The sequence below is a fragment of the Gadus chalcogrammus genome, chromosome 10 (genome assembly GCF_026213295.1).
Source record: "Gadus chalcogrammus isolate NIFS_2021 chromosome 10, NIFS_Gcha_1.0, whole genome shotgun sequence".
Taxonomy (NCBI): domain Eukaryota; kingdom Metazoa; phylum Chordata; class Actinopteri; order Gadiformes; family Gadidae; genus Gadus; species Gadus chalcogrammus.
In genome coordinates, this window is record NC_079421.1 from 10,254,168 (window position 1) to 10,324,829 (window position 70,662).

The 70,662-nt window shown below is 48.0% G+C and overlaps 6 protein-coding genes across 7 annotated transcripts in view; 2 read left to right on the plus strand and 4 right to left on the minus strand.

Moving 5' to 3' along the window:
• Positions 1-2,159: 2,159 nt before the first annotated feature.
• On the minus strand, positions 2,160-13,227 carry afg2a (AFG2 AAA ATPase homolog A). The gene is made up of 12 exons (XM_056601159.1): positions 13,040-13,227; positions 12,389-12,513; positions 11,996-12,153; positions 11,184-11,242; positions 9,956-10,303; positions 9,587-9,862; positions 8,848-8,977; positions 8,111-8,167; positions 7,790-7,913; positions 7,181-7,282; positions 6,507-6,671; positions 2,160-2,357 (listed from the first exon to the last, which is right to left on the minus strand). Exons 1-12 carry the CDS (start codon positions 13,164-13,166, stop codon positions 2,160-2,162), a joined length of 1,869 nt encoding a protein of 622 aa, XP_056457134.1. The 5' UTR covers positions 13,167-13,227.
• Positions 13,228-13,497: 270 nt separating this feature from the next.
• nudt6 (nudix (nucleoside diphosphate linked moiety X)-type motif 6) lies at positions 13,498-22,785 on the plus strand. The gene is made up of 5 exons (XM_056601104.1): positions 13,498-13,861; positions 14,263-14,466; positions 19,074-19,129; positions 20,905-20,959; positions 21,693-22,785. The coding sequence occupies exons 1-5, from the start codon at positions 13,591-13,593 to the stop codon at positions 22,073-22,075; spliced, it is 969 nt and encodes a 322-aa protein (XP_056457079.1). The 5' UTR covers positions 13,498-13,590; the 3' UTR covers positions 22,076-22,785.
• On the minus strand, positions 21,694-30,026 carry fgf2 (fibroblast growth factor 2). Its single transcript, XM_056601107.1, has 3 exons — positions 29,754-30,026; positions 27,436-27,539; positions 21,694-23,324 (listed from the first exon to the last, which is right to left on the minus strand). The coding sequence occupies exons 1-3, from the start codon at positions 29,926-29,928 to the stop codon at positions 23,139-23,141; spliced, it is 465 nt and encodes a 154-aa protein (XP_056457082.1). The 5' UTR covers positions 29,929-30,026; the 3' UTR covers positions 21,694-23,138.
• A 1,968-nt stretch (positions 30,027-31,994) lies between these two features.
• bbs12 (Bardet-Biedl syndrome 12) lies at positions 31,995-35,161 on the minus strand. Its single transcript, XM_056601160.1, has one exon. It carries the CDS (start codon positions 34,395-34,397, stop codon positions 32,376-32,378), a length of 2,022 nt encoding a protein of 673 aa, XP_056457135.1. The 5' UTR covers positions 34,398-35,161; the 3' UTR covers positions 31,995-32,375.
• cetn4 (centrin 4) lies at positions 34,972-41,582 on the plus strand. The gene is made up of 5 exons (XM_056601106.1): positions 34,972-35,075; positions 37,625-37,783; positions 39,378-39,506; positions 39,947-40,084; positions 41,345-41,582. The coding sequence occupies exons 1-5, from the start codon at positions 35,073-35,075 to the stop codon at positions 41,432-41,434; spliced, it is 519 nt and encodes a 172-aa protein (XP_056457081.1). The 5' UTR covers positions 34,972-35,072; the 3' UTR covers positions 41,435-41,582.
• Positions 41,583-68,896: 27,314 nt separating this feature from the next.
• The window catches only part of adad1 (adenosine deaminase domain containing 1 (testis-specific)), a 21,805-nt gene continuing 20,039 nt past the window's right edge, over positions 68,897-70,662 (minus strand). The window contains exon 13 of one of the 2 annotated variants that reach the window (XM_056600094.1): positions 68,897-69,118. In XM_056600094.1, the coding sequence (XP_056456069.1) occupies positions 69,005-69,118 (114 nt within the window). In that variant the 3' untranslated portion in view covers positions 68,897-69,004. The remainder of the gene's footprint in view (positions 69,119-70,662) is intronic. The other variant, XM_056600095.1, reaches the window with a different exon arrangement.

A 70,662-nucleotide genomic window follows, 5' to 3' on the forward strand; every position in this document is an offset into this window, starting at 1 on the left:
TCCCAGATCCACCGGGGATAGATAATAGGAGGAGGAGAGAGGAGGGGAGAGAGGAGAGGAGAGGAGAGGAGAAAGGAGAGGAGAGGAAAGGAGAGGAGAGGGGAGGAGAAAGGAGAGGAGAGGAGGAAGGAGAGGAGAGAGGGGAGAAGAGAGGGGAGGGGCTTATTTGTGGTGGTTAAGCGGGGATGGTCTTAATTATGTGGGTCCAAATCCCATCTCCCCCAAAATCAGGGCCTCCTCTTAAGGGGTCACATCCGCTGACCTGGACCCCCCTGGGGGCCGGTTGTGGAGAACTACAGACCCCAGACCCCCCCCCCCCCCCAGCTCCCCAGCTCCTCACACCACGCTCCTGCACCAAGGCACCAACACATGGATCCACAGAGCTCCACGACCACATCAGGCTGTGGACACAAGCTCTCTGTGCTCCTACTGTCTAACCCCTACCTGCTCCTTAATGACCTGTCTCTGTACTGTCTAACCCCTACCTGCTCCTTAATGACCTGTCTCTGTACTGTCTAACCCCTACCTGCTCCTTAGTGACCTGTTTCTGGACTGTCTTACCCCTACCTGTTCCTTAATGACCTGTCTCTGTACCGTCTAACCCCTACCTGCTCCTTGAAGACGTGAATCTGTACTTTCTAACCCCTACCTGCTCCTTGATGACGTGTATCTGTACTGTCTAACCCCTAACTGATCCTTGATGACCTGTTTCTGAGTGCTAAACTACAAGCCGTAACAAAGTAGATCACTTTGCAACCACCATCTCCTCCATAAGGATTTGAAGAATCTTGCAAGAAGAGGAACTCCTCAGATCTTCTGCGGCCGGAGAGACCGGAACTTTCCGGAAAGAGGAGGAGAGGGTTTGGACAACATGGCCCAGTCCAATTGCAGGGCAGAACCAGACCCACCCCCTCTCATTCATGTACAAGATGTTAGCATCCAGTAGCTCTGACTGTTAGTACCACCATCTCAGTGCTATACTGACACTCACTGTTCATCACATCGTTCATAATAATAAGAATTTGAACCATAGCACCAATGACACAATTAATGTATTTGTTTAAGGAGAGAGAGACACTGGACTCTCTCTCTGTCTCGCTCTCTGTCTCACTCTCGCTCTCTGTCTCGCTCTCTCTCTCTGTCTCTGTCCCTCTCTCTCTGTCTCTGTTCCTCTCTCTCTCTCTCTCTCTCTCTCTCTCTCTCTCTCTCTCTCTCTCTCTCTCTCTCTCTCTCTCTCTCTCTCTCTCTCTCTCTCTCTCTCTCTCTCTCTCTCTCTCTCTCTCTCTCTCTCATATTGTGAAATACTTTTGCCATTCCAACATGTAAAGAGAGCGGGGGTGGGGGGGTCCATTACACGCTGAAGCTTCCGGAACACCTCTATGTACTATAAACCCAGCCTCTGTTCTCTGTGCCCCAAAACACACAAACAAGCATGCACACAAACACACAAACACGCCAAACGCACACACAAACACATACATGCCCACAAGCACGCACACACACACACACACACACACACACACACACACACACACACACACACACACACACACACACACACACACACACACACACACACACACACACACACACACAGAGGCATGCACACGAACCCACGCAGAAACACACACGCACGCGCACAAGCGCACGTGCACGCACACACACACACACACACAGGCGGAGTTGTGGCCGGCTGGCTGCGGGGTAACGACTGATACTGGTGGATTATTGTCTGGCGGAGGCCCCGGCCACGGCGGAGCTGGAAGTATTTATGGAAGCCCGGCTGACATTCCTGCCGTCCTCAGGAAGGAGCCGTGCAGAGGAAGTGTCCTCCGTAAACATCTTGCAGCGTTTAGCTCTTGTTTAGCCCGCTCATGTCGCCACTCGCAGTTCATGCCAAACACAAAACACTAGGCTCCGGTCCTGTCTCTGGTCCTGGTCTCAAGTCCTGGCCTCAGGGCCTGGTCTCAGGTCCTGGTCTCAAGTCCTGGTCTCAGGGCCTGTCCCCGGTCCTTGTCTCTGGTCCTTGTCTAAGGTCCTGGTCCTGGTCTCAGGTCCTGGTCCTGGTCTAAGGTCCTGGTCTCAGGTCCTGGTCTAAGGTCCTGGTCCTGGTCTCAGGTCCTGGTCCTGGTCTAAGGTCCTGGTCTCAAGTCCTGGTCTCAGGTCCTGGTCCAGGTCTCAGGTCCTGTCTCAGGTTCTGGTCTAAGGTCCTGGTCCTGTCTCAGGTCCTGGTCTAAGGTCCTGGTCCTGGTCTCAGGTCCTTTCTCAAGACCCCAGCCAGGATCATGGCTGGGGTCCGGTCCCTCCCCGGCCTCCCCACAGCCCATCCGTCCACACGGACCACTCTGATCCAGGATCTGTTCACACACGGGCTCCTCCTCACCACCCGTTACACAACACTATCCTGAAGACCTGGGGTCTGGGGTCCGGGACGTAACCGAGACCACATGTCTGTCTCTGACCAGAGAGACGTCATCTATAGCTGATCTCTGACCAGAGAGACGTCATCTATAGCTGATCTATGACCAGAGAGACGTCATCAATAGCTGATCTATGACCAGAGAGACGTCATCTATAGCTGATCTCTGACCAGAGAGACTGGATCTATAGCTGATCTCTCACCAGAGAGACTGGAACTATAGCTGATCTCTGACCAGAGAGACTGGAGTGTTAGCTGATCTCTGACCAGAGAGACTGGAGCGATAGTTGATCTCTGACCAGAGAGACTGGAGCGATAGTTGATCTCTGACCAGAGAGACGTCATCCATAGCTGATCTCTGGCCAGAGAGACAGGAACTATAGCTGATCTCTGACCAGAGAGACGTCATCCATAGCTGATCTCTGACCAGAGAGACTGGATATATAGCTGATCTCTGACAAGAGACTGGATCTAAAGCCGACCATTTGACAGTTAGTTAACTTTATGACCTTTTGACCTAAGAGACCTTAAGTCCATTGGTGATCTTCGCTATGGCCGCGATACCACCTGGCTGGTGGTGGGCTCCAGAGGGCTGTGTGCTGCTTTAATGGAGCTCTTTGTTCCAGAGGCTTCCCCTGTTTACTGACTCTCTAAACAGAGTGTCCGGATGTGGAGCCAAGCAGAGTAGGCACACGCACAAATACACACAATCACACAAACACACAAACACACACACGTCAATTTACAGTGCTAAGACCGAGGAAATGAGTCATCCGCCATTACCGGATCAGTTGGGCAACAGATCACATGACACAAGCCCCACCCCCGGCCACGCCCCCTGCTCCTAATTAGAACCAGGAGGTTTGAATGCACCGAGCGACCAATGAGATCACAGCTGCCGACCACATGTCAGCCTCTTAACCATTACTACTACTACTATAAATACTACTACTACAAATACCTCTCCTACTATTACTATTACTACTACCACTACTAATATTATTACTACTATCTCTACTACTATTAAAATTGCTATTGCTCTTACTATAAATTCTACGATTTCTAAATCAAATGACAATACTACTACTGAACAAAACCACTATTGCAGTATTTGTATGGCATCACTATACCACTGACCCTTGCAGTTCAAAGCAGGATGTTCACGGAGTGAGTAAAGGGCCGATGGCTGTGATACCAGATTTGGCCACTAGATGTCGCCTTCATAGCGCTTTTACAACCGTCTTAATTGGAAGAGTGCAGAGCATTAGGAAGTAGTTACACTAAACTAATTAAAGAGCTGATCTAATTCGTTTTTTCATTTCCCTTCATCACTCTTGAGTTCCTCATGGGAAGGCGGCAGACATGTTTATCATCTGTAAAGCCATCATATGTACAAATTATTAGAGCTGTCAAGCGATTAAAATATTTAATCGTGATTAATCGCATTAATGTCATAGTTAACTCACGATTAATCGCGATTAATCGCAAATTATTTTTCTATGCTAAATATCCCTTGATTTTTTTGTCCCATAATTCTTCTCATTTTAATTCTCTTATCAACATGGTGAAGTGCCTCGGCTTGCCTTGTGCAAATGATTTTTTATTGATAACAACATTGGCATATACTGATCAAAACAGGACGATACAAAAAAGAGCCTATAGTGCAATTAAACGACTGCTTTGAACAAATGTCATTTGAACATAGCAGTCAGGCTACTGCTTCTTTGTTTTGAGCCAAAGAAAAAAAAGATTATTATTTATTCTTTTTATTAAATAATTGCGTTAATCGCGCGATCATTTTTTTAACGCCGTTAAAATTGGTTTGCGTTAACGACGTTAATAACGCGTTTAACTGACAGCTCTACAAATTATATATTTATATTTACAATGGTTCCAGGCACTTCCGACACTTCCCTTATCACGTGTGTGTGTTTTTATAATTCATCATTAAGCAGAGCAGTTACACTGAACACAGGTTCTACTGATCATCAAAGCTTAGTCAGATTTCACAATAAGAGCGTGCTGTATTTCACTGACTGGAGAGACGTGGAGTTGCTGTGGTCCATGCAGAGTTAGGAGGGGTTAGGGGGTTAAAGGGGCTGAGTGTGTGTGTGTGTGTGTGTGTGTGTGTGTGTGTGTGTGTGTGTGTGTGTGTGTGTGTGTGTGTGTGTGTGTGTGTGTGTGTGTGTGTGTGTGTGTGTGTGTGTGTGTGTGTGGTTAATCACGCTGGGCTTCCGTTTGGGCAGACACACACTTCCACCCTGGAATACAATCCATCCCATAATACTAGTGGACAGGACCACCCAGGAGACCACACACACACACACACACACACAGACGCAGCCAAACAAACCAACACACATACATTTTCACAAGACCCAGGCATGCACACACACACACAGACTGAAGCCAACACTCTGGTGTGGCGGGGACTGACCGGATCCAGATCCAGCCCACCAGAACCAGGACCACTGGGAGCCTCTAGTGGTTCTGAGGTTTCCTGGTGGATCGCCCGACTTCCTACCACGAGAGGAAGTGACCCGCTGGCCAGGGTCCACTGGCCTCTCAGAGAAGGTCCTGTCTCCAGGTCTCTGGTCTCCCTGATCTACAATCTCTCCTACTACTACTAATACCTCCACTACTACTACTAATACCTCCACTACTACTACCTCCACTACTACTACTAATACCTCCACTACTACTACTAATACCTCCACTACTACTACTAATACCTCCACTACTACTACCTCCACTACTACTACTAATACCTCCACTACTAACACCTCCACTACTACTACTAATACCTCCACTACTACTACTAATACCTCCACTACTACTACTAATACCTCCACTACTACTACCTCCACTACTACTACTAATACCTCCACAACTACTACTAATACCTCCACTACTAATACCTCCACTACTACTACTAATACCTCCACTACTACTACTAATACCTCCACTACTAATACCTCCACTACTACTACTAATACCTCCACTACTACTACTAATACCTCCACTACTACTACTAATACCTCCACTACTAATACCTCCACTACTACTACTAATACCTCCACTACTAATACTAATACCTCCACTACTAATACTAATACCTCCACTACTAATACCTCCACTACTACTACTAATACCTCAACTACTAATACCTCCACTACTAATACCTCCACTACTACTACTAATACCTCCACTACTAATACCTCCACTACTACTACTAATACCTCCACTACTAATACCTCTACTACTACTACTAATACCTCTACTACTACTACCTCCACTACTACTACTAATACCTCCACTACTACTACTAATACCTCCACTACTAATACCTCCACTACTACTACTAATACCTCCACTACTAGTACTAATACCTCCACTACTAATACCTCCACTACTACTACTAATACCTCCACAACTACTACTACTACTACTACTACTACTCACATTGCTATTACTATTAATGCTAGGATTACTAAATCAAATGAAGATACTACTACTACTGAACACTGTAGTGTTCCCTGAGACCAGCCCTGGAGAGAGGACCTTCTCAGACAGGCAGAGACGTCAACCTAACAGTTGTTAGTGCTTGTCACTTTCTATGAACATCCTTACTGTACCGACAGCGATATATTGTTGTTCCTCTTTCTTCTGACCGATATACTTTGGTATACTTTCGCTTTGGAAAAAAGCTTCTGCTAAATGCCGTAAATGTATTGCATTTTAAATGTCAGAAACCAGAACCCAGCAGAGAGGAAATGGGACTGGAACAGAAACCCTCTGCTAGAGGAGTCCAGATCTGACTCTCCTGAGCATTAGGGCTCTCACGACATTGTGCATTCAGAACTGGTTTGTACCGGTTAATAAACATCACATTGTGCATTCAGAACTAGTTTTTACTGGTTTATTAACATCGTATTTTGCATTCAGAACTGGTTTGTACAGATTAATAAACATTGTATTGTGTATTCAGAACTAGTTTTTAGTGGTTTATTAACATTGTGTTGTGAATTCAGAACCGGCATGTACCAGTTACTAAATATCTTGATTATGTTTTCATGTGGTGATGTACGGGGAACTCGCCTGCCTCCTTGCAGACGGCCGATAGGTCGGCTCCGACGTATCCGTGGGCGGAGTCAGAGACCCGGGCGAGGTCGTGGGCGTCGACCTCATGGGGGACAGCGGTCAGAAGCTTCCGGAGGATGTCGAGGCGGTCGGCGGCGCTGGGGACCCCCACCTGACACGACAACAACCAGTTAACGCTAACCAGTTAACCCTAACCAGTTAACCCTAACCCTCACCCCACCTGATACAACAACAACCAGTGGTTAACCAGTAAACCAGTTAACCCTAACCTGTTTACGCTAACCAGTTAACGCCAACCATTTAACCCTAGCCAGTTAACGCCAACCAGTTAACGCTAACCAGTTAACGCTAACAAGTTAACGCTAACAAGTTAACGCTAACAAGTTAACGCTAACAAGTTAACCCTAACCAGTTAACCCTAGCCCTCACCCCACCTGACACAACAACAACCAGTGGTTAACCAGTAAACCAGTCAGCCCTAACCAGTTAACCCTAACCAGTTAACCCTAACCAGTTTACCCTAACCCTCACCCGACCTGAGACAACAACAATCAGTGGTTAACCAGTAAACCAGTTAACCCTAAACCCGGCCCCCCACATGTTTGGTTCTGCCCAACAACAAGAAGACCCCTCCCCGACCAATCAGAGGGCGGCACCCACCTCCAGCTCCCTATCGAATCGCCCGGGCCGCCTCAGGGCGGGGTCCAGGGCGTGGGGCCGGTTGGTGGCTCCCAGGACCAGCACCTGTCCAGAGTGAGCTTCCTGCGCAGACAGGAAGTGGAACGCAGATCAGAACCCCAGAACGTGCATAGTGACAGAGACAGAGAGAGAATAGCGATAACTTTCCGCACATTCCTCTTGTTTGAGCCAATCAGAGCTCCTCGTCCTCTGAGTTTTGGCCCAGAGAGCAGAAGCAGCAGGGGGGCCTCTGTGCTCTCACTTTCACTCTCTGTCTCACTCTCTGTCTCACTCTCTCTCTCTCTCTCTCTCTCTCTCTCTCTCTCTCTCTCTCTCTCTCTCTCTCTCTCTCTCTCTCTCTCTCTCTCTCTCTCTCTCTCTCTCTCTCTCTCTCTCTCTCTCTCTCTCTCTCTCGCTCTCTCTCGCTCTCTCTCTCTCTAAAACACCGCTCTGCTTCTTCTCCTGAGGACCAATGGGAGGCCGGGTACCGGGTCAGGTGACCCTCGAGATTGAGGCGGAGCGAGCAGCTGTCGCTCCGGCCAGCTGCTGCCGGTCCGAGAGAACGAGAGCGAGAGCGAGAGAGAGACTCACTGATCCGATGCCGTCCATGAGGGTCAGCAGGGAGGCCACCACCCTCTTCTCCACCTCGCTCTGGGCTCCGTCTCTCTTGGGGCACAGAGCGTCCAGCTCGTCGATGAAGATGATCGCTGGCTTCCTGTCACACACACACACACACACACACACACACACACACACACACACACACACACACACACACACACACACACACACACACACACACACACACACACACACACACACACACACACACACACACACACACGATCAGGCTGGTGATGAACATTCTTCAGCGGTATTATGGGATGGTTCACCACATATAGAGGGGCCTACCTCTGAGACGCCTCGGTGAAGATCTGTCTGAGCCGCTCCTCTGTCTCCCCGTAGAACCTGAGGAGAACCGGAGGAGAGGAGGAGAACAGGAGGAGGACAGGAGGAGAACAGGAGGAGGACAGGAGGAGAACAGAGGGAGAACCGGAGGAAAACCGGAGAACAGGAGGAGAACAGGAGGAGAACCGGAGATAAGGAGGAGAACCGGAGGAGAACCGGAGGAGAACAGGAGGAGAACAGGAGGAGTCAGAGAGGAGAACAGGAGGAGAACAGGAGGAGAACCGGAGAACAGGAGGAGAACCGGAGGAGAACCGGAGATAAGGAGGAGAACAGGAGGAGAACCGGAGATAAGGAGAACAGGAGGAGAACCGGAGGAGAACCGGAGGAGAACCGGAGGAGAACCAGAGGAGAACCAGAGAACAGGAGGAGAACCGGAGGAGAACAGGGGGAGAACAGGAGGAGAACAGGGGGAGAACAGGAGGAGAACAGGAGGAGAACCGGAGGAGAACAGGAGGAGTCAGAGAGGAGAACAGGAGGAGAACAGGAGGAGAACAGGAGGAGTCAGAGAGGAGAACAGGAGAACAGGAGGAGAACAGGAGGAGAACCGGAGGAGAACCAGAGGAGAACCGGAGGAGAACCGGAGGAGAACAGGAGGAGAACATGAGGAGTCAGAGAGGAGGACAGGAGGAGTCAGAGAGGAGCCCCAGCTCCAGATTCCCGTTCCGCACGCCGGTTCTTACTTGCTGATGATCTCCGGGCCGTTGATGACGGTCATGTGGGCTCCGATCTCATTGGCTATGGCTCGTCCAATCATAGTCTTCCCAGTGCCCGGAGGCCCGTACAGGAGGACTCCTCTTGGGGGCGGGATACCTGTATGCAAATGAGCTGTCAGGTTAGAGGCCTCTGATTGGACGCAGGGTTGGGTTCAACTGAAGGAACCACGTCTTTAGATTCCTTTGCTTGACCTTTACTCTATTACATCAATCAAATGTGTTGCGTTATTTAATAATATTTGGTTAATATCTTGTGAGGTTTAAGTTTGCAGTAACTGTGTTTGAATTAGAGTTGCTCTGATACCGAAACCAGTATCGTAATTTCCTCAAATTCTGCCAAAAAAGCAGTGACGGTTATCGGTGAGTCCTCAAGTCTAAGTGCCGGTCCGATACCGAGACTAGCTAACTTACTACCCAGGCAAACACTACGGTATTATACTGTGTTCGTTAACGGTCGGAGGTGGAAAGTCGGAATGGGAAACGTGTCATCTCCGACCTACGTGCATTCAAGCTACCATGTCGGAAAAACATTGGATGCTCTCGCTCAACTACAAGAATACAAAGGTTTTATTATAATTAGAGATTATAAATGTAAAAGTGTATCAGCCGATACTCAAATAATACTCGGAAACGGTAACAAAATGGTTTCGGAACATCTGTAGTTTGATTCCCTTTATGAACGCGTAGTTTGTCCCCCTGCGCTCACCGTAGTTTGAGAACAGCTCGGGCCGTGTGAGTGGCAGCTCGATGGTCTCCCGGATCGCCTCCAGTTGGCTGCTCAGCCCGCCAATCATACTGTAGGTGACCTTGTTGGCCTGGGGAGCTTCCTGCCCCGCCTCCGGCCCCTCCGCGCCTCGCTGCCTCCTGTCCCTGAAGACGACGGCGGTGTCGCCGGAGACGCGGTAGAAGGCGTCGGAGCACTGCACGCCACCAGGGGGCGCCAGAGGGGGGGTGCCCGCCTGCAGGGGGCTCTGGGGGAACCCTGGACCCGGGGGGGTCTCGCACCCCTCCCCCCCAGAGGAGGGGAGCCGGGGGGAGGGGGTGTAGGGGGAGAGGAGGGGGGTTGAGGGGGCGCCGGGGGAGAGGAGGAGGGCGGGTCTTGGAGGATGACTGACAGGTGACAGAGGGTCGCGGGGGAGGGCAGTGTGTCGCAGCGGGGTGCTGACCACGGGGGAGCACGCCTCCTCCTGCTGCTCCTCCACGGTGAGCAGGCTGAGCTGCAGGGAGAGGTCCGAGGAGGGGCAGCCCAGGAGCGAGGGGTCCGCAGGGGCCCCGTCCTCAGCGTCAGGCCCAGGGGCCGCGGCGGCGGCGGGCCCCCGCAGCAGCGCTCCGTCCTCCCCTCGCACCTCCTCCACGCGCAGGCTGCAGGCGCGGCCGTAGTACGTCAGGGACAGCTGGGAGCCCGGGAGCAGCACCCGGCCCTCTGGGAAGAGCAGGAGGAGGAGGTCAGAGGTCAGTGAGGAAGAGCAGGAGGAGGTCAGAGGTCAGTGAGGAGCAGGAGGAGGTCAGAGGTCAGCGAGGAGCCGGAGGAGGAGGAGGTCAGGGGTCAGCGAGGAGGAGGAGGTCAGAGGTCAGCGAAGAGGAGGAGGAGGTCAGAGGTCAGCGAGGAGGAGCAGGAGGAGGTCAGAGGTCAGGGAGGAGGAGGCCAGAGGTCAGCAAGGAGGGGGTCAGAGGTCAGTAAGAAGCAGGAGGTGGAGGAGGAGGTCAGAGGTCAGCGAGGAGGAGGTCAGAGGTCAGTGAGGAGGTCAGAGGTCAGTGAGGAGGAGGAGGTCAGCGAGGAGGTCAGAGGTCAGCGAGGAGGAGGAGGTCAGAGGTCAGCGAAGAGGAGGAGGTCAGTGAGGAGGAGGAGGAGGAGGAGGAGGAGGAAATGAAGGTTAGGGCTCAATGAGGAGGAGCAGGAGGTCCTCACACCTCCTCTGAGGAGGAGGAGGAGGAGAGGGTCAGAGCTCAGAGAGGAGGAGGAGGAGGAGGTCAGAGCTCAGAGAGGAGGAGGTCCTCAGCACCTCCTCTTGAGGTACCAGAGGGGTCAGAACAGCCTCTAGTGGACGATCAGGGGGAGAGACTCATGAGGATCAGATGCTGAAGAAGTTCACAGCTTGGTGAGGAAACCTGCAGAGTTCAACTAACCGAGCTGCCGTCACCAGGTCAATAGTTAAGTTGGTTAGTAAGTAAGTTAGTTCGGTTGTTGAGACGGGGTCAGCCCTAGAAATGGGTAGGTACATTAAGAATGAATACAAATACAAAGTTAGAACATTTATCACTGTATAATCAAACACAAACCGAAAATGCATAAACTAACTTACCCAAAGACTGCAGGAAATAGTTCTTAAACTCTTCTGTTTCAAGTGTTTCATCTTTCTGCCTAAAAGAGAAAATATAAAAAAAACAATGAATCTAGGAGACATGCGCACCGATGTTTGAACATGTAGGTATAAAGAACGCCCAGCAGGTGGCAGCCTGCACTAAAGTAACACTAAACTTAATATCACAAAAGACCACTTGGAGGCCATTCAAGCGTTCGAAGTCTAGCATGCTTTGATATTTGATTTATTAAATGAATGACATCCTTCCAATAAATAATATATATATTTAACAACAATGTAATGACATAATTACGATATTTTCAGTGATAAGACGAGGAAAGATTAGTTGTAGTGCTCGATCCAAGATGCCAGAATAAATATAGTACATGTATCTTACTGTATCTTAGGCTTTGTTGTATACAGGGAATGGGTAAACCTAGTGATTGTTAGTGCTTGGCACTTTGTTCTATGAACATCCTTACTGAACCGACAGCGTTATATTGTTGTTTCTCTTCTTCTGACAAATGTACTGTTTGTAAGTCGCTTTGGATAAAGGGTCTAAATGCCCTAAATGTAAATGTAAATGTTTCTTATCTGACGAACAGAAGAAAACCGCAGAAATTTCCAACATCCAAACTAAATCCTTTATATTACTAACACGTACTAAAGGCTGGTCGATAAATCGAATTTTGATGGCGATTTAAACGTCAAACGATCAAAGAATCAATGATTTTCCCCATAATCGAGCAGCCCTGCTAACACGCTAACAAGGCCTGAACTGTTTCACCAGGTTTGAGTAGCAGCTTGTTTACCGGGGGGACAGCACCACCTCCTGAGCCTGCAGCAGGGGCCCCGTCACTGGGTAGATCGTTAATCCATCTCCAGGCTTCACTCCCAGGCTGGTCTGGATATTGCGCTGGAGGCCGACCCTGGCAGCTGGGAAGGAGGCCACAGGCCAGGCCAGACACACCTGGAGGAGGAGGAGGAGGAGGAGGAGGAGGAGGAGGAGGAGGAAGAGGAGGAGGAGGAGAACGAGCAGGAAGGGAAGGGGGAGGAGGTGCAGGAGGAGGAGGAGGAGAAAGGAGGAAGGGGTTAATGCTCCTTAATGCCCTGTCTCTGTACTGTCTAACCCCTAACTCCTCCCCCTCCACCTCCTCCTCCTCCCCCCCCCTCCCCCTCCCCCTCCTCCTCCCAGAGGTACTGACCTCCTGGCGTCCGGCGGCAGTGGTCAGCAGAGCCGGCCGGCCGATGCAGAGGCCGGTCGCCTTCATGGACCCCAGACTCACCTGAGCCAGAGCCCACCTGGCCCTGCTGGGGGTCCTGTCGTCTGCTGTAACACACACACACACACACACACACACACACACACACACACACACACACACACACACACACACACACACACACACACACACACACACACACACACACACACACACACACACACACACAATAATGTAGGTCTTATAGTTGTGGAGATATCCACTAACACTTTTATCCACAACAGGTGGTAGATGTAAAGCGTTGTGGGTTTCTGGACGTGGAGACTTTCTGATTGGATGGACCACTAGGAGCTTATTTACGCTCAGCGTCAGTAGAAGATCATGAACCAATCAGCAGCGGTGGGGTCGAGGCATGGCTCGAGACCGGCAGCATCAGGACCGGGACAGCATCGATGACGTCATTACATGATAATAACTACTAACAATCTAAATCCAACTTTGTGCTTTACACCATGGTGTCACAGTCGTTCTAGGGCGCACACCGTACTCACTGGACGGCACACATACACACACACCCACACACAGCCCTCCCTGGACGGTGGCGATGAGCCGTATGTCCTGTTTCAGTCTCACCTTTATCAATGAAGTCCTGCACTGAGAAGGAGTGGACGTCTCTCGGGTTCTGGAGGATAAACGAGTCGTTGGAGCTGTCCCCCTCGCTGCTCCGCTTGGATTTGTTCTTACTTTTCTTCGAGGACATGATAATAATATATTATAACAACAACTTAGTACAACACGTGAGATCATGAAAACATGTGTAAACACACGAGTAAACGTCCGGGTTGAACCCAAGCCCCGCCCACTTTACCGTAAGTACTAAAGCGCACAGGAGTATTATGTAACTGATGAAGCTCTTGCATTTACAGGGTAATTAATTCATGATGTATAATTAAATTATTGATTCATTCAATTCGTTTTTACAATGAGACCGTGTATGAAAATAATACATCACATTTAATTAATGTCGTATTTTATTAATCCCTTCTATTAAAGTAGTACTCTATTTATGCAACTTCAGGGGCGGAGCCTTATGCAACCGCGGCGCATGCTGGGGTCGATGTGGAGAAGAGCGGACACTGTTTGGGATTTTAAAGTTCTTTAATACATTTAGTCAGGTCAAAGTCATGGCTTCCTATGGTTGTCAGCTCTTCTCTGTCCTCAGTAGGAGGCTTTGCAGGGTGCGATGCACCGCCGCGCCCTCGGCCCGCGCGCTGCGGCTCTATGCTGGGCGCCTGCACCCGGCGGTGGGTCAGGGCGCAGACGCGCTGACGGGCAGTCACGGCACAGACGCGCTGACGGGGCGCCTAGACCGCTTCGGGGGGGTGACGGTCGACCTGGCTCATACCGGCCTGCCGCCGGACATCAGCGAGGGGGACTTCGGCAGTCTACTTAGAGGTCAGTGGTGGCCGGCGTTGTGCTCCAATGGAAGACTGGACGTCCAGTTTGAAGAATCATGATGCGCTAGATTCAATTATATACATTTGTATTTGTATAGACCTGAATCCCAGCTACAGTCACAAAGGCCTGGTTGATTATGGTCCCACGTTCATGCATAACAGGCCGTATATTCAGGAGATAACTCCCTTAACTAGCAAGTAAGAAATCTTGATCAGGAACGCAGAGTGGGGGATGATCAGGAGTGCAATGGGGGCCATAGTTGACACACACACACACACACACACACACACACACACACACACACACACACACACACACACACACACACACACACACACACACACACACACAGTGTTGCCGGAATCTAACCCATGTGCTGTGTGTTCTGACCTTTCCAGAGGGGGTGGGCCGGTGGCGTGCGGAGGGCCGGGTGGCGGTCTGGCTCCGCCTCCCCATCTCTCTGAGCCGCTGCGCCGCGGCGGCGGCTACGCTGGGCTTCACCTTCCACCATGCCCGGGCGGACCAGGCCACACTGGCCCTGTGGCTGGGCCCCGGGGCATGCAGGCTGCCCGGGTACGCATCCCACCAGGTGGGGGTCGCAGGTAGGACTACAGACACCGGGTAGGACTACAGACACTAGGTAGGACTACAGACACCAGGTAGAACTATAGACATTCGGTAGGACTACCATCTGACACCACGTAGGACCCTAGGAAGGACTACAGACACTATAGGAAGGACCACAGACACCGGGTAGGACTACAGACACTAGGAAGGACTACATACACTAGGTAGGACTACAGACACTAGATAGGACTACAGACACTAGATAGGACTACAGACATTCGGTAGGACTACAGACACCAGGTAGGACTACAGATACCAAGTAGGACTACAGATACCAGGTAGGACTACAGATACCAGGTAAGACTACAGGTAGGACTACAGACACTAGGTAGGACTACCACCAGATACTCGGTAGGACTACCACTATCATATATTATAATATTGAGTTGTTTTGTCATGGCCAGTCCATGCTAACTGGCAGCGTCCTGTGTTAAATACAGTAGGCTGTAATACGTTGACTGTCCACTAGAGGGCGGAGTGGGGTCCACGTCTCGTCCTCTCCTAGAGCCAGCATGTCACAACATGTTCACAACATCAGGCCCAAGTGGTGCTGCCAAGTCCCCTTATTAGGAGCGACCTTGGTTCGTTTTTTTCCGTTAAGTTGCTGAATATTGGTAGTAATTATTTGGGCGGGTTTCCAACATGTATTGGCTCATTATTCTGTCGTAGTTTGGACAGTGCGTTTGTTTCTTGCTGGCTCTATTCTCAGGCCTGGTTACACTGGGCATGGGTTCATTGTTGTGGCTGAGATAATGTCCTAAGGTGTTAAGTATTCGGTCAACCATGAAGTCAGACATATAAAACCATGATATAAGTATATCATGGTATCGTCATTTTTATATTGTTTTGAACGCGAGTGTAGCGGTATTCAGCCGTAAGTCCTGCCTAAGTGTGATGTTTAAAGGCACGAGAGAGAACCACAGAAGCCGTGGTCTGGGGACTGTATGAGAGCACAGAACCACAGTGAGAGGACCCAGCTGGAGAGGGCCTTAGATCTGATCGCTCTGGGGTGTAGTCCGTCACGCTGTGTCCAAGAGACCTCTGCATGGCAGGAACACAGGGACACACCACACACACCTGCTAGATGATGTCATAGGATGAGAAGGCCCACCGTTGATTGTCCCAACAGAGCCCCTTTAACAGCAGAACCTCCTGGTCATTTGAGTTCATGTCCACTGTCTCGTTACTTGATGATAACGAAGGTCCCCACAGTGGAGAAACGCTGTGGCAGATACCTCTCAATGTTCTCCACGTAGGAGATCTTCTTACTAAAGCAAATCCAAACTGCAGTACCCAGAATCCCCCTGTGATATGCTGCTTTTCCACCGGGAGTACCAGCGCAACCACGACTTAGCGCGGCACGACTTGGTTTGGTTCCAGGCACGTCGTGTTTCCATCTAAAAAAAGTACCTTTTCAACGTGGGCGGGTCGTAGAAAAAAACCTCTTCAACGTGGGTTTGTTGCAAAGCACGCGACACATAAACAGACAGGGCTACACACAGGAGCGTCTCCACCTCTGTCACGGTCCACTGCGTGTTCTTGTGCGCTGATCCTTGGGTGTTTCAATAATCAATCACTATTGTTGACTGAACGCTATTTAAAGATGCCGGTGTCGTGCCGAAAATGGAAATTCCGTCTGAAATCGCACCCCCCCTCTATTTAAGCTTTCGCTTATTTCGTCTGTGCTTTCTAGGGTCACATCATGCCTACATCTATGACTTGTAAACGATTACGTATTTTTTTGCCCTCGTAGTTCATTATCCTGAACTACGTTGCTCATCTTGTGATGATATGATATAAACACTGCTATAAACTATAAACCCTCTTTTCGTCAGAAGAAGAAATCTTACATATTGCTTTCTGTGATAATTTGCTCATCTTGTGCCGATATTATACAAACACTGCTATAACGCGGAGTGGGGCAGCGATTTGAGACCGGAATCCCATTTTCAACACAACATCTGGTGTCGGTTGTCAGGCTTGGACGACGCGCTTGTCCAGTGGCATCACTCAGTGGCCAGCAGCCTGTTTACGTCACACAAAAGTATCAGATCAGCTCTCATGGAACCTCGACGGAGGTGAGAGTTAAAAAGTACCAGGTACCAGATTTTGCAGATGGAAACGCAAAAAGGCGGGCCGAGTCGAGGCGAGTTGAGCTGGTACTGTCGGTGGAAAAAGGGCGATAGTTACCTTCAGGGCATTTGGCAGACGCTTTAATCCAAAGCGATTTACAATAAGTACATTTGTCAGAAGAAAGAGAAACAACAATATACCTCTGTCGGTGCGGTAAGGATGTTCACAGAACCAATTGCCAAGCACTAACAGTCACTAGGTTAACCCATTCCCTGTACACAACCAACTGTGCCAAGTACTGTTTTGCAAGGACGGTCAACACATAATAAGAGCGTACATTAAGTTCCCAGATGTACATCATACAATAAGTGCGTAAAAGGGGTGTGGGGGGAGGCTATGCAGAGTCTAGGTGAATCTGAACAAGTGAGTCTTGAGTCTTTTGCGGAAGCTGGTGAGCAACTCAGCGGTCGGCAGGAAGCTGCTCCACCACTGCGATGCCGAAACAGAAGAGTTGTGACTTTGATAGTAAGTTTGAAATAGTTGATGATAGTTGAGTTGGGTATTCCTTGTTTTCCTAGCGTTGGGCTCCTGGACAGAAGGCGGTGTAATGATAGGTTTCTCCTGAACAAGGCTGCTCCTCTCAGCGATCAGGAATGTCCTGTGTTTCCACTTAGAAGTCAAACAGCAGACTTCCAGAGAGCCGGTTCGTTCTCTGACCGCCGGTGAATAAGTACCTGCTCAGAGACTTGGCCCCCACATCTCACGAAGAGTCGGAAGCCTTAAGGAAAACTGTTGTTCCCGTTCTCTGCTCCAGCCCCGTCTCCCTTCCCGTTTCAGTCTGGGAGCAGAGTGTTCCCGGCCATCTTACTCATTTAGCAGATGCTTTGTCTGAAGCGAAGTGCGGTGAATTTGAAATACATTCCATGATCAACCATGATCAATGATTTCTCCAGGCTAGGCTCTGGACCCTGGGAATTGAAGACTCACATTGTCAGAGTTCACCTGGACTCTGCATAGCCTCCTCCCCATAACCCCTCTCCACATACCCCTCTTACAAACTTATTGTATGAGGTACGTCCTGGCAATTAAAATAGTACTGAGCATCGTGTAGCATCTTATCCTAGCTATCTCTGTTGTAAATGGGGATTAGGTTAACCTAACAATTGTTAGTGCTTGGCACTTCTGTAATATGAACATACTAACTGTACTGACAGCGATATATTGTTGTTTTGCTTTCTTCTGACAAAAGTACTTACTGTACTGTGCTTACTTAAGTCGCTTTGGATAAAAGCATCTGCTAAATGCCCTTAAAGGGGTAGTTCGGAATTTTGGACATAGGGCCTGATTCCCAAGTGAGCATTGGTATTCTATATCACTGGAGACAGTTTTCAACACATTTCATACAGTCCTTCTAGTTGTAGAGTTCGCTCGTGCTAGGCTAGCGCACGTCAACGGGCAATGCTAGCCTGCTATTAAAAACAGTCTTACCCACTCCACAGTATACCCGAGGTAAATCAATTATAACGACAGACTATAAATCTAAATGTCTGTTTATAGAATAATGTTAGAAATAAAACCAACCTTGCATTGCATTGCATGAGGGAATTGCGGGGTCTCAGCAGCAGTGTTTATATTCCTGTACGTAGGCTACGGCAGCGGCGGACTGATACCTAGGTTACCTGTCGCTGTCATTGCTACAAACGCAGAGTACAGTGAACGAAGGAATTCTATAAGCGTATTCAATTAGCAAGATATGCCCACGTTTGGAGGAGTTAGCGATGCATCTGCTTTTGAAGACGATTATGAGGAATTTGTTGTATCCAACGAACCGTACATGTACGAGCCGGTGTTTTGATGTCCAAGCCAGCAGCAACAAGCCACAGTTGAGTCCTTTCTGGATCTCGCACTGGAAATTGGTGGAAACTTTGTGGTGCCCATCTGTACCGTTTATTTCTACAATTTCTAAAAGCACACTGAACCATCATGTTGCCTAGTCGTTCAATTGCGCTTCTGTCCCACGCTTCTCTGTTTACGTTCTTCTGTCGTGATTCGGTTACAAACCCAGCGCATAGTAAAATTCCGCTTCTGCTGAGAAAGTAGTCCCTCGATGATTCATGCGATGCAAGGTTAGTTTTATTTCTAACATTATTCTATCAACACAGACATTTAAATCTATAGTCTGGCGTTATAATTGATTTACCTCGGGTGTACTGTGGAGTGGGTAAGACTGTTTTTAATAGCAGGCTAGCATTGCCCGTTGCCGTGCGCTAGCCTAGCACGAGCAAACTCTGCAACTAGAAGGACTGAATGAAATGTGTTAAACTGTCTCCAGTGATATAGAATACCAATGCTCACTTGGGAATCAGGCCCTATGTCCAAAATTCCGAACTACCCCTTTAATGTAAATGGGGTTGAACTCAGGATGTTCGATCTGGGAGTGGAACACCCTTTTTAAGGGGTCCTCAGGTCAGTTGTTGACCGGTGTTCTGGTGTTGTGTTTGGTTCTCAGGCGCAGTGGTGGACGAGTCCAACGGAAAGGTTCTCGTGGTCCAAGACAAAAACAAGGTATGTTTCCCTCCTCTCAATAACTAATGTTACTCTTGGTTTGGTATTTGTGTTTACCAAGATTACATATAATCTATATCTATGCTATACTGCTAGCTTTGTTGTTTATTTAAGTATAAACCGGTTAGGAAGTCAAGGACCTCACTAGTATTACTCCTCCTCCATACCTCCACTAAAACCCACTCCCTGCCGCCCAAACGTGTGTGTTCGTCAGACAGTTGCCGTCAGTGTGATTGGGGGGGCGTGTGAATGAAGGAGCAGTTGTTCCCTAGCGACCAACGGTGACCCTTGCGTCAGTTTGTTTGTCCAGGCGCCACCGTGTCAAATTCTTCCCTGAGCTGAAGGGCAACGGCCGACACACTTAGCATCGCCCCGAGACCGCCCCCCAAAACACAGCAAGATCGTGTGTGTGTGTGTGTGTGTGTGTGTGTGTGTGTGTGTGTGTGTGTGTGTGTGTGTGTGTGTGTGTGTGTGTGTGTGTGTGTGTGTGTGTGTGTGTGTGTGTGTGTGTGTGTGTGTGTGCATGACAACAGAGCTCATTGAAACTTTCCACACTGCTGTGCTGTATACTCCCTAATGAAGCCATTACCCAGAGCGCAGCCTCTCAACATCATCCATGTTTGAGGTCGATACACCTCAGTTCAACTCAACAGCCTGACCCTCTGTCTGATCAGAGTTTATTGGAGGCATTCAGGGCAATGCGTGCAGATGTATCATAATATAACAGGATAAATACTGAATACAGTTCCCTTAATATCTGGTCTGGGATTGAAAAAGAACATCTTATCTTTATCCTAGTTTATGTATAATAGCAGTATTTATCTGACTCGCGTTTTGTTTACTCGGTTTCTGTCAGAAGGAGACTTCCTAACTATTTTATCTCTCTTCATCTTTGCCAATCTCCTCCTTTTTCCAGCGTTTACTGGAAGTAAACACTAGAAGCTGGCAGCTATTCTTGGCTAGCGGTCAACGTTCTGATGCATTTGCGAAGCATAAAACCTTTGAGACATAAAACACAACTAGACAGTGTGAGCATCCTCCCAGGGACAGAATGGGCCGACTTGGCTTTGGTTGAATACTGATTAATCAGTAGCTTAAACCCTGACTTGGCCAATGACCTTTAGCAGATTATTCAGCGTTAATTGAACAAAGATGTGTATGTAAATCTGCTGTGTTTCTTTCTGAGTGTTTTCAGTTAGAAAGGTGAGGGTTTTCACTCGACAAAGGAAAAGCATGGCGCTCCTACCAGCCAGTGTAACTAAGCTTGCTACACTGCTAAGAACAGCTAACTATGCTTGCATGCTAGAACAGCTAACTATGCTAGCACGCCAACAGTTGCTAATGAGAGGAAACACGATGGATAAGAGAGACAATAAATGTTTAATTATTCCCTTTTGTGGTACAGGCTTTAGAAACATAGCAGTTGTGATACAGAACATGAAAATATAGGTCTTAGTGCATTTGTGTTCCTCATATAAACAACAAGACGGGAAACAACACATTCGGAAAGTCGCATCGCTGTGAAATGGCATTTTAGAAAAAGCTGTGTTCAAAATAGATCCACTAGAAAAATATTTATACAGCAACGATGTCATAATTTAACAAGCAGCAATGTATCATATACTTTGACAGAAAATAAAGGTTTACACCACATTATGCCTTTCTCTGGGTTTTAGAGCAACACAGAAACTAAGAGGTGGAGAGTTTCAGTTTGCCGTGTGATTGAGCCCTGATTAGAGGAACTAACCAACGTTATATCTGACTTCTGGTTTCAGACCCTGAATGCCTGGAAGTTTCCTGGTGGACTTTCTGAACTAGGAGAGAATATTGGTAAGTTGATAAACATTACCTTCTAGTTTCCATGTGGGTGAGTCGTTTTGATCTTAATCACATCTCTTTTCTTGGCACACCCCAGATTTCACACAAGCACTTATTAAAACGTATTCAACTTGTTAGAACAGCAGTAGCTATGTTTTAACTGAGAGGAAGGCATGAGGACATGCATGGAAACTGTTAAAATACAGCCTCAGAAGGTTGGGAATGGTCAAACGTTTGCCAGGGAAGACCAGGCGACCAATCAAAGGCCGGTATAGTTTTGTGTTTGTTTATCCATCAGAGGTGTAGATTTGAGTTCAGCCATAGTACCGTTTTACCATTCATTCATAAAGTACAAGCATGTGACATGTCAATCAGATAGAATTCACTCTTTATACCATTCAGGAAAAGATAATAGCTTTAAATATAGTAATCATGGACTCGAAAATAAAGCAGCATTGAATGAGTGTCACTAGTCTACTTAGTACGTTGACACATGGTTACTGAACTAACCAGGATGTTATGAACACCTCCATACTCTGGTTCTTCCTCCCACTCCCTATATTGCTCCTCCAACTCCTCCCCCCTCCTCCTGTTCTTCCCCTCCCCCCAACCTCCTCCTTCCCCTCCTCCTCCCTTTCGCTCCTCCCTTTTGCACCTCCTCCTCCACCTCTTTGCCCCTCCTCCTCTTCCCCCCCCATCTCCTCCCTCCCCCCCTCCTCCTCCCCCCCCTCCCCTTCCTCCCCAGGAGCCACGGCGGTCCGGGAGGTACAGGAGGAGACGGGCGTGTGCTCCGAGTTCCGCTCCCTGCTCAGCGTGCGGCAGCAGCACGACCAGCCCGGCGCCTTCGGGGCGTCTGACCTCTACCTCATCTGCCGGCTCCGCCCCCTCACCTACAGCATCGACTTCTGCACCGAGGAGTGCCTGCGCTGCGATTGGCTGCCCATAGCAGAGCTAGCGCGCACCGAGGAGACCACGCCCATCACGAGCCGCGTGGCGCATCTGCTGCTATACGGGCTGGAGAAGGGCTGGGGCGCCGTGGACCTCCCCATGGAGACGCTCCCCGCTGTGCACTCGGGCCGCTTTTACCAGCTGTACCACCGGGGCCTGCCGCTAGCCAAGCCTAACTAGCCTAAGCCAGGCTAGCACATGGAGCCACCTGATTCTACCAGCTGTACCACCGGGGCCGGCCCTGGGGCCCGCCTCATGCTAGCCTAGCCTAGCATGCTAACTCAGGCTAGCTCATCGAGCCACATGAACACACCAATATTAGGGATACTTGAAGTGTGTTTAGCATTGATAATGGTTATTACAATGTGGCGTAAAAGGTCCCACTACGACGGTGTTAAAGCCGCTGAACACTTAAGCCTCGGACAGCGCCCCCTCAGGGAGCAATGGGTACTGCAGTGGCTGCTGTTGTACCAGGTGATGTCACCGGACACTGTTTATTTCTTGTTTCTTGTTGTGGTTTGGGTTTATGATTTTTGACCACTTGAGCCATGGTTGGTTGGTTTTTGTCAATCAGAACAAATATTGAGTATTTTAATTTATTCTGAAAATGTATCAACAGAATTATTTATGGAAAAGAAACATTAAGGGAAAGGTTATCATGATAACAAGAAGTGTAAGGATGACACAAGGAAAGAGTAGGCTGTACTGGAGGGGAGGTTCTAGCATTGTAACACATCTTACTGGATAAATTAGAGGTGTGATATTATTATTAATTAAGAACAGCGATGGTTATCGTTTCTGTCACCACTGCCTTAATTTCCTTGATTTCTGTTTGACGGTTTTTAACAATAAAAACAGACTGTTATTACAAATCAAAGCCTTGAATCCTTCCTTCAACCACAGTCCTGAATGAAGTCATATAGTAATATATCTTAAAGATGTCTCTAAACGCTAACCTCTCAGACCTAGTATAGCTTTGCTCGCTGCTGGAGAACCGTGCTAATTTTCAGAAATGATCTGCTTTCCTTCTCCAGCCCCGACCTAATGAAGCCCCCTGCAGTAAAGGACTGAGTCGGACCTTTAAGTCTCGGACCATCCCTTTAAACGTGGAGCTGGACTGAAGACCGGGCCTTCATCTGAACTGCTCCTAGCTACCTCGTCCTGATTCTATTGTTCCTCTCCCTCCTCCCCGTTGCCTATGAATATCAGAGTTCTGGTCCGGCCTTACTGGACTAGGTCTGGACTAGGACCTGGACGCCATGGGGAGGAACAGGATAGCCTTCTGGCCGGGTCCGGTCTTGGTGCCGGTCTTGTACTGTCCGGAGCGCTGTAGGGCCACGTACATCTCAGGGTACTTCTTGGAGCGGTAGGTGTTGTAGTTGTTGCTCTCCAGGCGCTCCAGGAAGTAACATTCGTCCGTCGCTCGCCTCTGTGGACGTAGAGAGAAAGGGAGAGAGGGGGTTGATGAGAGATCGATTACAGTTTGGGGAATGGGAGAGCGGTGAAGGTAGAGCAGGACAATGAAGGCATTGTTCTTTCGGTTCCCTGCTTGGCTCAAGAGCATCACCGGGACAACCGGCTGTTGTTGGAAATTCGGTGAATCAACGGTTTGTCCAGGGCTGTCGTCACTAACCTTTGACAACCGACCCACCGAATACCCCAAGTACCTTCTGGTGACGAGGTGTGTGAGAGGCTAATGACTGCTGTCCAGTCATTGGGGAGACCCCTTGGACCTGAAGCCAGTAACAGATACGTGACGTCAGCGAGCCGCAAGGCATCTCCCTCAATGAGGAACAAGAAGGCTGCCTTCGTTTGGTTTGAACTCCGGTCAACCCTGAACTCCCTGAATACCATCCTACCCTCTGGAGATAGTCAAACGGCCAACAGTAAACTGGGACATGTTGTCATGCCGACGGACTGATTATTTGAAAACTTGGCTGTCAATAAACCACTTGCTGTTCTCCTAATAGTAAAAACAACATGCATGAATGACACGAGTCCAGCAGCACATTCAATAGGGTCTTACTAGCGGTGTGGAAAAGGAGACATTTCATTTAAGTCTATGTGGAAGTGGAATTACTACCAGACATGCGTCCTCTGTGGGAACTATGATTCAGTAGCTGAGTGGATGTGATGATTCAGCCCTGGCCCAGATCTGCGTGTTGTTAGGTGTTGCCCCTCCTACACCCAGTCCAGTAAGAGGGTCGCTGCCTGCCTCAGCTACCTCTACAACCCTCAATGTCACAGGCACAACTATCACTCCCTCCAGTGGAAACAACAGTCCAGTCGAGGTCATTAGCACTCTTCATCTCAGTCTCAGTCTCCGATGGCTGCATAGGCCCAGATCTGAGGACAGGACCTCAGAAGAGCCTCGGAAAACCCAACCCACATCAGATGACCCTTGTGTCAGGATTAGCAAGGAGCGAAGAAGGCACCCATTAGAATATATTTATCCAGGGCTCAACAGTAAAGCAGCATTGATTGTGTGTCACTGGTGTAGTTATATTACACTGACAGCTGGGTACTGGACTACCTGTCCGGACAAGGGAGGTGTACCCAGGATGTTCAGAACACCTCTGTTCCTACTCACGGTTCATTCTCCTACCCCCTATCCTGCTCCTCCTCGAACCAAGTTAACGTCAAACCAAATCTCCATCAGATTGAACTCTGCTGATCGCTGCGCCTTCGTCGAGCGCAAACCGCAGAGCTCACTCTGTGCTTAGACAAGCTAAAACCCCTCCCTAGCGCTGATTGGTCCGTACACTCTTTGGGGGTGGACGGTTGTTTTTACTGGGAGCGAGGCCAGGCTGATCCTCGGCGAGAACCTGAGATGTGAACTTGTGATCAGCAGATGTTGAACTTGTAATATCCAGATGTTCTCCTAATTCTCCATGTACCCACCGTCCACCAGAAACGCAGCCTGGGGCGGCCGCTCAATCGGCTTCACACACAGAAGGCATCTGCGTGTTCAGCACAGGAAATGCTTGGAATACATCATTAGATGCGCCCACTAAAGAGGTAGGGGTTAGATAACCTATGGCTGAACATACAGACCCACTGACCTCCAGGTTTAATAGCGCAAAGATGGAATTCCTGTTGTGCACATGTCTTTCTGCTAGCTTCCGTAGCTTCTTATTAGCAAGCCGGAGGAACCACCGAGCCACATCAGACCCCCGCCTCTACACTCACGGCCCCCCATTCTAAAGCTAAGGCCACACTGCACGCGTTTTTCGGGTTAAAAAACGTGCATAACGCGCCTAACTTGACGCTTGATCATTGTGTGTCACAAAAATGGTTAAACGTGCCTAACGCGCCTGTGGCTGCGCTGGATTTAGGAGTCCGAGGTAGGAAACCCAAACGCTACCGTGTTTGGGTGCATGATGGAGTTTAGATCGGGTTAGATTAAATAATCTCGGATATGAATAACAATAATCTGGATAAATAACTTCACATGGTGAGATTGGTGTGTTTCCAGCCAGTGTTGCCAGATTTGGTTGAGCTAAATCCGCCCAATCACGTTCCAAAACCCGCCCACTTCAGCAAAAAACCGCCCAATGACGTTTTTTCACAGGAAAAAAATAATTTTTGAATAAACATTAAACGCATGTTGTGGTTCTAGTGTTATATGCGCCAAGAGTTACTTCTAATGGCTGCAATGTTTTATGCTCCGTCCGGTTGAGGAGTAATAATAAACATCCCTGGGGATTTTACCATATCGACTCGTCCTTCTGATTACGCGGTAACGCTACAGTATTAAACAATTAAGCCCAAATGGCAAGTTCTATTTTATTATCACAGACCGTGCATGTCACAGAATATGTTCGGCATGATGCTTATTTCGCTAACAGAGTTGAGAGAGAGCGGGCTTTTGCCTCAGACTTCTGCGTCGGCGCACAACGGTTTGTTGATGTGAAGTATATTGAAGTATAGGCCTACTGAGTTTTGTATTTGTACCGTTTTTAAACCATAAAATAACAGTTTGGTGTGCTGTTTTCACATTATTAAAAAACCGCCAGATATTGGCAAAAGCAGTCCAAAATGTATATACCCGCCCAATGCATTTTTTCCCCGCGAGATGAAATCTAAAGTAGCCCAATTGGGCGGGAACCCGCCCAATCTGGCAACACTGTTTCCAGCATTTGTAGTGTTGATCAGCAGAGATATAGTCCGCCAAGACGTTTAGGTTGCTTAGCAACCAGAGACGCTGTCCATGCAAGTGAATGGAGTGTTCCCTCTTCGTCATAACTATCAAACCAAACATCCTGAAACATTATGAAAGTAAAATGCACATTTCTCGCAAAAAATGTCTACATAAACGCATTTAATGGCGTAACTATGTTACTATTTCCACCCAGAATAAAGAAAGATGTCGGCCGTATGCTTCTGTGCAAGCGTCACTACTCTCTGCCAGTGACGTCGGGTCAAGCTCCACGCTGATTGGCTATCGCGGCTAAGCATCACGCGTTGGAGCGTTGAAAGTTCAATTTTTTTAACCCCGGGCGTTGGTGCGTTGGGCGCGTTACTGCGTTTACGTGCGTAATTACGTGCGTCTACCGCGTCTAAAGGCCCATTCACACCCTACGGTAAATACGGATACGGACAGTTTCGTACTATAATATCTGATATATATATATAAATAGCCTATATATATAGTATTTGACGTTTTGTACTTATATTATACTATATACCTGACATTTTTATTTTATTGTTATTGTTCCCCTGCATTGGCAATGAGTTGTAACTGGTCATTTAACAACATTTTGAGGAGATAATCTGCGGGTTGGTGAGGGGTGTCACATGCCACCGCACACTTTTTGCACTTCTTTTTGCCAATTTCGGATGACGCAAAGCAAAATCATCTCTACAGATGTCATGTTTGCGATTGTCGATGCCGTTAATTTGTGAAACGACAGTCACTGCCCTCTAGAGGATTTATTGCGTAACATCCATAACAACGCTGAAACCAGACAGAGGTATGAAGGGTAGTTCCGGGGGCAACGTTTGGGGCGACGGACGAATTTCGTCCGGATCCGGAGGTATCGATCGGCCTTAACGCCCCGCGACGCATCAACGCGTGTAACGCGTCTACGCGCCTATACCAATGGTTCCCTATGCAAAAATGCAGATTTTCGACGCCCCAAACGCGGGCGGTTTGGGGCGGTTGGTGTGGCCGTACCTTAAGAGCAACCACATCCAATTCAGAGTAGCAGGCATGGCCACTGGGCTGGATTGAGGAACACGTCGTCAGGATGGACCTCCCAATCCAGATAGTTCTGCTCTACAGTCACCTGGCTTCAGCTGTGTCGTACCTCTCTAGATCGTAGGTCTAGATCTCAGTGTGAGTCTAGATCCTGTGTGGTACTAGATCGTGGGTCTTTTCGTTTTTCCTCATAAATTGTGTTAATTTTTTGTTTACAGCTCAACCAACAGGTTATATTATGGAAGGCAAAAGATCTGAGGAGAAGAAGAACCTTCAGGGCACCCAGTGAAGTGAGTGAGGAGCAGCCGGAGGAGGAAGAGCAGGGGGACTCAGGACTCACCGCTCCGAACAGCCTCCCGTCGCGGTTCATGGCCAGGTAGCGGTTAGCAGCCAGCCCCTTAATCACCACCTCCCCCACCGACGTGGCCTGGAGCTGCAGCCGGACTGGGGGCAGAGACACCTCGTTAGTGTGGGACAACCAGCCAATCAACAAGCTCCAATCAGCAGCTATGAAACGCTCTAGAGTGGATGGCCAATTATAAATAAGCCCCTCCTCACCAACAGACTTCAGCTCCTCCATGAAGGCAGCGTATTCAAATGACGCACACACACACACACACACACACACACACACACACACACACACACACACACACACACACACACACACACACACACACACACACACACACACACACACACACACAGAAAACAGTCAAACTCCTCCCTGGTTCGTAGGAGGACTCGGCTGTACAGAGTCTGGCTGCTGGGTGGGAGGTACTGGGCAGGTTGGACGGATCGTCTATCAAGCAGACATTCCTCTCTGAGAGTGGAGATGACTCTCTGTTCTGCATCGTGTTATCCAGTGGGCAGGCGTCTCGAAGCCAGACCCAGACCACTGCTCGCTGAACTCAATGTGGGGAGAAGAGTTCCCTGAGGGAGACCTGCTGTAATTAAAGTTGTTCTTCACACTCGTCCTCTAACTTGTGTTGCAATGTTTAGGGGCATATATTAGCCCTTAGATACAGAGCTAAGGGCTATTTGAGGTGAGAGTGGACAATCTGTCCACTCTCAAGTGGACAAGTCATTCAAAATGATTATCTCTCTATCATCTCTTGCATTAAATTGTTGTTCTGTTCACTGATCACCTGAATAATACCTTCAATATTTTGTGGTTCACCTTCCGGTGCTTCAACACAATGAGAGGGCTGTCATTCAAAGCCTGGAAGCCTGACATGAGCACCCCTTTCCCCTGAGCAGGTTAAAGGTGGAGGCTAAGGCCCCGTTTACACGAAGGGAAAACGCAGATATTTTCACACGGTTTGGCCTCTCATTTACACGAAAACGCTGTTTTTGTCACAGAAAATGATCATTTTTAAAAACTCCGGCCAAAGTGGAGATTTCTGAAAACGCCGGTTACGTGTTGTCGTGTCAACGGGTAGAAACGGGGTTTTAGGTTCTGAAACGTCACATTATGCGCCAGGAAATGCTTAACGTCATATGAGCGCCCTATGTTTACAGTTTGTTTGTTACAGGAAGACGCTCGTGTTATTCGTTGTTGTTGATTCTGAGGATTCTGATTGGCTTGCATGGCTTTATCCTTCTCCCTACACTGCCGCCCATAGGTTTGGCATAGTTATAATGTCCCGACGGCGTATTTATCCGTTTTGATGTAAACGACAACTTTTTTGAAAACGATGTGTGCACAATGTTATTTTTGAAAACGGAGGGGGGGAAATATTTGTTTCTATAAATACCCTGCTACGTATAAACGTGGCCTAAATACCACCGGGGGTAAAGATAGCCCAGCAGTCTCCCTTAACTCCTGAGGTATTGGGCCACCAGGTGTTGCCCTTCCCACATGCCTCTGGGTCTTAATCACTGCATCTAACGCCCTGAACCGACCCTCCACCCTTCCTTCTTCCTGGTGGTGACGCAGGCAAGCATCTGCAGGGCACTGCGATCCACAAACAAGAGGAAACCCATTAGTGTGTGTTGAGTAAACTGCGGTGACCAGCCTTCAGACTGGATGTCAGGCAGACAGAGCCGTGAGCGGAGCTTTTTGTGAATGGCGATGACTCAAGGTGGTGGACATCGACACTGTCCCTATCCAGACGATGTTACAGTAGATACAGCGATGCCATGCCGTCACCCTGGCACCGACGCTGGGCACAGACCAAGCCTCCAGCATTGCCCAACACCAATGGTAAATGGTGAATGGACTGCATTTATACAGCGCTTTTCTAACCAGTGGCCACTCAAAGCGCTTCACAATATGGCCTAACATTCACCCATCATGCACACGTTCCCATATCGACGGCAGTGTCAACCACACAAGGCAACGGCCAGCTTGTCTGGAGTCAGGGTGAGGTGTCTTGCTTAGGGACACCTCAACACTCGAACTAGCAACCTTCGATTTACCAGCCAACCCGCTCTACCTCCTGAGCCACATGCCACAAAACGGACAAAATCAGCCTTGGGGAATCGGAAACGCTGCGATAGTCCTGCGAGCGTGGTTTCCTCTACACTGGCACTTCCTGGTTGGATGTGCGTGGGGAAAAGGCAGCACAGAGAAGCATTGTGTTGGGGGCGGGAAGCCACGAGTCTGGCAGTACTTACTGAGGCTAATGTGTGCGGCTAGCGTCTGGCACCACTTACTGTGGGGGTTGGTCTTCTCGCGGATGCCGTCCACCCGGCCGTCGGAGGCGATCCGCAGGAAGAAGCCTCCGTTCTTGCAGTACAGCCTCTTGGGGTCTCTGAAGTTGGCCGCCGGGAAGCCGCCGCTACCGTCGTCAGGTGTGGCGGGAAGAGTGGTGATATCTCCCGTGGCCATCGCCTCCTCTTCCCTCTTCCTCCTCCTCCGCTCGTCTTCTTCTGCTGCGTCTCCTTCTCCCCTCCCGGCAGAGCAGGAGCCCCGTACTGGCCTCCCACCTCCCACTAACTCTGCCCTCCCCCCTCAGCCTCCCCTCCCCTCGGAACAGGACCTGGCTCTCCCTCACCCTGGGGGTTCCTCCCGCTGAACAACCCTCCTTAAGGAGGGCCCTCCCACATCCGTGGAGATCGGGGGCTCGGAACCTTCTGTCTGGCTGGAGGTGAAGCTCTGTCCTTCGGTCTGCTGATCCTGCTCCTGCTGGTCCTGAGGTGTAGCAGCCGGACCGGTCCTGGCCCTGGTTCTTGCCCTGTTCCTGGTAGGTTCTGGGAGAGAGGTCTGATCCGCGCGTACAGGGAATGGGAGCGGGCCCTCTGCTCTGCTCGGCTCTGCTCTGCTGTTTAATAAAGGAGGGCAGCTGGCTTAGATCTGTGAGAGGCTTTCCCTGCAGGGCCTCCGATCGCATGCGCTCTGAGAGCACACACACTTACACACACACACACACACACACACACACACACACACACACACACACACACACACACACACACACACACACACACACACACACACACACACACACACACTCACACACTCAAAGGCTGTGGACTGACGGACCGCTAAGCAGCCTCCCTTGCATGGAAGGAGGAGAGGAGAGGAGGAGAAGAGGAGGGCTGGTTCTGCGTCACTTGGCCACTCCGGAGAGGAGGTCTCGTACCCTAAGTGTGAACAGCAACCTTTCATTAATGCTCACACTGAGGGGAGACTCAACTCAGAGCCTCTTTGAGAGTTCCTTGGACTATAACTGTAATCCAATAAATAGTTATGTTCATAAAGTTTATGGGGCGAGGATGAAAATGTCCCATGTTCCAGTATATAATCCAAAAGGCTTGTCATGGTTCCCCTTGAGGCCAGGTTAAGTGTGAGGGCCTGATGAGGTAGTGCTCAGGGCTTCTGCTCAGAGGTGACCACATCTGAAGGTCTCACTGGTCAGTATGTTCCAGCTGCTCCACAGCGGGTCAGACTCACATCCACCGTGTTCACATTGCTTGTGAGGTTCTTGGGCCATTGCTGTATGGACGACACACACTGTGGCTGCACCTCAGAGTGGTGGGGTCCTTCACAGATCTTCTGTGGCATCGGCAAAACACAAGAGGTTGAAAGGTCAGGAGTGAAGACCAACTCAACAGACTCATGGGGCAGCATGTGTCTGTTGAGTGGCGAGGAGTCCCTGAGCAAGACGTCTCAGCCTAACCGACGAGCTTGCTGTCGCCTTGCGTGGCTGACACCGCCGTCAGTGTGTGAATGTGTGCATGAACGGGGAATGTGAGGTAATATTGTAAAGCGCTTTGAGTGGCCACTGGTTAGGAAAGCACGGTATAAACGCAGTCCATTTACACAACCCCCAAATCACTCGGCTTAGACCAATGGGAATTCAAAAGCTAACTGGACAGGAACAGTGAAAGTTCATGTCTAACCGGCTCCAATGATCTCACAGGACCAGAGGAGGGACAAGGTGTGAAGATCTGGCCAAACCAAACCCTAGCAGGGGACAAACAGGCTGATCCGTCACCGTGGGAGCTCAGACTCAGCAGTCAATCATGAACCAAAACACACAGAACTAGAAAACAGAGCTGGTAACCCTGACAACTGTATCGCTGCGGTAGGAGAGTGTCAGGGTGGAACTTGACATATTGATCCTTCAGGGATTGATTGTTATATCTGGAGTACAAAACAACCAATATGATATTCCTATTATTTAGGGCTGGGCTGCCTTTCACACACCCACTTAGTCTCAATGAGAGAATCTGAAAGTGTGGGAATTGAAAACATGTTTTACATGGGTCGTTTATAGTATTAAAAAGAGAATAGTATTTTTGTCTCAAATATATATCATCTTTGTTTATGTAGGTTGATATTTAATTTCACGGTTTCAATAGATACCCAAACATCCATCATTAACTTTTTATTTACAAAATTACAAAAAAGTAAATTAAACACTGAATAAATTATCCTAACATTAGCCCTGTCTCGCAAGGAAGTGTTTCTCTAAGCCTTGAAGGAATGTGTCGCTGATCTGCTAATGAGTGACACTGCTCTACTAAACCAGCCGGAAATAGAACAGCTTCTTAATCACATGGAGCGTATGTCGCCCCCAGGTGTCCCATATAGGAACAACAACAACATACACAGGAACATTGTCTTCATGACTTAAACTGATTGGTTATGTGAGAAACATCAAGAAGAGTTAAGCATTAATCCATTCACTTTAGTTGTTTATTAAATCAACAGATAAAATACCATTTCCGTATTTTTCAAAATATACAGCCACATTTTCACTTTGTAGAAATATACGTAAAAAAAATAAAGGACAATTGCGTAGTAAAAGTGTCCCTGCTGAACGACGGACATCAGAGCAGCACTAAGTCTGTCTCTGTCCGCAGGGAGTCCGGGTCGACGCCCGTAATGACCTCCGCGTCCGTTTGCAGCACCAGGAGAACCAGGTCCATGGCACTCCTCCACGCCTCCACCTTCACGCTCAGGTTATCATACACCCTGCTTTGTTCTGCTCCACCCGAAACCCCGCCCGGACCACCGAAGGCCCCACCCAGACCCTCGCAGGCCCCGCCCAGACCACCGCAGGTCCCGCCCAGACCCCCGGAGGCCCCGCCCAGCCCACCGGAGGCCTCGCGCAGACCACCACAGGCTCCACCCAGACCACCGCAGGCCCCGCCCAGATCACAGCAGGCCCCGCCCAGAACACCGCAGGCCCCGCCCAGACTTGTCTCCCCCAGAGCGCCCTCCCCCTGTAGGACCCCTGACCGCCCATCCCCCGCCACCCCCCCCAGCCGCTCCACCTCCTGCTCCACCACCCTCCGGGCCTGGAGCTTAGAGATCAGCCCGCTGTTGGCCGTCACCGTGGCGACGTAGTCCGTCAGGGCCTCCGCCATCAGCATCAAGACCGTGTACCTGTAGAGGCCTCCCGCGGCCCCGGCCTCAGGCTCCGCCTCCCCGGGGCCCGCGAGGGGTCGCCGGGCGTGCTCCTGGAGATCGTGGACGCAGAGCATCTCGATGATGCCGGCCCCGGGGAGCAGGGCCCCGTCCTGAAGGGCCCGCTGCAGCCGGCGGGCGCAGGCCCAGAACTCGTCCTCCAGCGCCTGCAGCCGGGCGGGGACGCAGCCCGTCAGCACCACCGTGGCCAGGCCCCCGGGGGCCCGCGCGGAAACGCACACCGCCTGGTGCTCCTTCAGTTCCCTCGAGGGCGTCACCGTCACCCCGGCCCCCACACAGCGCTCGCTGAGCTGGGAGGCGTAGGCGACCGGGACGGCCCCCGAGGCCCGGGCGAGGGCCCTCAGGACCGAGGGCCGCACCTGCTCCACCAGCAGCACCCCGCGGGCCAGGCAGGGGGGGCCCAGGGCGTCGCTGGCCGCCCCCGAGACCAGCACCAACTCCACGCCAAGCCGCAGCAGGGCTGCCAGGACGCCGTCGGCCCACCGGGCCTCCCTGCCGCCCCCCTCGGGGGCCAGGCGGTCCGCCACGTGGCTCAGCCCCGGGGGGCTCTTGGAGCCCAGGTGGCGGTACCTCACGCAGAGGTCTCCGGTGAGCAGCACCACGCGCAGAGACCGGCCCCCCAGCCGCTGGGCCAGCACCGCCTTCTCCAGTGGCAGCCGGACCACCCAGCCCGGCAGGACGCATGCCTGGTCCTCCGACAGACCGGGCACCACGCAGGTCACCAACCGCCCCAGGTCCAAGGCGGAGCAGCAGGCCCCGGGGGCTGACTGCAGGCGGCCGGCCTGGACCACAAGATCCATGGAGCGGGCACGGCCGTGGCTCAGGGCCCTCGCCGCCGGCCCCACGTCTCTGTTGCTACTAGCCGGGGACGCTAGCGCTACGGCGGCGCTAGCGGCCGTGGCGCCACCGAAGTGTCTGCTGTGGCTCAGTCTGATGCTCCCAGGGTGAGCGTGCGCATCCGGCCGCTGCGTGGCGACAGCGGGGGAACGCGGTACCGGCGGCGGCGTGCTGTTGTTGACCAGCTCCAACCGGACGCTGTGTCTCCCGCACGCCCGCAGGCACACGTCCAACCCCTCGCTCATGGTCCTGACGAGCAGCGGCGCCGGGACCCCCCTCTGCAGGCACTCCAGCGCCGCGCGGCTCCACGCCCCGGCCATGAACAGCAGGCAGCCGGCCCCCGTGCCGTGCGCACCGTGTTGCGCCCGCACCGCCTCGCCGACCAGTTGGCCCACCGCACAGCTCAGCTCCAGGGTCTCCAGCAGGCGGACGCAGGAGCAGGCCAGCACCGCCGCGCCGCTTCCCTTCTCCCGGATCATCTTGTAGGACTTGCAGGGTCCGAGGGAGGAGTGGGCCAGCCCGGCCAGCGCGAACACCTTCTGTAGCCCGACGTGCTGCTTCTGAACCAATCCCCTGGAGAACATGACTGTATGTCCCCGACAGTCATAACATGCTATACCCAGACCTGTTACGCTCTGATCTACGGTTAATACCATGCAAGCATGTGCAACTTTTAGATTCTCTTCAACCGCTATTGGTTTGGGTATTGTAAATAATAACAGCTTTTTGTTCTTTTAACGTAAACAAAGTAAAGTTATAGCTGCAAGGAGGCAGGTAACGCATCACTACGACCACTCACTCACTGCACATTAATCTTTTCATTTGATTATAGCAGGACAGCATAAAGACCACTCACTTCTGCTGTGATCCCGAAGCAGTGTCTGTTCCACAATCACTCATTCATCATAAAACGCAGTGATGATGAACGTTCTCTACATCATTAGAATATAATAATAAAGACTCCCGTTGCAGATCATGGGATCAGCCCGTCTGCACCGCCGCTCTGCGCATGCTCGTGCTGCGCTTGTTGCTAGGAGACACGAAAACGATTGCCTCGATTGGTGGACGGACACCAACGCCCGCCTATCCATACTCGCCATTGGTCGATCGAAGGGAATCCTGTAGTTGCCGTCCCTCCTATTTGCCGGGCCGGTTGTCAATCGAAACAAAGCAAACTTTGCGGTTGCTGTTGCTTATGTTCGTTGTTGACAACGGAGTGAACACAAGACGGTCGACACCGCACTACGGAGATCTGGAAAATGGTAAATATATCTAGTTTAGTAACACTTTTGACACGCTTCCTTTCCTTTTCTTAACCGTAAACCGATCAGCAAACCAGGGGGACAAGTTGAAAGACGACCCGGTACAACCCAAGCTAAGCTAAAGCCAACTTTGTGGGCGGCGGAACCGCGCGCTAAGAGCGCGGAGTTCTGACGGATCAGTCCGGGGGGAACCATCCAGGGGGTCTTACACCACCTGAAGGGGGTCCTACCCGATCGAACACCCCCCCTAGGTGGGGTAAGGGGTCCTACCCAACCGGTAGGGGGTCCTACTCCACCTGCACAGGGCGCAACTGCCTAATTTCTGAGGGGTATGCAGACGCATAGCAGGCGTCCCCCCCCCAGCATTTTTTTTATTTTTATTTTTTTTCTGTGAGGCCTTTCCCAGTTGTGTCCTTCACAGCAGTGAACCCAACGAAAGATTCAGTAATATAGACCTTCTTCTCATCTGTATGAACATACCGTATGATAACTGAGGCCTGCTATTGCTTTGAAATATCGGGTGTGCAGTCCAATTCCACTGCAAAGTACTTGGAGGCTAAGATCTGGGCACAAATTTTACCTAAAACACACTCTAATATTGAATCAAAAAATCATTTTGATTGCACCATTACCGATATCCGGTGTTTTTTTAGAGGCAGCCTTTCTAAGATGCTCTGCCAGTGTAACATCATACTGATGTGAGCTCAAGGATACCCAGAAAATGTCCATTTCTAGGATTTCCTAACTGTGCATTTTTCCCCCTCAGTGGCAGGTTTCTTTCTGCAAGGAAGAGTATGCAGATGATCACTTGAGTCAACACACTTATCCAGTGTGCCTTTTCAGCGGCTTTGGCTCTCTGCAATTCGCTATCAATAGTTTTACCTTGGCGTAAGCGGGATGCCAATTCTTTCCACATCAGATAAGCATTTATGCGATGACCACTTGCTTCATGGTGCTTCAGTGTTTTGGAAAGACACTGCCAGTTATTATACCCCACCACAAGGCGCGTGTCAGCAACTCTAGCTTCACCAAAAAGCTTACATGCAAAACAATAGACTGTTAGAACTTTTGGAGTACATTAACCAATCCCGCTCCACTTTCTCTCCATTTGACTGTGCACGAAAACAGTATGCTTTGGCAAACCACCTTTTACTCTTATCTGATCTTGGATATGGCCCATCAGGACATTTCTATGGGCCATTTTCAACCATGTACTGCCTCAATGAGACCCTATTTCGTGTAGTGAATGCCATTCAGATGGATCTTCTGAGTTGCCCCTTGCCCCAGCCCTCTCCTCTGCACCTCTCTGTTTCTGTTCCTCTTCATCGTCATCTGGACTCCTCTCTGTTCCTCTCCCTCATCTTCACCTCTCTGTTCCTCTCCCTCATCTTCAGCCTCTCTGTTCAACATTCTCCTCAGTGGTGATTGACTAGCCATGTCTGCCTATTTTCTCAAAAGGACACGGTGAATAGGTTGGTCAGCAGAAATTAAAACCATGGGCATTTAGGTTTTTGTAGCCTCAATAGTTTCATTATTCCTACCTGATATCATCACTGGTCTCCTCTATAGCAGATGCCATCACCGACCTCATGTCGGTCTCCCTCATCCCTTGCCTGTGTTCTTCTCCGCTAAGTCATATTGTCAAACAAGCATTATTTAATAGCTTTGAATAAATTACACATCTTGCTAATGCAATTTTTCAATATAAATATTATATAGCAATGTATCGAGTGGCTGTTCCTATACTTCCACCTAATATGAGACCAACCTGTCGCCTTCCCCTGTCTGTCCTGATTCTTTCTCTCTCTTCTTCTCTGCTTTCTCTCCATCCTCACAACTGAATGATATGACCTTTGTGTTTAGGAAGTTTCAAATATACAGCGGTCAAACCACATGAAATAAACTGAAATTTAACGATACCTTATCTGTGACGTGCCTCTGTTATTGATCATCATATCATTTACACAAACGCTGTTAAATACAGAAAATGCCGACTCAAAATACACCCGTGTGCAGGTGTAAGTAGGATACCATGCAGGTGTTGTAAGACCCCCCTGTAGGTGGCACCCCCTACACCACCTGGCTTATCGTCATTACATGAACCTTCAACCAGATGTAGAAAGGGTGTCTCGGCCCTGAAACACCCTTCCTACACCTGGTCATGTGGCGACAATAAGCCACATTATTGTGGGAACATTGAGGTAACATGTTTTCTGGGCTGGTTTGAGACATCTGGTGAGCTGTTCTCACAACGTTTTACACTTTCTCTGACCATCCAGACATACAGCGGTTGGATAAACACTAAATACAGTTTGATGTAATCTGCAATGTCTCCAGTAGGAGCTACGATTTTATAGCTACAGCCTACAGGCTACCGTAAACCCCTGCCCAGGACTCAGGCTACCGTAAGCCCCTGTCTCCCTCTGCTCCAGGCTCAGGCTACTGTAAACCCCTGTCTCCCTCCAACCAGGCCTCAGGCTACTGTAAGCCCCTGTCTCCCTCCAACCAGGCCTCAGGCTACTGTAAGCCCCTGTCTCCCTCTGCCGCAGGCCTCAGGCTACCGTAAGCCCAGCCCCGCCGCGGCCCAGCGGAAGAAGCCCGCCCACAAGCAGCCCGAGCTGACGGAGGAGCAGAAGCAGGAGATCCGCGAGGCCTTCGACCTGTTCGACACGGACGGGACGGGCACCATCGACGTCAAGGAGCTCAAGGTGGGCTCAGCTCACCATTCACCCACACATTACATTTAGGGCATCTCCCCCTTCTTCTCTCCATCTCTATCTCCCCCTCTCTCCTCCTCCTTCTCTCCTCCTCCTTCTCTCCCTCTCTATCTCCCCCTCCTTCTCGCCCTCTCTATCTCCCCCTCTCTCTCCTCCTCCTTCTCTCCCTCTCTATCTCCCCCGCTCTCTCCTCCTCCTTCTCTCCCTCTCTATCTCCTCCTCCTTCTCTCCCTCTCTATCTCCTCCTCCTTCTCTCCCTCTCTATCTCCCCCTCCTTCTCTCCCTCTATCTTCCCCTCTTCTCTATGTCTCTATCTCCCCCTTCCTCTCTCCCCCTCTGTCTCTCCCTTCTTCTCTCCCTTTATACCTCCCCCTCTATCTCCCCTCTCTCCAGTTATTGCTCAGGCAGACATTACATTCACCTTTATATTCAGGGCGTTTTTGAGACACTTTTATCCAAAGCGACTTACAATGACTTACAAAGTCCATTTGTCAGAAGAAAGAGAAACAACAATATATCTCTGTCGGTACGGTAAGGATGTTCATAGAACCAAGTGCCAAGCACTAACAATCACTAGTTTAACCCATTCCCCCTATACAACACAGATAGCTAGGATAAGATTCTACTCAATACTGTTTTTAAGTGACAGGACGTACAACATACAATAAGTGCGTGTGGTGGGGGGGGGGGGGGGGGGGGGGAATCAGGGTCCAGGTGAACTCTGAACAGGTGAGTCTTTTGCGGAAACTGGTAAGCTTACATGGGTTCACAGCGAGTTCCGACGTGGTGTTTGATTGACGCGTGTTGTTTGATTGCTAGGAGTTTCGAGGTGTCCCTGAGCGCTTTTTTTAGGCACCAAAGACGCTTTACAGTGAAGGGGGGGACCCCATTCACCACCAGCAGTGTGTAGCACCCAGAACGCTCACCACACACCAGCTTGAGGTGGAGATTGAGGGAATTAATGAGTCAGCCAATTATACAGGAGGATGATTAGGGGGCCAGATTGAATGAGCCTGATTGGGCAGGTTTAGCGAGGACAGCGGGGAAACCCCTAATCTTTGCGAGAAGTGCCCTGGGACCTTTTATGACCTCAGTGAGTCAGGACCTCGGATTTACGTCTCCTCCGAAGGACGTCTCTGAATGAATGAAGTCCATATTTTTTTTAATGTTCTGATCTTTAACCATTCCCTTACCATTCCCCTGAGTCGTGACTCATCTCAGCAGCTCAGTTTCACTTTGGTCGGTATGATTTAGCGACCAAAGTGTCTCTGTCAGTACAGTAAGGATGTTCATAGAACAAAGTGACAAGCACTAACAATCACTAGGTTAACCCATTGCCCCTGTACAACATAGATAGCTAGGATAAGAGGCTAAACAATGCTATTTTTAAGTGCCAGGATGTACGACATACAATAAGTGCGTAAGGGGGGGAGGGGGGGGGGGAGTCCAGGCAGAGTCCAGGTGAACTCTGAACAGGTGAGTCTTTCGGGTGCAGGTGAGCTTGTTTGGGTTCACACCGAGTTCCCACGTGGTGTTTGATTGACGCGTGGGGTTTGATTGTGCCCCCACCCCCCCTCCCCCCCAGGTGGCCATGCGTGCGCTCGGCTTCGAGCCCAAGAAGGAGGAGATCAAGAAGATGATCGCCGACATCGACAAGCAGGGATCAGGGATGATCGACTTCAACGACTTCCTCAGCATGATGACCCCCAAGATGGTACGGAGGGGGGGGGGGGGGGGGGTTTAGAGTGGTTAATGGGGTGGGGGGGCATGACACCCAGGCCGTCTGCAGTGTTAGCCATTCGTGGTTTCCGCTGATCTCAAACGGGAAAGCAGGATGCGTCCCATGATGATTTATCCAGTGCTTTTCTAACCAGCTAGCCACTCAAAACCCTTCACAATATCGCCTCACATTCACCCATTCACGCACACATTCATACACCGACGGCGGTGTCAGCCAGGCAAAGGCGACAGCCAGCTCATCAGGAGCAGTCAGGCTGAGGCGTCTCGCTTAGGGACACCTCGACACTCAGTGTGGAGGAGCCGGGGATCGGTCTAGCAACCTTCCGGTTACCAGCCGACCCGCTCTACCTCCTGAGCCACATGTCGCCCCGTGTTATATCTGACCTTTGTGACTCGCTGTCCCGTGTTCCTCAGAGCGAGAAGGACTTCACGGAGGAGATCTTGAAGGCCTTCCGGCTGTTTGACGACGACTGCACTGGAAGGATCTCCTTCAAGAACCTGAAGCGGGTCGCCAAGGAGCTGGGAGAGAACCTCACAGACGAGGAGCTGCAGGTACAGGAACGCACTCACTCATTCTCTCTTTCATTCATTCTTTGTCTCACTCACTCACACAATCACTCACCCTGTCACTTTCTGTCACTCACTCACTTACTCTCTCCCACACTCTCATTAATTCAATGACACTCTCTGTCACTCACTCTCTCTCTCTCTCTCAGTCTGTCACTCTCTCTCTCTCTCTCTCTCTCTCTCTCTCTCTCTCTGTCCGTCACTCACTCTCTCTCTCTCCCTCTCTGTCACTAACTCTCGCTCACTGTCACTCACTCTCTTTCTCTCTCTCTCTCTCTCTCTGTCACTGACTCCCTCTGTCACTCACTCTCGCTCTGTCACTCACTCTCGCTCAGTCACTCACTCTCGCTCAGTCACTCAGGGTGCACTCACACTAGGCCATCTGGCCGTTGCCGTGGCCGTTTTCACACCTAACCGTGCTCAAATCTGCCAGTGTGAGTGTGGCCAGTCTGGCCAGGCCAGGCCAATTTGGCCACTTGGGAGAGGTGTGCTGCTACGGTACGGGCCGCTACGGTACAGATGCTAATGAGCCGACGCGCGCACACGCACGGCTACGCAACCTGAGCTGGATGACGTATAGTCCATGCGACGACCACAGACATAATAAATGCGACGAGCCTTCTTTCCCATTAAACGGTAAACGTATATCCAAATAAGCAACAGACTCAGCAAAGTGCGAACTGTGTTCTCTGTGTTGTTGTCCATTGTTGTTAGAACTCTGACTGGCGGCAGACTTTATTATGGTCCATGCAGCGGACGCTTGGTGATTACTTACGACGTGATGACGTATGTACAAGAGCCTACCGTGGCCAGGCCACAGTTGCGACGGCCAACGGCCACGGCCAAATGGCCTAGTGTGAGTGCAGGCCAGAGAACAATGGGGCCATTTGAGCACGGTTAGGTGTGAAAACGGTCACGGCCAGATGGCCTAGTGTGAGTGCAGGCCAGAGAACAATGGGGCCATTTGAGCACGGTTAGGTGTGAAAACGACCAACGGCCACGGCCAGATGGCCTAGTGTGAGTGCACCCTCCCTCACTCTTTCTCTCTCTCTGTCACTCACTCTCTCTCTCTCTGTCACTCACTCACTCACAGACAGACAGACAGATGCACCATTCAAAGCCATCGTCCAATATCTAACAATCACCTCTGTTAGGAATGGGATTTATATAGATATAGATATAGATAAGGATCAATCTCTACATGTGTCCGAGCTGCTCCTGGTCTAATGTGTTTTGTGATTTCAGGAGATGATCGACGAGGCGGACAGAGACGGGGACGGGGAGGTCAACGAGCAGGAGTTCCTGAGGATCATGAAGAAGACCAGTCTGTACTGACCCCCCCCCGCCCCCTTGTGGCTCCCCATCGCTCCATCCGGCTGCCATGGCAACCTGCGGACGCCGCCTGTAAATACGTCTCAATACGCTCTCTGTGTTTTTGTACCGTTGTTTTGCATAAACATGAATAAAGTCATTTATGTTTCTGAAAGTATTCCTTTGGTGTCACTTTGTCTAAGTCTTGTGGCGGCGTGTGGGACAGCTCGACCCTCCGCTAGGAGTGTCGAGCTGTCCCTGAACGAGACACCTTACACTGACTGCTCCCGACGAGCTTGCTGTCGCCCTTCATGAAAGACACCGCCGTGAATGTGTGCATGAATGGGTGAATGTGAGGCAGTATTGTAAAGCGCTTTAATTGATTGAATTTATATAGTGCTTTTTTTAGGCACTCAAAGACGCTTTACAGTGAAGGGGGGGGACCCCATTCACCACCACCAGTGTGGAGCACCCAGAACGCTCACCACACACCAGCTTGAGGTGGAGAGTGAGGGAATTAATGAGTCAGCCAATTATACAGGAGGATGATTAGGGGGCCAGATTGAATGAGCCTGATTAGGCAGGTTTAGCGAGGACAGCGGGGAAACCCCTAATCTTTGCGAGAAGTGCCCTGGGACCTTTTATGACCTCAGTGAGTCAGGACCTCGGATTTACGTCTCCTCCAAAGGATGTCTCTGAATGCAGTCCATCTTTTTTTTAATGTTCTGATCTTTAACCATTCCCTTACCATTCCCCTGGGTCGTGAGTCGTGACTCATCTCAGCAGCTCAGTTTCACTTTGGTCGGTATGATTTAGCGACCAAAGTGTCTCTGTCAGTACAGTAAGGATGTTCATAGAACCAAGTGACAAGCACTGACAATCACTAGGTTAACCCATTGCCCCCGTACAACATAGATAGCTAGGATAAGAGGCTACACAATGCTATTTTTAAGTGCCAGGATGTACGACACACAATAAGTGCGTAAGGGGGGGGGGGGGAGGCTATGCAGAGTCCAGGTGAACTCTGAACAGGTGAGTCTTTCGGGAGCTGGTGAGCTTGTTTGGGTTCACAGCGAGTTCCCACGTGGTGTTTGATTTTCAAAAAAACACAAACAAAAAAACCTATCCAGATAATTCGAGCCATCGGATAGAGTGAATTTGATTGGTTGGATGAGAATAGAAACATATACCATTCTGACACCCTATTGGTTCCAGGGCTGACCTTCAGTCCAAAAGAGCATGCATTGGCTCGAAGAACTTTGAGAACCAGTTGCTTTTGCGGCTGAACAAAGCCTATTGGTAACTCTTTGTTGCATGGTCTGTGCATAAGTGATGTAGATACTGGTGTAGATATTGTGGTTTTTTTTCAGGAAATGTTTAATCACTAGCAAAAGTTTGGTTAGCACCGTCAGCTGGGCACTGCTGATTTGTTATGGTGCGTCCCAGTTCGCCAAGTTCTTACTCGTTACATCTTAAATTCCTGCAGCTAAGCTTGGATACATACATTTACATTCCCGATAAAGGCTTTTGATAACATGCCTCTGAAGTTTGACTTTTTGCACCATTCCAATACTTACAGGGAACTAGTCATCATATCTTCCACTCCATGAAACACATGTTAATGCTCAGTAGAACACATGTATGGTTCTTTAATGTATTTGCATTGTACTAATATGCGTTCATTTTCAATGGGCATAAATATGTTTGAAACAGGTGCATCCCAATTTTTTCAACATTAACATTATAGTCATTAGATGGCCTTTAGAAAAAAGTTTTTATTGGGGAAGTGGGGCAGTGTGCTATAGAGGTGGGCTGTGTGTGTGTCACTAATTCACTGATGGGATAAATGCAGAGACCAAATTCCTTGTATGTGTGAGCATACTTGCTAAAACAGCTGATTGTAATTCTATAGGCCCCTGTGGCACGGCCTAAACTTTCGTTTTTAATTGCATTTTTTTCCCCTTGCATTACTTTTACTTTAATTCTTTAAGTAGTTTTGAAACCAGTACTTTTATACTTTTACTCCGGTAAAAAGCTTGAGTTGATACTTCAACTTCTACAGAAGTATTTTTAAACGCTAGTATCTATACTTCTACTTTAGGAATGAATGTGAATACTTTTGACACCTCTGCCTGAGCGAGACCCCTCACCCTGACTGCTCCCGACGAGCTGGCTGTCGCTTTGCGTGGCTGACACCGACGTCAGTGTGTATGGGTGCATGAATGGGTGAATGTGAGGCAGTATTGTAAAGCGCTTTGTGTGGCCACTGGTGTGCTTTATGAATGCAGTCCATATTTTTTTTAACTGTTCTGATCTTTTTACCCGCATACCCTTACCCTTCCCCTGGGACGTGACTCATCTCAGCAGCTCAGTTTCACTCTTATTGGTATGTTTCCCCCCAAGCTCAGATCCGGCCCAACATGCTGTGGGAACTCCGGTTGGCGGAAACTGACCTCAGTGATCATGTCACAGCCCAGAGCACACATAGAGAGATGTCACCAGGGCCCAGATGAGTAACAAGATGAAAGTGTTCCGTCATTTTATGAACGGACATTAGCAGCTCAAGGTCAAAGAGGTGTGTGTCAAACTGTAAATAGTCAGGGAAAAGCTCCACCGACAGCGTGGAAGAATCTAGATGTCGCCATGATGTCATGGCCCGTCTCAAGCTACAATCAACGTATTGATCCAAGCATAGATAAAGATAGGCCAGTGGAAAGATACGTTTCTGTACATCTTAATGCCATAACCTAAACATGTTGGACTCCATTGTAGGAATGGCGCACTGCTGACTCTGAGTGCTGAAACAAGTATGTCAACTAAGGTTGTTAGATTTACATTCAGGGCGGTTATCACGCTTTTATCCAAAGCAACTTGCAGCACCACCGCATGCGTACGGAAATGCGACTTCTGACACAGAGAGGAAACCGCGGTGAGGAAAAGACCGTACTGCCGGCAGTACTAGTAGTCGTTGTGCACCCCCACACCTGACTGACTGCAGTGCTGAATAATGCACATCATCATCATCATCAGCATAATCATATTCCAATAACCCCCCCCCTCATGTCCAACCGGTCAACTGACTCCGTTGTGGTGACAAATATACTTATTGTAAGTGGCTTTTGATAAAAGCCTCTGGTAAATACCCTAAATGTAAATGTAAATGTAATTCACCATAAAAAGCATCTTTCTAAAGAAAGTATTTTCACAAGACTTCCGTGAGTCATTCATCTTACAGTAGAAGGAAGAGCTAAAAGGAGCAGAGAGAGACGTGTGTTCGCCATGTAACCCGAGCGTCACACCGCTCTACTACTCTACTACTGGCGTTTCGCACTCTCGCCACAGAGTCACACCGTGACCACACGGCCTTGCATGTGTGATGTTATACTACTGACTCTCTCAGGCGTCGACTGAACAGACATTGGGACCACAGCCAGACTGAAGCGAGGTCGTTCGGAGAGGTCGTAGCTAATCAGGCTCCAGGACCTCAGACGCCGGCCGGTCCGCTGCCCCAGTCCTCCTCCTCCAACTCCCTCCCCCGTCTCATCAGACAATGGGGTGTGAAGCTGCAGGTTGAGAAGGTGCCCGACCACAGCCCTACCTCAACGACGATCAGACGCGCTGGTTCGGGGGGGTGGGGGAGGGGGGGAGCCGAGTCATACCGCAAAGGGGGAGGTTGGGACGGTACCTACTGAGGCTCTCCGCTCAGCCGCTGCGCACCTCAGAGGAAGGGATTTTCTCGTTCCACTGCTGCCAGCTCCGTCACCCGGAGGTGCGTGCGTCAGGGTTCCCCCCAGGTCTCCACGCTCCCTTTCCAGACTAGGACCAGGCCCTGTTTGTTTCATTATTAATGGACGATCATAACCTTAGGTTTCTGGTGATTCCACTTGGTTTTCTTGGGCACAGTAAACCAAGTGGCACAGGGTCAGTGGTCACCTGCATTCACTGTCATAGAAACCAGCCTCGTTCTTTCAGGGCGAGTTCTCTCTCTTTTCCCACGACCGCAGACTGAGCTGTGATGAGAGCCTCACAGTGAGAGAGTGAGACAGATCAATGTGGAAGGACCACTTCTGCTTCTCCTCTCGGCTGAATGGCCAAGAGATGGAAACAGAAAGTGAATCACCGAGGTACATTCTGCGGTTCAATCTAATAAATAAAATCAATTGTAAATCGTTGACCAATGATATTCAATGATCACTTATGCTTCTCCTCTCGGCTGAATGGCCAAGAGTCTCGGAAACATGAAGCGAGTCACCGAGTTTCATTCTGTGGTTAAATTTAATAAATAAAATGAATTGTAAATTGTTGACCAATGTTAGCCTTCCCCCGGCCTGAATGACTCCGGCCGGATGTATACACGATCAGGATGTCCTGCTGAACTTGGTCTGTGTTCGTGTAGGTGTCAGTGTGTGTTGGTGCCCTGACACACACTGACACACAAACGGCGCCCACCGCCAATGAGATCACGGCGCAGTGTGTTCAAACTGAAAATGGGAACTGTGTGGTCTTCCTCTCGTTTCCTGTCTGCAAACACACTCACACACTGCAGCGCCCGGCCGCGTGCACGAGGAGCTCCACTCTCGTAGCGCGTCGTGGGGACTGCCGGTGGAAAAGCTCACAACGACATTGCAGGTTTCTGTGTTCCAGCTCTTGGCCGGGATGGCTATAAAAACAGGTAGGTCCCCCACCTGGCCAGTATCTCAGCTCCAGTATCTCAGCACCAGTATCTCAGCACCAGTATCTCAGCACCAGTACTCCTCTGATCTGACAGCATGCAGCTGCTTGTGTTGTTGTGTTGCGTAGCGATGGCGGCGGCGGTGCCACATTCAGTGATGGAGAGGAGAAAACTTTCAGAGACGCAGTACCTGCTCAGGTCCTTCTACACCATCGGCAGCCCCCAGGTACGCTCTTATTTTGAAGTATATTTTCAAAGTCTGTCCGTTTCTTTGACTTTGTTTTGGAGTGGCTCTAACAGAGTGTCTTTAACAGAGTCAGTACCTCCTTGTTTTTAAGTGGCTCTAACAGAGTGTCTTTAACAGAGTGTCTTTCTCCTTGTTTTGGAGTGGCTTTAATGTATTCTCTTTGTCCTTGTTTTGGATTGGGGCTAACAGAGTGTATTTCTCCTTGTTCTGCAGAGTGACGGATCCCATCCGTCGCTGAATATCAAGGTAAGATCTCAGCCGGTATGCAGATCTGAGTCATTGATATTCGTTGCATACATTAGACGCTTGAAGACATATCTCAACATGAAGGTTGTATCTTACGGTGGAGGGGGAGTTGGGCTCAGATTAGTTATAGTAATAGTATGAATACATTTGTATGTGACACTTTAAGGTACTCAAAGATACCTATCACTTTGTAATTAATAACCTCATATTTGATTTGATAATTACATTTAAACAAAGCTGAAACTGAATTATTGTTATATAATCAATAACCTATTTAAAATCAATCAGCAGGGTTTATTAAAATGTGTCATCAAAAGGTTATCAAATCGTTTATTTCTTAAAAGAAGAGGATAATAATGAGCAAAAACAGTATTCATAAATACATAATTTAGAGTACAAATGAAGAGCGTAAAACAGGAGGAAGTGTTAAGAAGTTAAGTTTAGCTATAAGGTTAGAGATGGTAAAGTTTAGGTATAAGGTTGGAGATTATTACGTTTAGGTATAAGGTTAGAGAAGGTTATGTTTAGGTATGTTTAAAGTTACAGATGGTTACGTTTAAGTATAAGGATAATTGTAGGTTGTGAAGTCAAGGTGGTTATCTTAAGGTAAGGGATTTATGGGGGTGAAGTTAAGGTAAGAGTTTGTCGTGGTTAAGGTGAGGGAAAGGACCAGGGTAGGAACGACATCATGGCGGTAATCATTGGAACGGTCTGTTTTGCCCGCTGCTGGTAAGAAGGTTTTCTAGTCAAACTGACAGCGAGTTGATTTTCTACATCTTGCACTCTCACCCGTGACATGTGATGAGTAAGCATTTGCAAAGCTCCGCTAACCACACAAACACAACACGCTTCCTCACGAAAAGAGCGCTGTCTAAACGAAAGCGCGTCCTTTATCGTTGGAGCGCGTTTCACTGCGACACTTTCAGGGTTTTCTCCGTAAAGTTTGGGGTCGATCAGGAAAGCGCACGGATAGATCGCTTGAGCATAAGGAAAGTCAGAACTTGCTATAGGTTTCAGAACGTAGGGCTACATGTGTTAGCGTTAATCAGCGTGTCTCGTCGTCCCCACAGCTGGGATGCTGCGAAGCGGCGCTCACCTGTTTCCACGACAACCTTAAGAACGTCACGGCGCAGCACGAGATAGCGTCGGGCAGGCAATTGTTCAGCAGTCTGAAAAACTCAAACCTGGTGAGGCGCGCACACACACACACACACACACACACACACACACACACACACACACACACACACACACACACACACACACACACACACACACACACACACACACACACACACACACACACACACACACACACACACACACACACACACACACACACACTCCTACTCATTTCGTGCCCCCTGTGTCTCTCCAGAGGAAGGCTGTCCAGTGCAAAGACCCTGGCCCCGCCCCGGTACGTAGAGCCCGCCTCCAGCCACTCACACGTGTTATAATCATGTACAGGACAGTACAGTATGAACAGGTTGTACTAAACATGAACTACAGTACAGTATAATACAGTACAGCAGAGGACAGGACAGTACAGTATGAACAGGTTGCACTGAACATGAACTACAGTTACAGTACAGTATTGTACTAAACATGAACTACAGTACAGTACAGTATGAACAGGTTGTACTAAACATGAACTACAGTTCAGTACAGTACAGTATGAACAGGTTGTACTAAACATGAACTACAGTTCAGTACAGTCTGAACAGGGGTTCATACTGAGGGGTGAGGAGTCATACCCCTTAGTGTGATGGGTTGTACCCCCTAGTGACCGGGTCTCTCTGTTCCCCTCAGGATCATTCCTGCCCAGCCTGCGATTATTTCCCCAGGACGAAGGCGGAGCTTGTCAACCAGCTGTCCCAGTTCCTCGAAAAGGTAAGGAGAGTCGGCCTTGTGACCCTTTGACCCTAGCGGGCTGGGTCAGAGCGAGGCGCTAGGCTGAACCTCTCATCTTAAACAAACCCTACCTCGGTGGGATTGATGATCGACCCTAACATGATGTACTGTCCTCTCCAGGCAGCGAGCAGCTTGTCTACAAAAAGACGGAGATGAATCCACCAACTAGGACGCAGCTGAACCCACCAATCCGGACGCAGCTGAACTCATCAGACCTCATCTACATTCAAATTTTTATTTAAGAGCAGCTCACAAAAATATATTCCCATTAACGGGCCATATCTTATTCATATGAATATTTATTTTCTTTGTATTAACTGATTTACTTATTTAATATTTATTCATTTATTATTAATTCATTTATTTATACAGAGTGTGTGGACACTTGGTTATTGGTTCTTAAAGAACCTATGATTTGCTACCGTTCATGGTAATTTATTTATTTACAAATAAAATTATTTTTATTTGATAAAAATGCCTTTGTCTTGTTTTTGATACTGAGTCACATGATGAATCTGCTTCTGCCTTATTATTATTTCACCATTTAAATTGCTAATATTTCCCTGTTGCCCATCTCTTTAAAAAAAAAATTGTCCTTAATTAAAATTGTCCTTAAGAGGTGCCTCCTTTCGAACATAGGAAAAGACAGCACTGTTTAAAATTAATTAGACTCCACTTTTCATAAACCAACATCATTGCGTGACGGCGAGTATTGCTGACATCTAGCGTCTCTAGCGTGGACCTATAGTTTTCCGGAGTTGGACTACAACATGTGCTCTTTCGATCCATGCATTCTTGTCGCATTGATTTCAATCATGATGTCGCCAAAAGTGAGAATCACATATAGGCTGGACTTGGCCAACGGGAATATTTTGGGCCACTTGAATCCCACATGTGGAAAAAAAAGAGGTTAAACTTATGTTGAGGTTGAAAGTAACTCCCCCCAGTAGTCTTTCTTCAATGTGAAGTCTGCAGGGCAATACATTTGAAAACTAATGGGCGAGTATGGAAGGCTGGTTAGTCAATGACGGGTAAGATCACCTTAAACATTGGGACCACCTCAGGCAGGCACAGTCACGATTACTCTGCTTCACTCAAGTCGCTTAAAGAATGACAAATGGTTACATGATAACGGTCGCCATGTGAAAAATATGTGCTTTTACGATATATGCCTTGTTATTAAAGAACAGCAGTATACTAAACTGTGATAAAATGGGAACCCACACTTTGTTGATCAAGGGATTATAGTAGGACAAGTAAGCAGAGATTACAATGGAGAGAAAATCACAAAAGAAGATAGGCCTACAATAAAATACTTTTCTTTGACCAGCTCAACAAGAGTATTTGTTTTTTTCTTAAACCAACAGTAGTAATATCTTAGTTGGGGCACTCATTGTTATATTGTGAGTAAATGGAACATAGAAAATGAGTGAGGTTGATGTAATGGTGAGTGAGCTAGTCGCTGTCGGTGTGGCCGCAGGCGTCCAGTCATGATCACAGCAACTAAACCAAAGACGGCATTATGGTTAGATCGGGCTGGGATGACACTTACACTTCATTAGCGTTTTTCTTTTTTAGTTCAGTTATTCATTATTTTTTTCTTCTTTAACTTCTTATACATCATTACAGTTATTGTATCAACAGTTGTAGTTTTTATATTATATTTTATATTTTCAGTAGATCTCATTGACTTCCATAGAGGTAACAGTGTTTCTTGTTTCACTGGTGCTAAAATGATTAATCTATTGGAAATATAATTGTTATCTAGGCCTATCTCAAATGTATTCAAACTTGATCGCTAACTCTTCACTTTATTTGTTTCCAACCATTTTACAATTTTTAAATGGTGTGCATGTTTACATTGTTTACTCCATTTAGACTCGAATTCAAAGTTCAAATCCCTTCACTTGATCCCTTCTCTTGCCATTTAACATCTCTTTACGTCTTAAACTATCTTTATTAAAACATATTTTCAACCTCACTTTGCACTACAGCACTCACCGCATTTTCTGCAGGAAATGCATTTTCTACTTGCTAATGCTATCCATTATTATCAATTTAATTTTCTTCTCTTCTATTCTTCTGCTTTACTGCGCCCCTCATGCGTCTTCGCGTAAAGTCGGTACACTTCGTCGGTGGCATGAAGGTACGGCCACACCAACCGCGTTGCTCGCGTTAGGGGCGTTGAAAATCGGCATTTTTGCATAGGGAACCATTGGTCTAGGGCGGCGCAGTACACGCGTTGAAGCGTTGAAGCGTTGCGTTGGGGGCGTTAAAGGCGGCTGCATGCTTCAGCGTTGGTGTTACGTTGTTGCGCAAAATGTACTCAAAGCAATTCATGCTCCCTTTTAGGTTGCGCGTGTTGCCAAGCAATTTACCGCCAGAACAGTAGGTGGAGTAATATGTGGAGTAAAGTTTTTCGTTGAAGACGACCTCGAGAATGACGTCTTTGTCTGTGGGAGTCGTTGGTTTGTTTATGTGCCAAAGTTTGATGATCTCCTTTCGCGAGTCATCCGATATCTTCCCGACTCTCACCAAAACCGGCCCTTGTCAGGGAGCAGCTGGCAGATCATTTTTTGTCAGATGCTGGCGTGTTTCCCCACCAGTATGTGCTACGATTGGGTATGCGCACTGACCAATAAATATATATACATTGGTTACTTGGAAGCATGACTTTTGATTCATTAGTTATCATGTTACACAAGTTACCTAATTTGGTTTACGTCAAACTCATTAATTCATATCCATATAAAATGTTTACAACAGCTACTGCCTTGACAGATGAATGAATTATTTAAGTGTAGGCCTATAGCCAAAGGCTTTAAGCTATAGCGCATAATGTCCACATAAATTATATGGTAGGCAGCATTATTAGAGAAAAGGGGTTTATTTATCAAATACAGAAAATAGTCCCACCATACACGCACACATTTTTCATTCACTACACACTCACGCTTTCAAATTTCATTCACTCAAAGAGGCTACTGAACTTATGTTTCACACAGAACATGAACACTTATGTTTCACATAGAACGTGAACAGAAAACATTACGTAATTAATTCAAATAGGCTAACACTAAAACAAATAAGGCCAGTAGGCCTAATAGAACGAATATCGGGTGACAAGATCATTAAAATGGCTCACAATCCCGCATCAGCTGTTTGATGTCGCGCATCAAAATAGCACTTCGCCCTGTGGAAGGGTTCGCATAATTATGTGCCAGATCGGGTGGTAGGTGGCGGCATATGGGTGGCGGTATGAAAACAGGAAATGTGATACTCCAGCAGGAAGTAGTAACCAGACGAGCAGACCAATCACAGCCTTGCAGGCTGCGCGGCTCGCGTAAAAGCTTACGTAAAAAATGACGCAAGTCTAGAAAAATCGCCCGACGCACGCAAGACGTGAGAAGTCGCGCAAGGGGTGCGCAAGGGCGCGCAAGGGCCTCTTGCGCTTGCGCTTACGCTTACGTAACTGAGCATAAATCGGCCTTAAGGCCGATACATACCTCCGGATACGGACAGTTTCGTCCGGTCCCGGAGGTGTTTCGTCCGTAAATGGGTCCGTCGCCTCTGAGCTTACGAATCCAGTGTTACGAGAGTGGCGTATGTGTGTGCGCGAGAATGTGTGTGTGTGTGTGTGTGTGTGTGTGTGTGTGTGTGTGTGTGTGTGTGTGTGTGTGTGTGTGTGTGTGTGTGTGTGTGTGTGTGTGTGTGTGTGTGTGTGTGTGTGTGAGTGACGTCAGCGAATGAGTCGACGAATGAGTGAACGAGCGATTGAGCGTGTGTCAGTCTAGGAGGAATGCAACGAGTCCGGTTGTGTTTTCCGAGTTACGTGTACTGTTATAATAAATAACTGAATAAAGTACCAAACGCCGAGAATCCGTGCCCGTGTCTTCCGACCTATAAACAGACCCACTGCCGGTTATAGTGAAGGGTGTTACCCCCGAAAGGACATCGGCCCTGGAGGGAACGTCTCCACTGTGCTCCCGGACTACGGTCTGAGAGCCAAGAAGCAGGAAAGGTGTAACACCAGAGTCCGTATGATGAGCTGAATTAAGGATTTAAGGTTATTTGGCAAAACATGAACAAGAATGTAACGCCCCGTGCCCACTACCTCCTTCAGTCAACGGAGGTGGGAAGGCGTTGCTGACTGATGGGGGAGTAGTCTTTGCAGAGGCATCCGTCAGCCAATCAAATCGCTTCGCCGGGTTCTTCCCGCTACTTCCTGCTTGTTGCGATGCAAGATGACCCGCTTTCCCGCTTTCCAGTATCGTCAGAGCCCGAGTCGCGTCACAGTGCTTAAATTTGCAGACGCGATCTGATTGGATGACGGATCCGTCGCTGCCGAAAAAGTTGAACATTTTTCAACTTCTTGACTGAGCCGAAGGCTCCAACGGAACGGACGGATCCACAATGCATTGCGCGTCCGTCCCCATTAAAGTCAATGGGGATCACGCAACGGACGCATGTAGTGGGCACGGGGCGTAACTTGAAAAATGTTGTTAACCAACATCTCTCCGTCCAGAGTCCGGACGAAACTGTCCGTATCCGGAGGTATGTATCGGCCTTTATTAGGCGCGGCAGTTGCACGTAATTACGCACGTAAACGCAGTAACGCGCCCAACGCACCAACGCCCGGAGTTCAGAAAATTGAACTTTCAACGCTCCAACGCGTGACGCTTAGCCGCGGTGGCCAATCAGCGTGGAGCTTGACCCGACGTCACTGGCAGAGAGTAGTGAGCTTGCACAGAAGCATACGGCCGACATCTTTCTTTATTCTGGGTGGAAATTGTAACATAGTTACGCCATTAAATGCATTTATGGAAACATTTCTAGCGAGAAATGTGCATTTTACTTTCATAATGTTCGCTCGGTGAATGTGAAGGATGTTTGGTTTGATAGTTATGACGAAGAGGGAACGCTCCGTTCACTTGCATGGACAGAGTCTCTGGTTGCTAAGCAACCTCAACGTCTTGGCGGACTATAAATCTGCTGATCAACACTACGAATGCTGGAAACACACCAGACACACCATGTGAAGTTATTTAACCCGATTATTGTTATTTATATCCGAGATTATTTAATCTAACCCGATCTAAACTCTATCATGCACCCAAACACGGCGTTTGGGTTTCCTACCTCGGACTCCAGCGCAGCCACGGCCGACATCTTTCTTTATTCTGGGTGGAAATAGATACATAGTTACGCCATTAAATGCGTTTATGGAAACATTTTTTGCGAGAAATGTGCATTTTACTTTCATAATGTTCGCTCAGTGAATGTGAAGTGCAATGTTCTTCAAGGAAAGAGGGGTCGAATCCAAAGGAATAGCTTTAAAGAGACTTTATTTGTATAAAGTATTTTCGGTATGGTAAACTGATGCTCTGAAGTAAAGAGAGATTGAAGATGTGCCTTAGCACGTGCGAGAGTATTCTCCTAGCTGATCCAAGACATAAACCCACGTATGTCCTATTGCTGCCGAGAGAGTTCTACCGTTTTCATGGCCAGGGGGCTTTCTTATGGACTCGGAGGACCGGAAGACTTGGAGAGGAACCGGTGGGACGTAATCCTCGGTTTTCCTCGTCTGGTCTGTGGTGCTGCCCTCTAGGGATAGAAAGTATCTATTGCAGCCTTCAGTAATGTCCTGCTTTCCCTTGTGGCTATGTGTAGTATTTACGGCTTATATGTTTGGTCCTACCCCCTATTGGTTAAGTGAGGGAAATACAGCTTGTGTTCCTAAAATACGTAACAGAAGGATGTTTGGTTTGATAGTTATGACGAAGAGGGAACGCTCCGTTCACTTGCATGGACATGGACTCATCTAGCTGCGTTGGCGCGTTGACGCGTTGGAAGCGTTGAACCACCACACACTGGTCAAGCGTCGGCGCGTAACGCGGTTGGTGTGGCCGCAATACTGCCGCCGTAAAGGATTATGGGATACCACTTTCTCCTTTCCTTTCGTAAAGGAAGCTCAGGACAGAGTAACATATGCTAAACGAGGGTTAAAGGAAGCATCGAGGCTCCTTTCCTAAGCATTTTCAGAATTCGAACCCCCTTTCCTCCTACTTCCTGGCCATCTTGTTAGGAAAGGACATTTCCTATGCAAAAAAGAGAATTCATAGAGGCCCCTGAGCAACCTTTGCGAAAGGAAAGGAGATATCGTATGTATCCCATAATCCTTTACGGCGGCAATATTTAAACTTAAGCAACATGCTATTGACGAAGTTGACCGACTCTACCGAAGACGCATGAGAGACGCGGTAAAGCAGAAGGAGGGAAGAGAAGAAAATACAATTGATAAATTCCAGAAAGAAATTATTTGAAATGATTTCATTTATTGCTAGTTATTAAGCACACAATAAACACGTAAGAAAATACAACGCTGAATTCACATTTAAGAAAGACTAGCCTACTTGGGGCAGTTAAATTCAACCTCAACATAAATTGAGCCTCTTTTTATTCACATGTGAATTGGGATTCAAGTGGCCCAAAATATTCCCGTTGGCCAAGTCCGACCTAAGTGATTCTCACTGTTGCCAACAACCTGGTTGAAATCAATAAGCTTACGTCAAGAACGCCTGGATCGAAAGAGCGTTTGTTGTAGTCCAACTTTGGAAAACTGTAGTTCAACACAAGAGACGCTAGAGGTCAGCAATACTCGCCATCGTGCAATGACGTTGGTTAGGAAAAGTGGAGTCGAATTAATTTTGAACAGTTCTGTCTTTTCCTATTTTCGAAAGGAAGCACCTTTTCATCTTTCCTTGACCCGATGCCGTTTTCCACAAAGGTAAATAAAGGAAGGATAAAGTTTAGGAGATTTGACCATTCGTAGAGGTCCCATTACTATCCTGGTCCTTATTTAGCTATATGGCGCCCCCTGGCGACAATTGACGGGTAGAGGATTGATGCATCAGCAAACCTAATCTCGCCCAACCAATCTAATTATCGCGAGGTTACCTCCCGTTTTTGCTTCCGAACACCTGCCATCTAAACGATCTCTACAAACTGAACTAAAAAGCTATATTTATAAATGCTGATACCTCACTAAACTCTGAGAGCAAATCCGAGATGATGTGTGATAATGTTACCAGAGTAGTAAATAGTACATTTGGGCCACAGGTCTGTGCACGTCTGTGGATTGTTATTTAGGTCTTAATAGTAATAGTCAACAGATATAACGTTACTACAAACAGATATGTTGCATGTGAACACGATATGTCTCGTATAAACATAAGCTAGACGGCTGATCCACAAACAGGAATAGAGACTGACAGGGAAGATACACACAAACAGGAATGGAGGAACACAGATATACAGACATAATTAACCACACACACACACACACACACACAAACACACACAGTATAAGGAGGTGGAGAACGAGGTGGTGCGGTTCACATTTCTCTGGAGAAAGTTGCTCATCACGTTTGATCAATGCAAATACAAGACAGGCATGAAGGTGATCCACCAGACCACAGAGGAAGAGCAGCTGCCTGTAGGTAGATGCATGTAATCAGGGTCACCTGGTCCGATGGTGCTAGCGTTCAGAGAACCAGCCCACCTCTCAGTGAAGAGGGGCTTTCTGAAGACCACATGGTCACCTGGCATGAACTCCAGAAGGAGATGAGGTGCACATCATTATTCCCTTCTGCAGCCCGATGACACAAGCTGTTTTTGTTGAGACTGAGAACGAGGTCGGATCTAGAGGCTGACTGTGCTCAGCAGGTTTTGTGGCTCCAGTGAACCCCCTGTCAAAGGATGCACCACTCCAACCCAAGACAGTAGATTTCCCCTTGAGAATTTCCAGTCATGTCAAAACAATGTTGTTGTTTTTCTGCAAAAGGTTGTGTTGCACATGGGGTCAAAAGACACACTCTCCAGCTGTCAGAACGTAGAGATGCTAAGCAGGTCGTCAACTCAGACCATGTGCGAGCTAGCTGCTCAACACATTTCAATAACAGGCAGCCCAGTTGGTAAACTACCGTCACTGCATGCAGCCAAAATAACATGTATCATCTGTCCCCACTACTGCAACCCCTACTGGAGGTTGCAGTGGTGGTGACAGATGATACATGTGTTTCATACATGTTTAATTTTTGTTATTAGAATTAAAACAATACTGTGGAGCATCCTGCCAGCAGAATGTGTAGAGGAACACAAACGCTTGATGCTATCGGCTCATGAATTACTTAAGACTAAAGGTAGGAAGCATCAAGAGATCACAAAGTAACACAACAAGAGACTTTGTAAAGAAGGAAGCTGATGTATTTGATCGTGTAGAACAGGTGACGTGTGAGAGTGGCTGCAGACTAAATTGAGTTTGCAGACTGAATTGACCATTTCCAAAAAGGAAATGGTCTGGTGCACAAAGCGCTGGCGTGGCATCTCTGGCGTGGCATCTCTGGTGTCATATGATACCATTCATGGTGGAACGTACCAGAACCCTCTGGAATCACTGATCACAGTCAGCCTGTCTGCGCACGTGCACCAGCGACGTGCACCAGCAGCATGCACACAGCTGCCTCCAGCAGGTGTTGCCTGCAGCAGGTTGCCCCGAGTGCAGAGAGTTGGCCTACCACAGGCTCTTTCGTCACGGCTACAGGACCCTGGACTTCCCAGTGAAGAGGGGGCTTTCTGAAGACCACACGGTTACCTCCCATTATCACAAGAAATTAAATTATTTTCATTTATTTTGTATAGCGCTTTTCAATGAACCAAAGACGCTTACAGTGAAGGGGGGGACCTCACTAACCACCACCAGATGTGTGTTTATGTACACAAGACTGACATATATATGATATAAGTCATGTGTCATTGTGTTTGTCATACTCTGGGTCGACTAGTAATGTCTTTCTCCTTGGTATCTCTTAGCCGATCATCTGTCCCTTTCTTGCACTCCTGATACCAGTGTTGCCAGAGTGGGAAGGGGAAAGTAAATCTATGGGCTTGAAATGATCATATCTTGACGGGAAACAATCGAATGCGAGTCATACCATGATAACAAATAAGTGTGAATGTGTAAATTACATATTACTATTGACCTTCTGACACCGCCCACACACTAAGCCACAATGGTTAATACAGAATCACTGACGTAGTTCTGTGGCGAAGATTTCCAGGACTCACCCCAACATTGTAAACAAATGCTGTTCCCTAAATGAAAGGCTTTAAACTATAACTATAAGTATAACCAGTTCAGCAACGACATTGACCGCAGACTGATTACAACTCCCTAAGTGTCACAAAATGATCAGATTACTGTACAATATGGATTCCTGGCATTATTGATCATGGCAATACATTATACAACGAATAACAAACAACATAATCAGCAGCACAACTTCAAGCAGAAGAACAGATCCATGATTGTGGAGGAGTTCACCTGGACTCTGAATAGCCTTCCCCCTTACCCCCCCACACCTCTCTTGCTCACTTATTGTATGTTATACGTCCTGGCAGGTAGGCTCAGTCAGTCTCAATCCTTTGCCCCAACCACAAACTCAACCCTACGCCTCGCTGTTGCTCGCGGCATAGGGTCGTCCCATTGAGGGCAAAGGGGTAAGGCAGAGGGCTAACATCCCCTTGAAGTTAAGATTTTCGATGGGCACCCTAGCAACGCTAAAGTTGTGACTGACATCTGTCACACTAAATTTGTACCGGCTGCCAATTTTGTACCGGGCGCGTCATCCATACTGTAACGACCTCGCCGGTGACATAATCATGTCGAGTCATTAGTTGAAGGTAGTTTTAATGGACCAAAAACCAGGTCACAGAAACCCGTAACATTGTAACAACATTGAAACCAACAGCTGCAAAACCGGACCCAAACAAACCCCGGTTACCCCGGCAACACGGTCTCACTCGCGTGCAGGCCCCCATCCTCCTGTTCTTCCAAGGCCCTCCCCCAGCTGACCTAATGATTCGCCCCCCACGCTGATTGACAAGAATAACATTACAATACATGCACATAGAACAACTGGCATAACGGACAACAAAATATAATGTAACACATAACACACAAACTATTAAACTGTCCCAGGGTCGCTACAATACGTAATCCATTCCAAACCTGCCTGTCAGCAGATGATCGCGTCGTCCGTTGCCGGGCAGGTTTCAAAAAACATTCGCGCTCATGTTGCCAAAGACTAAATAACATAATACAGTTAACGGATCGCTAGATAATGTAATGTTTTGTTGGGTTCCTTAATAAACACACGATGTATCTTGGAACAGACATCAACATGCAGCGCGCCAATCCAACTGCGCATGCTCCGTGTGACGGTCTAATAACTGATGTTGATATCATTACAGATAACACTTGTTTTTACTTTATATTTGTATTGTATTTAATTGTTTAATCAAATTTAGCAAGTAAACTGAGTGTTTAAAGCAGGTCAAGGACGAAATAGCACAATACAGATAACGGATCGCTAGATAGAAGGTTCGCGAATGTTCACGTCATTCGACGCGATAGAGTGGATTACGTATGGATGACGCGCCCGGTACAAATTTGGCAGCCGGTACAAATTGAGTGTGACAGCTCCCACAATACCTTGCGATAAAATAGAAAACCAAGAAAAATCATAGGCAATATGAAAAGATGCGACAGGATCGAAAACCACAAATGTAAGTGTTTCCTATGTTATTAGTCATTAAATAAATGATGAGGACCATTGCATTATGCCGGCCGCCGATAAAGGGAAGTCCGTACTGGACATATTTCCATGTCCCATTTTGTTCAACAAAACGGGACAATGGTATCCATATGTTCCATGTTTTAGGGAGTCTAGGTTGAAGATAAGCTTCTACCAAGTAATGCAATAGTTCGTTTTTTGTTTATAAACCAATGTATTTTTTCATTTATTTTGATAGAAATATCTTTCTATCTATATATATATATATCAGTTATTATATATTGTACATAACATGTGGCCATATAACCCGGTTCTGCCATATAATTCCTGCTTTAGTTGTTATGTTTTCTTTCAGGAGATCATTGTGGCCGCTGCCACCACAGAGGCCTTCCCTCCACCTCAAGCACCTCTTCTGCATTGGTATACAATACAGCCCTAAGCCCCCCAACCCCCAGGAAGATAGAAAGATTAACCATCCACTGATGATTTAAAACCAACGTTTTTTTGGGGCCCTTTGAAAAAGTTATTAATAAAATGTGCTTGTTGTTGCCTTTTTGTAATATGCAATATTAGTTCCATTATATCACTGGTTCTTGTTTGAATGACTTTTATGTTTAACATGGTTGTCATACTACCTCAAGTTCTATGTTTATTCTGCTTTTATATATTATGTTGATCTTGTATAATGTTTGATCCAAAATAAAGTGCAATATTGCAGTTCCTAACAGATTGTGAGAATGAATGATATTCTTATCTAATCATACCGTGTTTTTCCATGTGGGTGAGGCTACATTCCTAAGACATTCAAACTACACAGAATAATTCCAGAGACAGATCAAAAGATCAAAAAACCGATCGAAACCCTGTCAACGACTACGAATGACATAATTGGGTCTTGAAGGGTTGTCGTCCAATTTCGTAGGGTTAGCATTGAGGGGTAGCGTTAAGGGGTAGGGGTAGGGGTTGGGTTAAGGGTTTGTGCCAAGGGGTGTAACGGGATTGGGCCTTAATGTATCGTATGTTTTACCTAATTATAGTACTTAGTTGTGTAGCATCTTATCCTAGCTATCTTTGTTGCATACGGGGAATGGGTTAACCGAGTGATGGTTAGTTCCTGGCACTTGGTTCTATGAACATCCTTACTGTACTGACAGCGGTATATTGTTGTGTATCTAAGGCTTTGGTTAAAAGTGTCTCACCCTCAATGTAGAAATATAAACGTACTTTACTAATACCAAAAAAAAAGAGAACCTGAATATAAATGGTCTGTGATACAGTGTGTCCGTGTCCGTGCTCACGTCCACGGGCTCGTAGCTAAAGCTGTCGTCAAGGGGCTCCATCTCCCCCCCGCTCGGTACACACGGAAGCTCAGGACACTGGATAAATACACACGTTGGATGTTCAGCAGCCTAGTGGGCAGCAGTGGCTCAGGAGGTAGAGCGGGTTGAATTGTAACCAAAAGGTTGCTAGTCCGATCCAAGGCTCCTCCTAGCGGAGTGTCGAGGTGTCCCCGAGCGAGTCGCCTCACCCTGACTGCTCCCGACGGGCTGGCCGTCGCCCTGCGTGGCTGACACCGCCGGCGGTGCGTGAACGTGTGCATGAATGGGTGAATGTTAGTATTGCACAGAGCTTTGAGTGGCCACTGGCTTGAGAAGTCCGTTCAGCAGGAAACGTTATCCCTGTTCCAGGGTGTAAACCAGAGCTCCCAGCAGCCCCCAGTCTCCCACCTCCCTCCCTGGCCGTGCTGCCGGGGTTTGACTCATCACTCGACTGATGTGGTTCCCCGGGCCCACCCCAGGTTACCCTCCGTTCCCAGTCAGGGTGTTGCGCTGACGTCTGTCGGCTGCTACATCCTCCCATCTTAACCACCACCTTCCCCTCCGTGGGAGGGAACGGCGGCCTCGCACCATTCATCTGTCGACTCTCTGAATGGAATCCCTTTCTCTTTTCCCTTAAGCCCCGGCCAGAGATGACAGGTTTCTGCAGTTGTGAAGGTGACAGCTGCCCCACCGGACCACGGAGGTACAGAGAGAGGTTTCCGTTGACCTAAAAGTTCAACACACCAAATCAGGCGATTTGAGGTGAAGGTCCTCCTCATAATCCTCCATGCTGGTGTTAATTATAACCTTCATGTCAGTGACGCACTTTCATTTTGACAGGGTGTGAGAAGGTGGTCAGTACAGGAATAAGGTTAATCAATGACTCTGCACGGACTGGAAACACAGAAAACACTGTTAAACCCAAGAAACACTGTTAAACCCTGAAACACTGTTCAAGCCTAGGAACACTGTTCAACCCTAAAACAATGTTAAAGCCTTGAAACACTGTTCAACTCTAGAAACACTGTTCAACTTTAGAAACACTGTTCAACCCTAAAACACTGTTCAACCCTAAAACACTTTTAAACCCTAGAAACACTCAGTATGTTTACATGTACAGCTTATTCAGATTAAAGCCATAGTTCTATGAGCCATAGTTCATAGTTCTAATTGTCCGTGCATACATGGCGGTGAGAAAATCAATACATTGAGCGAAGCATTTCATGCCCCAGTACGATATATGGCGCTGTACCAATTTCAACTAGTTAAAGTAGAGACACCGGCTGACCTCTTTACGTCACCAGCAACAACTAACTCAGGCGGCATTCAAGGAAGATGTTTCCAGTAGACAGCTGTCAATTCACTTCGGGTCCATGTCATTTCTCAGACGCTCCATTGTTCCGACCTCTCGGTCGTATGCGGACTCCTCCGGCGGCGGCGGAGCAGCTCCTCCGGGAGTCCGCATACAACAACAATCCCTTTCTCCTCCATGTCGTAGTTCAATCTGGACTTCAGAAAGTCAAATCCAAAGTTCCTTTCCCCCAATTCCTTCTCCACCATGGCCAAGATAACCCCCACTACGAGTCGTTACTTGTTGTTGAAGTACCAGAGGTTCGGAGAACGCAGTGCAGTCTTTAAGATTCATAATAATAATAATAATAATAATAATAATAATTAATTATATTTATATAGTGCTTTTCCAATGACCCAAAGACGCTTACAGTGGAGTGGGGACCTAACTCACCACCACTCATAACATCATAATATCAGAGAATATCCCCGTCAGTTCGGCTTCAGCGCAATGAATGAATGAAGATCGTAAAAAAATTATATTACGAAGTTACTACTTTACAACCTTGTTGATGACCAGCATTTAGAAAAACATGTACTTTTAATTCAGCCTATGGTGAAATCAAAGTGTTTCACCTTTCCTGCTGTCGGCTCTCAGACCGTACTCGACCGTACTAACTTTACAGTACACGTTTGCACAGACACAACCGGACTCATTTATTAACTAAACGGTCACACGCTACCACTCGCTTTCCTCGCTCGTCCACTCACTCGCTGAGGGCACTCACACACACACACACTGCCATTCTCATAACCGAAGCCTAGTGTGTACTGAATGCGTGTTGATGATGATACACTTCTTCTAGGGTGTAACTACATTGGCACGACACCGGTTTCCTCCATCTTCTTCGCCACCTTTTAAAATAAATCACGGTTTCTTGTATTTTCCGACGGCGACAACAACACGACTATCTTCTCCTTATACTTTTGCCCCAGGGCCCCGGGAAAAGTTCTCGAGCATGCGCAGAGCACAAAATCCGATTCCAATCAAATTCAATGTACACATGCACGCTTATTGCGACTATCAATCAAATAATCTAGGGGTCTAAGACTATGAGTAACCCGATTAGATTCGATTTTAGATTTAGGTGTATACATGCATCTTAATAATCCAATCATATTCGGACTAAGACAATAATTTGATTTTCTTGACTGTCATTTAAACACACTGACTGTTTAAGCCAAGAAACACTGTTCAACCCTAGAAACACTGTTCAACTCTAGAAACAATGTTTGACCCTAAAAACACTGTTTAAGCCTTGAAATACACACACAAACACACTCACTCACTAACGAAAACACACACGCGTTATCTCACACACCTTGAAACACCACAATATTCATCAGTGCTTTGTTTCTTTGCCAGTGATGAAGATTAGGATATGAACCTTGTTATTACAACTTAGACTCATTCACCCCACTGAGGGTCATCTCCCTGAAACCGTTTCCCACGCAGATCTTGTTTGTTTGAAAAGGTAAATTATGGAGATGATAGGTGGAACCAAGAAGAGTGGAAAGTCACGGTAGGAAGCGTCAGTGAGGATACTCTGCACGCTGTGGGCGTTGTGGTGGAGCCGACTCAGAACACCAGCGAGAGTCAAAGGACTCTCTACAAGTATCCTACTACGATAACAACAACTTCCTCAAGCGGGGGGGGGGGGGGACGGACAGGTCCTCATGTTTACCACGTGGACCAAATTCCTTTTTATTTTCTGTTTTGTTTCACTTTCACCTCATTGATCTAAACGTTCGATAAATATTAGTTAATTATTAATTAATTAATATTAATATCATTAATATTAACTAAATATTGCAGTGTTCGGACTACAAGATCCCTGACCACTCCAACATCTTAGAAGGAGTGCAACAACTAGACAAGAGCGACAGACATCCGACCCATTTCTGAAGACCAGGCTGGAGCACAGAGGAAACCGTGAGATCTACAATGGCCACCCTAAAGAAGTGTTCACTGAAGCACGGAAACCGATTATTAATTCCATGGATGAAACTCCCCCGCCTTCCCCCGTCCTCTGAACCCCACACCAGAGATCACCAGTGGGGCACTGGAGATGGAAAGTGGGCCCGAAGATGGTGGAGGGTATGAGTGTGAACGTGTTAGACAGCCCCACACGGCCCTGGGTTTAGAGAGGCAGGGTTCTGCAAGGGGGAAACCCCCCCCATGATTAACCTCCTTCAATATCAAAGTCGACACTTTCTAATGGTTCTGGGCCACATCAACAATGTACCGCTGCATGCTTCAACGCATAGTCACCACGATAAAGATTGTCATCATCATGGTGTTGAGGTTCGGCTGTATGTGATGTCTAGTTGCAAAATGTCCAACTTCCACCCTGTCTGATCCTCAACAACTTATCAGAGTTCATCTGGACTCTGCATAGCCTCCCCCCCTTCCCCCCCCTTCCCCCCCCCACACCCCTCTTACTCACTTATTGTATGTTGTACTTCCTGGCACTTAAAAATAGTACAATGGCTGCAGTTTGTCACTCAACCACTAGGAGGCTAAAACAACGTAACTTGATTTATACTTCTCGACCTTGGCCAACATTGAAAGGAAGTATAAAATAACTTTAATAACAAACAAATAAATCACCTCAAACTGTTAAAGGTGCGGTGTGTAGGATTTAGTGCCCTCTAGTGGTGAGGTTGCAGAATGCCGCCTTCTGCATACCCCCCTCCACACCCCTCCCAGTCCCTCCCCAAGGACATAGGAACAGCTCCGGTGGCCTGTTAGCTCCGCTAGGTATTTCCTCATCATCGACCACACAGAGTAGCCACAAGTCAAGAGATGAGGTTCCCCGATAGATCTAGAATATGGATTTAGTTATATAGTCTGTAAAACTATAATTCATAGTCTGCAAGCAAGAAAGCGATGAAGATTCTGAGTAAAAAATGTAAAGCCTTTTGTCCGTTCTGGGCTACTGTAGAGACATGGCGGGCTCCGTGGAAGAGGACCCTTCCCATTTAGACAAAGGACAGGACTGAAAGAGTCTGGGAAGGCAGGAAAATTTCAGCCTTGTGTTTTTCTTTTAGGGGGCGATGGGGGGGGACACCCAGTAGACGTTTGTGTTGCCGAGCTGTGACATGTTAATGGAATCAAGGTGAAAAATCGGAGACCCCCTGAATGTCTCAGTATTATCCAACTAATGTTAAACCAGTGACCTCTAAATAGGTCAGGGACAGGGGATGGCTGAAGCTCCACTGACAGATGATGAAAGGCAAGCAAGTGCAACCAGCCCAAGGGGTTTCACCTCAGCCATCAAGTGTGAAAAAACCCAACAGTCATCTATAGAAAAACTCTTCTCTATGTATTAGGTAATATCCAAACCCTTTCACCACACTATTTCCACCCCACACCTACTGTATATAAATAACATACAAGCATGCAATACACCACAAACTCACCACTTAAGAGCCGAAGCCACTTACCGAGAAGACTTCTATCTCTAAGGCTGAACTCTCAACCCCTCACCGTTGAAATGGAGAATATTTTCAGGATTGCCTTTTGGACTATCGCTCTGTCTTGGATGGTGCTGGCTGGACCAATCACCCACTCAGACGTCGCTTACCCGGAACCACTCCTCCGTCATAATGTCTTCTGTGTAAGTTATCTAATATTTCTATCTATCAATTTTGTACCGATATCTCCATGTTTGTCTTTCAACAAAACTCACTGATTCCATCACTTTCCTTCCATCCCAACAGCCAGCTAATATGAGCTTCTATACACCACCAATGAACGTAAGTGCAAAAAGTTTGATATTTCTTCTTTAACTCAAACAGACTCATTTTAGAAAACATGCACTACACGATAAAAATGTTGTAACTAAAGCAAGACCTACTGAGGATGGAATACTTCAGGTGTAACAGTGTACAAACTGCCAATGAGCCTAATGTAAGCTCTTGAAAAGCTCCAAACACATTGTAAACTATTACGTATTGTTATTATTCTGACTATTTATTAACTTGATGTGAACCTGTTTGATCCGGTGCTCTGACAATTTAAGACAGCATGATAAAATGTGATGAAAACCAGATGTGAACAGAGTTGCTTATTCTGACCCTATACAATTAATGCTAATTAACAATTAACCCCTTTATTGGGAGCATACAACTAAAGAGGGGGATGGAATACTTCAAGGGTAGAACAGGAAACACAGAGCCAGTGAGCCTATAGACACAGCAGGTGTCTGAACAGTCTCTTGATTGGTGCCCTTTGAGCTGGCTTGCGTCCCCACCGCTCTCTCTAGTAGCGGATGTGGCGGCTCTACCTCCTGAGCAGAGCCTGCTGACTGCAGTCTACTAAAGACAGACGTGTGTGTTCCTCCACAGAAACACTGTATGAAGGCCTCGCTGGAGTGCGTGATCTCAGGGCTCAGGACCGCCGAAGGCGAAGTCCGGTGTCAAGGCGGTGACAAAACTAAGATCGAACAGGTTCTGGATGAACTGGTGAACTATATGCATAGCGTAAGTCCTCTTTACTACAAGCCCAGGCCAGTGGATCAACGCTCGCTAGTGGACCTTCAGAAAGACCTACATTTACATTCAGGTCGTTTATCAGACACTTTTATCCAAAGCGGCTTATTATCAGTCCAATTGTCAGAAGAAAGATGAAACATATCTCTGTCGGTACAGTAAGGATGTTCATAGAACCAAGAGCCAAGCACTAACCATCACTAGGTTAACTCATTCCCCGTATACAACACAGATAGCTAGGATAAGATGCTACACAATGCTAAGTACTATTTTTAAGTGTCAGGACGTACAACACACAATACATGTGTTAGAGGGGGGATTAAGGGGGAGGCTATGCAGAGTCGAGTTGAACCCTGGACCATTGATTCTTAACCTCATGATGCCCCCCCCCCCCCCTCAGCTGCCGACCCCGTCCAACGCCACCGCGTGCGTGTGCGAGGCCGGGCCCAGCGCTTCTTGGTACGACTTCCTGGGCAACCTGACGAGTCTGCTGCAGATGTACGCCACCATGCAAAGGACGGCCGGCGACGCCACCAAGGGCTAAAAGACCAAGAGGCGGCCATCAGCAGGGGTTGTTATGACTACAAAATCACTTGCCATCCGATTAATTTATTTTATTTAAGAGTGTGTGTACCAAGACGATACTGCTACATGACCACAGGCCGACTGCTCAACATGGTCTTTATACATATATCTATGTATTCATATATACTTTATGTATGTATTTTGTGCCCTTGTTTTATTTATTATATCACTATTAAATTATTATTATTTATTAGCTTGAACCCTAATGGAATTTTTTTTTTCTCATCCTATGTAAGGTCTTGTAAAGCTCCAAACACAATGTTTAATATTACGAACTGTTATAATTATTACTATTTAATAACTTGTTTGAACCGGTGCTCTGATAATTTAAGGCAGCATAATAAAATGTGATGAAAACCAGATGTGATCACAGGTGCTTATTCTGACCCATACAATTAATAATGTTTAAAAAAAAGTTAAAGTTTGTCATTTCCCTATTCTATTCAACCTTTGAATAGAATAGAATTGAATCGAGAGAGACCGACATTGTCCTCCGACCGGTGGTGACAGGGGTCTCAGGCTCAGAGGAGCAGTATGTGGGTGGGGAAAATCTGGGGAGGGGTAAGGACCCCCTAATGAACACAGGGGACATTCTTCAGTCTAGTCTGAGAAAAAATTAATCATCATTGACGTGGTCCACAAGAAAACCACAAACCCTCCCTCCTGCCCACACACACTGACACTGCAATCTTAGAACATCTAAGGTGGAATCTCGACACAGACCTCTACCTAGAACCCTCTAGTCTCTACTGACAGTAGAACCCCCTAAGATTTGAACCCTCCAATCTCTGACAGTAGAACCCCTAATAGTGCACCCCCCCCCCCCCCGGGAGATTCTACGACAACGGCGTCTGAAACCCAGCGAGGTGAGAGTGTACCACCGAGGTGAGTGTACCTCCGAGCGAGCAGCGACCACATCACAGCACTTCCTGTTCACCTCGGAGTATAATGCACAAACACAGCAGACACTGATGTTGTCCTTGTATTCTGTACTGGTATTCTGTAATGGTATTCTGCAAACATCAGTCCTGCAGAAGCATATGAAACATTTGTTGAACTGGAAACAACAAAAAATAACCACCCAAGTCACCGTAGTAGCCATGGTAACCATAGCATCCATCAGCTTCATTCATAAAACGCACAAGAAAGGACTTGGCAAATGCTTGCTCTCCACTTGACTCAAGGTCTTCAGAATCTGGCCGCAAATTCCTCAGCCCTGTTGCACAACAAAACAAGCAAACACCGGTGAGACGTTGCGTCATCGATAAGTGCTGTGTAGCGAGCCGGCGGTGATATACGTACACGAGTGTCGGGTGCTCTCGTCCAGTCAGATCCCACTGGTTCCTGCTGTGGACCGAGCTGTGGTAGGGTGCCTGGCTACACACTGATTTACACACATTCGGCTGCTGCACACAGACTCGACACTACACTGCAGGAAACCACAGCACTTCCTGTGTGACGTGTTTATGCACAGACGTAAGGCACGGGGCTTCAGGACCGGCCCAGGCCGTCCGGCCTCATCGGGCCTGCAGAGTAAATATTAAAGCTTGAAATATTTTAACAGGAACGCGGAGGGGGCCTTCCGTCCATCCGCTCCGAAGGGGTTTGGAGTGTGCCGGTCCATCTCAGGGGTGGCCGACCGGGGACTCAGAGCCGGGGAATGACCGGTATGCTAAACATCTAGAGCGGAGGTGGGGTGGATCTAAGATCGGGACGTCTCTGGATGGAAATAGCCAAGAAACCAACACACCAAGTGCATCATGACAGAGCCTCCTGAATGACCAACCACTACATCAATCACTAATGATCTCTCTCATCCATGCGTTAACCTGCCATACCATCACCAACACTTTGTCTCTAATTATGTATACATACATTGACGGTTATAATTAAATTACATTTAAATAACTTCATTGGTTTGTTCTTCTTGGTCCCCCTCAGATCCGACGTTACGCTACGGTTATTGCAAGCGGTAAAACGATTCAAATATTATAAACCTTTAAGCACACAGATCACACCTCAGTCCTCAACCTTTCAACAGTTTATTACAGAACAAAGCAGGCTGTTACAGAACCAAAGGAAAGAGAAACTAAGGCCTTTCTACAACAGAACCGGGCCCAGGTTAAAGGTTAAAGATCAGATGTTAAAGTTGTCGCTGTGGGGCGGCTTGGAGGGCCAGACCCCAAAGCCGTTTTTTTTCAGGTGGACCTTCATGATGTTCTTGGCCTCCTGGTACTGCTTGGCTGTCATCTGCAGACGACCAAACAGAACCACACGTTTACACCCACATCGTACAAAACAACATCACAATGCATCATGGGAGTTGATTTGGGTGATACTCCGCCAACGCCTGAGAGTTGTAGTCCTGTGAAATCCTAAATCAAAGTAACCGTGCCGTAATATAGGCTGATCAAATGTGTGTGTGTGTGTGTCATTAACGATGACCTCGTTAACCTAGTACCTCGTTAATGTCAGTTGCATCGTTAGTGAGGATGTTGGTAACCACAACCTATAGCGATAGCAAACTGCAGGGTTAAAAAAAATTGTAACGACGACATTGTTAACGACACCTTCTATATAACATTGTGCATGTTTACGTCTAGGAAGCTGTGTTCGTGTGTGTCCCCATGTGTGTGTGCCCCTGTGTGTGTGTCCCTGTGTGCGTGTTCCTGTCTGTGTGCATCCCTGTGTGTCCGTGTGTTTCTGCGTGCGTGCGTCCCTGTTTTTGTGTGTGCGTGCGTGTGTCCCTGTGTGTGTGTGTCCCTGTGTGTGTGTGTGTCCCTGTGTGTGTGTGTGCGCCCCTGTGTGTGTGTGTGTCCCTGTGTGCGTGTGAGTCCCTGTGTGCGTGTGTGTCCCTGTCAGGGATGGAAATTAACACCCGCCACACGCCATTTGCGGGTGGATTTGTATGGTGGCGGGAATTTAATTGTTTCACTTCACCCGCCACTTTGTCGGGTAATACTTTCCAGTCAGGTCCGATCAAATTTGCATATTTAATACATTCGTTATACGGCGCTGCACAGTTCCATAACCATTACTGTCAACATCTGGCCCCCTTCTTCTTCTACGCCTCTTTTGCTGAACTGCAACTGTCAATATCCGGGATAATATCGGTAACAGGGCTCTCAAGTCTCACGCATTTGGCGTGAGACACACGCAATTCAACCCATGCACACGCTCACACGCCACACTTCGCATTTCTCACGCAGAGAAATTACCAGGATAGCGCCGACCAATTTGAGCCGCTATTTAACAGGTGTTACAGGTAGGAATCAAATGGGTTTCCCGTAAGTAGGGTAACCAGACGTCCTCTTTTGCCCGGACATGCCCTCTTTTTGACACACTTTTAAAAAATGTGTGGCGGAATTTCAAAATCGTCCGGGATTTTATTAAAGCCTCATATATGTTCACATTGAATTTGAGTTGAGTTTCTCTGGGTCGTTCACAAACTAGTTAGGCTACGCCCTCCCCTACTCAGTTCTGTTCGCTTTGCATTGGTGGAAGTGAGTAGGGGGAGTGGTTAAGTAGAGCCTTCAGATTGGACGGTTTGACTTACTCAGTTACCGTCGTGTTTTGTATTTATTATTTTACCATTATTGTTTTATAGGGGCAAATTTCTCCTACAGGGGATTGATAAAGTTCTATCTATTGAACAGAAAGAAACACTTGGTCATACTTTACACACTTTACCACAGCATTTGCCTACTGAATGCCACAGATATATTTTCAGCATTGGACTGAATGCCACATAAATATATAATTATGTTTTTGCACGTTTGCAACGTTTAAAGTTC

What these genes read in the sequence shown, in the direction of transcription:
- afg2a (XM_056601159.1), bottom strand. Translation starts at nt 13,166, where the DNA reads ATGTCCTCGAAGAAAAGTAAGAACAAATCCAAGCGGAGCAGCGAGGGG. An exon ending in GAGGTGGTGCTGTCCCCCCG is followed by an intron (nt 11,243 to 11,995) that starts GTAAACAAGCTG and finishes TTTCTCTTTTAG; the next exon opens with GCAGAAAGATGAAACACTTG. An exon ending in GGCCCGGAGATCATCAGCAA is followed by an intron (nt 8,168 to 8,847) that starts GTAAGAACCGGC and finishes GGTTCTCCTCAG; the next exon opens with GTTCTACGGGGAGACAGAGG.
- nudt6 (XM_056601104.1), top strand. Translation starts at nt 13,591, where the DNA reads ATGGCTTCCTATGGTTGTCAGCTCTTCTCTGTCCTCAGTAGGAGGCTT. An exon ending in CCACCAGGTGGGGGTCGCAG is followed by an intron (nt 14,467 to 19,073) that starts GTAGGACTACAG and finishes TTTGGTTCTCAG; the next exon opens with GCGCAGTGGTGGACGAGTCC. An exon ending in TGGTCCAAGACAAAAACAAG is followed by an intron (nt 19,130 to 20,904) that starts GTATGTTTCCCT and finishes TTCTGGTTTCAG; the next exon opens with ACCCTGAATGCCTGGAAGTT.
- fgf2 (XM_056601107.1), bottom strand. Translation starts at nt 29,928, where the DNA reads ATGGCCACGGGAGATATCACCACTCTTCCCGCCACACCTGACGACGGT. An exon ending in CGAGAAGACCAACCCCCACA is followed by an intron (nt 27,540 to 29,753) that starts GTAAGTGGTGCC and finishes CTCTGCCCCCAG; the next exon opens with TCCGGCTGCAGCTCCAGGCC. An exon ending in ACGGGAGGCTGTTCGGAGCG is followed by an intron (nt 23,325 to 27,435) that starts GTGAGTCCTGAG and finishes CTACGTCCACAG; the next exon opens with AGGCGAGCGACGGACGAATG.
- bbs12 (XM_056601160.1), bottom strand. Translation starts at nt 34,397, where the DNA reads ATGTTCTCCAGGGGATTGGTTCAGAAGCAGCACGTCGGGCTACAGAAG.
- cetn4 (XM_056601106.1), top strand. An exon ending in TCGACGTCAAGGAGCTCAAG is followed by an intron (nt 37,784 to 39,377) that starts GTGGGCTCAGCT and finishes CCTCCCCCCCAG; the next exon opens with GTGGCCATGCGTGCGCTCGG. An exon ending in GCATGATGACCCCCAAGATG is followed by an intron (nt 39,507 to 39,946) that starts GTACGGAGGGGG and finishes CGTGTTCCTCAG; the next exon opens with AGCGAGAAGGACTTCACGGA.